Source organism: Lissotriton vulgaris, chromosome 2_1, assembly GCF_964263255.1.
Source record: "Lissotriton vulgaris chromosome 2_1, aLisVul1.2, whole genome shotgun sequence".
NCBI lineage: Eukaryota > Metazoa > Chordata > Amphibia > Caudata > Salamandridae > Lissotriton > Lissotriton vulgaris.
This window is the reverse complement of record NC_141687.1, coordinates 1,668,754,699-1,668,826,787: the sequence shown is the minus strand read 5'-3', so window position 1 is coordinate 1,668,826,787 and position 72,089 is coordinate 1,668,754,699.

Genomic DNA, 72,089 nt, shown 5'->3' with positions numbered 1-72,089 from the left:
CGCCACCCCCTCTCAACACAATCCCCAAAAGGAGGGAAACCGGAAACAGTTCTTGAAGTTTTTTGGAAGAGGGAGGGAGTGACCCTCCCCGGCCGTATTTATTAAAACAAAAAATTAAACGTTAAACAGTTCATATTAATGTACAATTTCATAACCACATTGCGATGTTTGGCTAACCTTAACAGATTCTCTAATACAGAGGTTCTCCTAGCCGAACTACCAACCTGCAAAACATTTTCTTGAAATAATGAAATTGTACATCCTAACGTTTAAGGGCCAACGGCAAGGTCGTAACCGGTGTCAAGATCCCTAACCAGAAATACCCCCCCCACTTGGGAGGGGCGACAGCACTGAGGCGTACCCCACGTGCAACTACCAATTTCCCTTTGACTTGTCGGGGGCCCCAATAAACTCGACGCCACTTAAAGGTCGTTCGAGGACTCGTGTGAGTATCTAGAAGGTAGCGTAGACCTCCCCCCAAACCCCACACAACTTACCACATCTGCCGTCGCAGACGTCACTGGCCCCGGGAAATTCCCCAGGAGGGGGCTGTAACCCACTCCTACACAGGAAGGGGCCTTGACCGCCTTTCCTTTCCTTCCGGCGGCCTCTCCTTAGACAGGACCGCCTCCCCGTTGAGGGGCCAATGGCCACCTCTCCCGAGCGCTCCCATCCGTGTTGGGTGACGCCCACTCATAGGGATCTTCCAATTACTGCTCACCGATCATGACCTTACCGCCACAGGTCCGGATAGTTGACCGGCTATCCGGACCCCCCACAAAGCTCCTACCTAAAGGTCATGCTTCAACGTTTTTAACCATGCTAAGAAGTCTCCTATGAGTAACTCATTTCCCACCCGAGTCAAATGCACACCATCCCCCGAATACACACTGTCATCATTAATACATCCATGCGAAATAGAATGCAATGTCCCGGAACGGAACAACCTACTCACTTTGTTATTAAGCTTCCTAACAGAGTGATTCAAAGCAGGAATAGAAATAGCCCCCCGCCATACCTTTCGTGGGATCATATGGGACCACGCAATTGTGCACCCCGGAACTCTCCTCGCCAACCAACTTACAGTGGAAAGCATTGCCTCCAGGAGAAGTCGTCTACCGGTGGTGACCAAATCATTGCCCCCTAGATGCACTATGACTACAGACGGCGGTGACCTCGTCCGCCCTAACAAATCTTCAAAATATGCTTGAAACTGGTCAATACAGAGACCGCCTCTTCCGTAGAAGGACACCCTGTACCCGTATTCCCCAGCTACGTGAATCATGTCACCTGCTTTGAATACGTCCGCGGCACGCCTCACGTATGAGTGGCCCACGACCCACACCTCCTTTTTCACAGCCGGTGATGTCTGACCGCTGTCCTGGTGTTGGGTCGACTGCAAAGTCCGCCCCGCCTCGTAGGCTTGCGCAACTGAAAACCAAACAAAAACAAGAGGCGTAAGCACATCATTACAGCTTTACAACATGTGTAACCGCACATACCTCTTATAACAATTGGAGGACCAACGCCCCACTCGTTTCACTTGTTCAACATTAAGACCCCTGGCTGTAGCTTCTGTAGCAGCCCCTATCCGAAAGGAATGGGTCCCAAACTCGCCCGGGTTCAAGCCCGCAGCGGCAATTGACATCGCAAGCACCCGCTGAAACTGAAACCTCGTCAGTGGGGTGGCGTCCGCGTGTCTCAACAAGGTCCCCCCCCATACTGCCACCCTTCGTGCTAGGTAATCTTCTAAACACTTTACCGGGCATATGGAGGACCCGGGAATCCTGCGTATGATTATGCAGTCACCCATCCCATCTTGATCGGTCTTGGACTTGACAAAGGAGACCGTCATTGCCTCTCTTCTGATCTGAACGTGTTCTTGGCACAAACCCCCCGCCACATCCTGTTTGTTCCTTGCCACCAGTTCGCTTACTCGCATCGCCCCGTGAAATGCTAGCGTAAAAGCGGCTCGGAACAACACCGCCTCAAACGGAGATGAACATGTGGCAGGGAGTGTAGCCAACAACTGGGCCAACCTATCCAAACCTATCGGGCGCCTCTCATCTACTCTGCGACCCTCAAGGCGTTGCCACCCACGCAGCGCTTTCTGTACAACGAAAGACGCTGTCGGGTCCTGGATACTATGAGCCCTGGCAACAAAGGAAATAGCAGCACGATGCCTCTGAGCCGTAGCCACAGATTTCCCAGCCCTACGTAAGGACATCAGGAAATTCACCACCCATTCCTCATGGCCCCAAAGCTTCTCTCTATCAGTCCCCAAGAAGGCTAAATAGGACCTAAACGCCCCTTCATATGCCTTCCTCGTCCGTGGTGCTAGACTCTCTCCCACGAGGTGACGAAGTTCGGGGCACCGAGAAACCAGAGAGCTTCGGGGAAGGGTGCCGGCTCTGGGTCCGCTGAGGGAAGGAAGCCCGAGAAAGCCTGCATATGAAAACGAGACAGTGCATCAGCCGCCTGATTCTGTACCCCTGGGACATGTTTTGCTCTGAACAGCACATTCAGTTGCATGCACAACAAAACAATCTCTTTGAGTAGTCTTAAAATCAGCTTACATCGTGCTGCCTGACTATTGATGCACTCAACCACAGTCATATTGTCGGACCAAAATATCACAGAGTGATCCTTGAACCCTTCTGGCCAGGTTCTCAAGGCCACCAAAATGGGAAAAAGTTCCAAGAAAGCAATATTACTTGTCAGACCATTGTCGTGCCACCACGTCGGCCACCTTTGTGCTGACCATTTTGTGCCGAAGATGGCACCAAAACCTATGCTTCCTGCAGAATCTGTCCATAGCCCCAGCTCTTCAGAGGATACGGCTGGTTTGTTCCATATGACTCGACCATTAAAGTCCGCAAGAAATGCTAACCAAATACGCACGTCCTGGCGGACCTCAGCCGATAGTCTCGTGCGGTGGTGGCCCTCCTTTAGGCCGACCATAGCTTGTGCAATTGAACGAGAAAAGGGGCGGGCCATTGGTATAACTTTCAGGGCAAAATTCAACTGTCCCACCAACTGCTGTAACTGATGCAGCGTAATTTTTGACCCATTTAGACACTCTTGCAGGGTTGCCCTGAACTTTAACACTTTGTCAGCTGGCAAACGAAAACAACCTTCTCTGGAGTCTAACTCGATCCCCAGAAACTCGAGGCGAGTCGCAGGACCCACCGTCTTACCTGGTGCCAATGGCACACCAAACTGTTTCATTAATAAACAAAATTCGGCCAAGGCCCGGCCACATTCAAGATCCCCGGCTGCCCCAAGGAACAGAAAATCATCCAGGTAATGCATTACATGTTGGAAACCCGTCTTCTTTGTGAAGACCCATTGCAGAAAACTACTGAATTTCTCGAAATAGGCACAAGATATAGAGCACCCCATCGGCATACACTTATCCATGTAAAAACAACCCTGAAAATTAAATCCTAGGAGACGCTGATCGTCCGGGTGTACCGGGAGCAACCGGAACGCTGACTCGATATCTGACTTCGCCATCAGCGCCCCGGGCCCCAGGCGATTCAAAATGGCTACGGCCTCATCGAAGGATGCGTACCGCACCGAACACACTTCTGGGTCTATTGCATCGTTTACAGAAAGACCACGTGGAGCTGACAAATTATGAATCAATCGAAACTCACCCGGGTCCTTCTTGGGGACCACCCCTAAAGGAGAACAAACAAAATACTGTACCGGGGGTGCAGAAAACGGGCCGGCGACACGACCTCGGATAACCTCTTTCCGGATCTTCTCCTGTACTACAGTCGTATGCTGCAGGACGGAAAGTTGATTTTTGCATATCCCGACACCCTGAAAGTCCCCCACCGGAATGCGGAAACCATATGAAAAACCGTTTCGCAGCAATCCAGCAGAAGTACGATCTGGGTATTCACTGAGCCAGGGAATCATTGCCAAGGTATCAATCGGGGTTGGTAAAGGCGCCCCTCGGACTATGTTAGACCTGTTTGGCGCCTCCCCTACCCCCCTTCTCACCCGTTCTGGCTCTGCACGAGGACTCAGGATGGGACGAACCGCAACCACTACATTCGTGCTTGAATTTACACGATCCCTGTGGCCTAGTACATTTACCTTTGTTGAAATTGAAGCAGAAACCCTTTTTCCCTGCATTACCGGCAGATCTCGAGTAATCGTCGGTACTCGTACCTGACCGAAAGGGCGTCCCCGCATATTGGCGGGAGGACTCGCCAACATTGCTCCCCACCAATGGCATTTTCAACATTCCTGACTCTTTCATTTTATCCCATGTCAAAGAATCATAACAGTCCCAGGTTAAACTTTTGTTATGCTCCTTCGCCTTCCTAAAGAGATTATCATAACAGAACCAGTGGTTACCCTGGTGAGACGTCGAGTACCCCATAATTCGTGACTGATAGATTGGTAACTCAGAAAGCAATTCAGGCCTACGTTCCCCTAAGATCGACGTAAAAATCCCACAAGCATTGCCCCAATTGCCAATATTCTCATTTACTTTAAAGGCGGCCATTTTTGCGCGCCAAACACTCGGATGCATCAGATCCTTCTGACCTTTAACATGCTCCACCTCATAATGGTCGACAAGCAAGGAGAAAATGTTCACATATTCCCCTGCCCAAATCTTTTCCTTTATTGCCAAAGGAACATGTTGCCCCAACTTTTCTCTACGAGAGGGTGCTGACTCGTCCCTCGCGATCGGCAATGGCCGCTTACCTGCACCGGACGTTGCTTCTGTGGTCGCAACCGGGGCCTGCGGCTTGTCTATCACTGCCGCCGGCGCGGGCACCTTGGCTGCATCTCGCTTCTCGCGCAACTGTTTCATCAGCGCTTGTGCCTCGGCAGCCGTGGCGCCCTCGCTACTGTCGCCCAACCACGCTGCTAGCTGTGCCGCCAGCTCGGGGGGCATATCCTCAGTGGATGTCGGGGTGACCACGACGGGAATCGGATTCCCCTCCACCGGTACCGGGGTTGGCGCCTCGAGCGGGGTACAGGGAACAGGGACGTCTCCCCCGGCTGGTCCCCTCCTAGGCCTCTTGGCTCTCCCTCCAGGGGTTGCTCCAGCCGATGGACGCTCCGATCCCCCCTCCCCATCTCGCTTCGCCACCTGCTTTCTCAGTTCGGACATCTCCTTCATGAGGACCCGAACCATCTGATCCGTCGTCATTCTCTTCGCGCCTTTTTTGGGCATTGTTTCCGACCAAGTATCTAGAAGACAAAAAGAAAGATTAAAACGCTCAAAATTGGCTCTTCGTTCCGTCTCGAGCTCTCGTGCAGCGAGGAGGTGCAGCTTCAGAGCACAGGAACAAGAGGATGTCTTCCGGTCTTGCGTCCCTTTTTATCCGTCTTCAGGGCGGGCGTAAACCCGCCCCTGCCTGCCCCGAGGGCGTGGCCAGCTGCGTCAGTGTCTAGGCCAGCCCACTCCAGGGCGGGAAAGAGCGCGCCCCGGCTACGCCGCTTCGGGCATACCAGCCGAGACGCGCCTCCCGCCCAAAATGGCTTCCCGGGGGGATCGAGGTACTCTGCCATAAGTTCGGGGGGACCGAGTGGTCGCCCCTTTCCAAGAGCGCTTGTTTTTCGGTCCAGGGAAGATTGTAGGGCACATATTTGAATTGTTTTTGAAGTCGATGACTTCACGAAGGACATGACGCTCGAAGGAGAGTATTTCTGAGGGCATTGCTGCTGATGGTGGGTTAAAGGTAGATGGGAGGTGGAAGTAGGGTCTTAGAAGAGGGTTTGACTCAGGTTTGTCCGCAAAGAATTGCAGTTGTCTGATACATCAGAAGCATTGCAGTAGTTGGGTTTGGAGCTCAAAGAAATTACTCAGTTCAGTAGTGACAAAGCTGAGGCCCCTGCTTAGGAGTTTAGTTTTCTCATTGGACAAGATGTGCTTAGAAAGGTTGAATATAGGTATGAGTTGTTAATCCAGATTTTGGTTGGAAGGGGTAGAATTAGAGGGAGGAGTGGTTGGCAAGTTGCTAGTGCGAGAGCAATCCGTTATTGTTGAGGGCCCCATCTGTAAAATGTGTTTCTGGTTTGTCTTTCTCCGGAGTATTGATATTGGTGGTTGTTACGTGTGCATGTCTGGTTCTGGCCGCAGCCTTGTTAAAAAAAAAACAGGTGGTAGTAGGGGTGCTGGTCTGTTGGGGTAACCTTTTGGTTGTTGCGAAATCTACCCCAGTTGCGGGTCCGTGGGGGGTTGTATGGTGGATTGTAAAATTCATCACATAAGTAAGGGTAGGTCTTTTCTATGTTGTAGTGTAAGAAAGGGGCTCTATATCTACTGGACCAAAGTAAGGTACAGTGTATATAGAGCCCCCAGTCTCCAGAGGTATGACAGAGGTTAAAGTCAGATATGACCTTACTCTCTAAAGTGGCAGCTTGGTCGAGCAGTAAGGCAGTATCAGAGGACAGTGTAAAGCATTTGTTGTACCCACTCAGTCAGCAAATGGTTTTACACACTCAAGAACTGAACTCTAGGCCAATTGTTTTTATATCAAAAGATATGGTTCTAAAATAAAACAACAGGTATCAAAGTCAAAGTCAAAAGTCAAAAGATTTTTATTTGTTTCGGTACTCGACTGAGGACCACAAGTATCATATAAAACAATTTACAAAACAATACAGTTCAAGTTAATATAATGTTAAGAAAGATTTTAAAAATTTATAAAAATTATAGCATACAAATTCATTTGGTGGTTGTTTGCACACTAATAGTAGTTCCTTTACCGATGTAATTCTATTTTTTCGGTATATGGGATTGAGGTGTCTTGTCCGAGCTTTTACTACATTGGAGTTAGGACATACAAATAGGAGGTGCTCGATGTTCTGGTCACCCCCTTGACATAGGGAACATAAAGGGGATCCACCGGGTGACTATCTTTTTGTAAAGGTTAACAAAGGTAAAATACCTGATCGCAGCATGGTGATTGCCCTCCTTGCACCATGTGTGAGAGAAAACCCTATATATGGCTGTACATGCTTATATTCCAATGATTCAACAAATAGTATATAAGTAGATAATTTTTTACAGTGTGCATAATCAAGTTCGAAGCTCAGTTTGGGGGTGAAGCTTTTTAGAAAGAGTTTTAGCTGTGAGGCTGACCAGGACAGCAAAATGTCCGTACTGATTTTGGCAATTTGGAATACCACCGTCATATTCCCGAAGAATGTTTGTTTTGTGGCATCTAGATCAAAAATCTCTGTTTTCAGCAGTGATCGTAAAGTTCCTTCTTTTGCGTGGAGGAGCTTATAAGCCCACCTGATCACGTTAGCAACAGCTGTCGCATAGGAGCTTGTGATAGAGAGTTTTAGTCTTAGGGCTTGGACCGATGTGGATTCAGAAACCTTCATGATTTTTTTCAGGATTTTTCCTTCTTTTTGGTCCATATAAGCCCACTGTTTTATAGGGATATTCTCCGTAGCGTAGGATAAAACAGGGGGGATCTTTACTCTGTATGTTTTTAACATTGATGAGAAATGCCTATTCCCAGTAGCAGAGTAAAGTCTGGATAGAGCCCCGGCATGAAGATCAGATTTCCTTTTTAGATTGTTTATCTGCTTTGTATTATTTAAGTTCTTTGTGAAGATCCTACCGAGATAAGTATATTCATTTACCTCTTCAACTATACCTCCTCCAAGCCTCCAACAATACTTTACACTTTTCTTCCTACCAGAGAAGTAAACAACTTATGTTTTCGTCAAATTCGGAATTAGAAAATTGTCATTTGAGTATTTATGCAGAATATCCAGGAGTTTTTGTAATCTAAAGGGGGTAAGGTCAAACATCACAATGTCGTCAGCATAAAGCAGGGCGTGTCTACTTTGTGCAGCGATTTTTGGAGGCAGACTTGAACCTTGTTGAAGATGATATGGGAGGTCACTAAGGTATAATGAAAATAATATCGGAGCTAAAAGGCACCCTTGTTTAAGTCCGTTGGCTGTTTGAATAGTTTTTGTCAAACCTTTTTTGCACCCCATTTGCACTTGACACCAGGTGTTAGTGTGGAGATTCACTACAATCTGCAGCAGTTGTTCCGGTATTCCGAATCTCCTTAGTTTGTTCCATAATGTAGGTCTGTCAACATGATCAAAGGAAGTGGAATAATCTATAAATGCCGCGTATAACAGGTATCAAAATATACTTTTCTCAATATGAGTGAATTTAGGAAATTACTTTGCAGAAAGGCAATAGACTTTGTAAGTACAATAGTTACAGTGGTTGCAATAGGCAACACAATTCTAAACATAATTTAACATTAAGCTCAATGGGTTTATCTACATAAATGCAGTTGATTACTTTAAGGATTACTTTTCTAACTGCAGGACTGGATCCTGGATTCAGTCCCGGGACCTAAGCTGTAAACAGTTAAGTAAAAGCGTTTTGGTTACAGTTGTAATTTTTAAAGAATATAAATGTATTTTCAAAGTTGACACTTAAAAACTTTTCAGTGAAAAACTAGCAATGTTATCCTATGGAAGGAAATTCAAGCCACAGGTAAAGTAGGTTTTCGTTACTTTTGTAATCCAGTACTGGACTCCTAGGTTCAGCACTGAGACCCCTACCTAAGACAGGTAAATATTTACGTTTCAGTATTTGGTACGATTTTTAAAGAATATTTGTAGTTTGCCAAAATCGACAGAAGAAATTTCACATGAAAACCTGTCAATGGTTTCCTATGGACGAAAATGCAGGTAACTGGTAAGTACAGTTAAGATTACTTTTGCGGTTCAGTACTGGGATAAAAGGTACAGTACTGGCTTCTCTCCTAATCACAGGTGAGTATTTCGGAATTCGTTATTCGGCTGATCTTAGATGAATATTTTAAAGTTTCAAACCTCCACACTTACAAGTAATGTCAGTGAAAACCAGTCAATGTTAGCCTATGGAATAATAATAATAATAATCCACATTTGTAAAGCGCGAACAATCACCTGTAAGGGTCTCTAGGCGTTGGGGGCCGTTTGGAAGATTAAGCAAGCTATTGCCCAGAGTCACATGGTGCTGGGCTAATCTGCCGCCGACACCGGGGATCGAACCGTGATCCCCAGATTCCGGAGTCAGTCGCCCTGGCCGCTGCGCCACACCTCTTCCTGGAAGGAAAGTGAGTTATCTCATTTTAGGTAAGTACTCGACTGGTGGAGTTAAGGTCCTGGGCATAGACTCAGGAGTCTCCCAGGGTCGGAAAGGTACAGTAGTTACACCCTCAGCGGCACAGGGCAGCCGGGTGCAGAGAGAGTAGGCCCAATGCAATCCAATAGAGGGTAGGGGCCTTCGTTTGGTGGCTGCAAGCAGGCAGGCCACACGGCTGTGAGAGCTGAGCTCCTGGTCACTTACTCAGGGCAAGTGGGGAAGTAGAGTAGGGTAGTTGTTGCACTTCCAGTGGCACTCGGGCGGCTGGGTGCAGGGTGCTTTTGAGCTGCCGGGCGCTCAATGTTATCCAATGGAAAAGTTAAAAAGTGAATAAAGGCTGCAGGCTAGGGGACAGAGATTCTTCAGGTGCGACAACCACTTCGAGAGGTAAGTTGGGATCTTGGAGGTAGCCTCTGAAAGTTTCTGCAAATTCGTCAGGGCTAGACACCTTGTCACCTTGTCACAGAGCCACTTGGAGCTCTTCGTCTCCTCAACAGGAGGAGACAAAGAGCTCCGAGTGGACCTGTATGATTGATGAGACAACCGTGGGGGCAAACAAAACACAATACAAGAAGACTTACATGAGGACTTTGGTGAAAGTAAATATTCCCCTCTACAGCTGGTATGAAAAAGTGTGCTGGCAGAGTCATAGAAAACGCAGTGTCCAATATTGGTGCAGTGAAAAGGTGTCTAGCCCTGACGAATTTGCCGAAACTTTCAGAGGCAGAGAAACATGTTGGCAATAGGTAATGGTATGCAAAGCTAGCTACCAGCCTTTTTAATTCAGTGAAAGTTTATTGCTTCGTTGAACTTCATACACGTTTTGGTTTTTGTTTTGGACAATTTCATTTCATTTTTTGAACAAAATGACAACCTATGATGAGAAAAAGGATCTAATCTGGTGAGTACCTACCAGTTACCCCGAGGGTGGTGCGCCCGTGAGGTGTCATTTTGCTCTCCACACATTTTTTCACATTTTGTTTAGATGTACTGTGCAGGTTATTGGTCCAGACATCTTTTGTGTTTTGGTTTGACTGTCATTGGAGGTTTACTAAGTAATATTTAAAAAAAAAAAAAAATAACAGTAATTTAGATGAGGTGCGGTAATACACCCTAAAGAATTTTCTTTAAGTAGAATAGGGTGTTGCAGTAGTAGAAATTGATGGTTGGCTTTCCTACTGCGATAAAGAATACCGACACATTTTCAAATCTAAGGGACAGGGTTTTTTGGTATTGTTGTTACACAGGGATGTGTTGACTCTCTGTTTGGTTCTATACTTAGACACTCAGCCTGCCAAGGCAGTGTGTGGATGCCTGGGAGCAGGACCCCTAAGGGGGCACAATAAGTGCTGCAGCCCTTAGGGCTCTCCTCTGGTCACCAGGCCCTTGGTACCTATGGTACCATTTACTAGGGGCTGACAGGTGGCCAGAGGTGCCAATTGGGTTTTAGTTCCAACACAGTTTTAGGGAAGGAACACAGGCCATGGGCACCTGGTTGGAAGGAGCCCAGGGCACACTCAGTCATAGCACATCAGCAATTCAGCAAAAAGTGGGGGCATACCAATGCAAGAAAGATGGCATTTTCTCACATGTAGAATTCAAAGCTTGAATATAGATCCAGTCATCGGAAATACCATGCTTTGATCAGGCAGGCTCTGGCTACTTTCTATAATAATAGGATTACAACAGCCGAGAACCCCTCGAAAGAGCTTTTCTCTATTTTTAAAGAGATTACATCCTTAGCTACAGTTACTGCACCTGACGTGAGCTCAGCTGAGTCCTGCAACAAAATAGCGAACTTTTTTTCGGAAAAAGTGGGGAGGATTTATGCCACTTTCCCTATGTCAGCTCAACAGGGTAGTGCCAGTAGTGAGGAGGTCCTCATGATCCCAGAGGCAGACTGTCTATGTGATTTTGTAGTACCTAGCGGAGACAAACTTATAGCAGTGGCAACCAGTATGAAGTCTGGCTCACCCAGTGACCTAGCGTCCCCAAGGATCCTGAGAGAGAGTCTTACTACACTGGAACCCTACTTAAGACATCTTCTGGAGCTTTCCACTTCTTCTGGGAAAGTCCCAGCTAAATGGAAGAAGGCCATTGTTATTACCCTGAAAAAACAAACGAACATTAGTATTAATCAGATGGAGAGTATCTGTCCAATCTCCCTCTTGCCATATTTTGCGAAGGTAGCGGAAAAGGTGGTTAATATGCATTTAAGTGAGCATGTCAATAGTCGTAATCTATTCCATCCTACCCAGTCTGGTTTTCGTGCCACTTACTCTACGGAATAAACAAAACAATTGCCAGTACTGTGCAATAATTTTCAAGACAATCGAAGAAAAAGCTCCTAGTCGCTAATTCCAAAAAGACCACTCTTTCAGTCAAAGTTTATAGTAGAAAACTTGGTAATCTTTTATTTTTATTTTTATGAGTTTAGTTAGTTTTTTGTATTTTAGAAAAAGGATTTTTTTATATATATATTTACATCATCAAACAATCAACATTATTGGAACATGGAGGAGTGAAACTTTTCAAGGACAAGGGAAGTATTTGTGGGAGTGGTTTATACAAACATTAAACACACAAATAGACACAAGACACGTGTACACAAGACAGGGGATGTACATCAAACATTCACTGGGGGCGATGATAGTTGGTGGTACGGTTTTATCAAAAGATTCAAAGAACTGAGTTGGTGTATTCGAATAAAGAGCTAAACCCTTGTCCTATTTACAATCATAGGAGTGGTATCATACAATAAATGAGCTCAAAACATCAAAACAGTAACAAAGACCAAACTATGTTTCAAAACACTTTTTTGCTTCACTGTTGTTTAAGCAGAACTTGGTCTAAAGCCATAAACTTGGCACCACACACAACTACCGCCTCGGTCGACGCGTTTCGAATCCTTAGTGAGTCTAAAGGATTCTCTTCAGGGCCAAACACAATTAATCTGGAAAACACAATAAGTAATAAAAGGATAAAAGCATTGCAAACCACATCATCCGAGCAGCCATTCCTAAGACAAAAGCTCCGACACTACGCGACTACTTGAACCTTCCACCTATAACCGGCCACCACAAATGCGGCACATGCTTCTGCTGTTCTTCGACTATTGAAGGAAATCTTTTCCAACATGCAGGGATATCGTGGAAGCATGATCAGTTTACTAACTGTAAAACAAAGAATGTGGTCTATGGCTTACTTTGTCCATGCGACAAACTATATATAGGCAAAACAACTCAAGAAGTGAGACAAAGAATGTCCCAACACAAGTCCAGAATAAAGAAAAAGGTCCTTACGGCTCCATTGGTGCAACATTGGATAGATAAAGCACATGGCGAACAAGATTTCAAATGGACAATAATCTCTAAAATAGACAATGACCCAAGAGGTGGAGATGTAGAGGCTAAGTTACGACAACGGGAGGCAATGTTGATCCTGAAATTTAACACTACAATACAAGGCCTGAATGAAATGTCTGAATTGTACAACCTGTAATAATTCCAACAAAATACCTTTGAGCAAACGTGCAAACCCACCATGCTTGTTATTTCCCAACCCAACAGTTATTTTAGACATCCTTCTAACTCGTAGTTGCACCATATAAATTGCGACTCCAGTCCCAGGAGTCACACCAAATATCTACCAAACCCGATGGTAGCCAATTACATAATATAACAATCCCCACTTGGTTCGACGATTCCAATACTCCATCATATATAATCAGTTCTTAGGTTTTACTAAATTCACGCAGGTTTTACGTGCGGGAAGCTAGTTATGTGAAACCACTGATCCAATTGATCCTATGCTGAGCACGAGTCATTTTGCCGTCGGCCAACCGCATAGAGCTACGGACCCTAGGCGTTGTATATGGAGAGTCCCAGAGGTGACCCAGATCTGGACTGATGGACTCGGAATAAAGGAATGATAACTGCAAATTATTCTGAAACTACACGGGATAGGCAACATAATTTAGCAATAATAAGTTACCCAGCTACATTGGTTATTCATATAGTTCATTTCGCCGAACGTTAATAAAGTGGAAACTACAACTCCCATGATTCATACTTGAACAGATCCGGAAATACTACCCATTCAAATAAGGCTGACCCGGAACGATTCTTTATCGCGTAAACACACGATGGCGACTTAACCTGGAGGAGATGGACGTCTAACCTCAGGTAACGGCGTTTTTAAAAAAATCGCTTGGCTTAGCTTCGAACCTTGAACCTTAAACAGCCTGTTGCTCGCCGTTATATTATCGTTTAATAGTCACAACCTCGGAGCGTTCGCCCGCATTCCTTCTAATGGTCATGTCAAACTCTATGTAAGATATCAATTTTTAAGGATATGAAAGTCTAATAGCCCTTGTTATTTTATTCCCCAGAATTAATCTCGAGGCAAAACAACTTTAACCGATTGAGTTCTGGAGCGTGTTGGATTTTCCCACTGATTTGCGAAAGGATCTCCATCTATAGTAGGACACGACAACGTCACCTGCTAGTGAGTACTTCAGACCGCTATCTCCAACCGATGTAGTACGACTGTTTAGCGACCCCGCTCTGATTCAATTTACTTTTGATATTTCTTTGTAGTTAATTACAACTTCTAAGCTCCATCAAATTCTGCGACAGGTAAGATTACTGAGAGCATGTGGTAGCTGAATGAAAGTTGAGAGTCCCTCTTTTATGATTTGACTGACAGAACGTTTTCACTTATTGTGTTTTCCAGATTAATTGTGTTTTGTCCTGAAGAGAATCCTTTAGACTCATTAAGGATTCGAAACGCGTCGACCGAGGCGGTAGTTGTGTGTGGTGCCAAGTTTATGGCTTTAGACCAAGTTCTGCTTAAACAACAGTGAAGCAAAAAAGTGTTTTGAAACATAGTTTGGTCTTTGTTACTGTTTTGATGTTTTGAGCTCATTTATTGTATGATACCACTCCTATGATTGTAAATAGGACTAGGGTTTAGCTCTTTATTCGAATACACCAACTCAGTTCTTTGAATCTTTTGATAAAACCGTACCACCAACTATCATCGCCCCCCAGTGAATGTTTGATGTACATCCCCTGTCTTGTGTACACGTGTCTTGTGTCTATTTGTGTGCTTAATGTTTGTATAAACCACTCCCACAAATACTTCCCTTGTCCTTGAAAAGTTTCACTCCTCCATGTTCCAATAATGTTGATTGTTTGATGATGTAAATATATATATAAAAAAATCCTTTTTCTAAAATACAAAAAACTAACTAAACTCATAAAAATAAAAATAAAAGATTACCAAGTTTTCTACTATAAACTTTGACTGAAAGAGTGGTCTTTTTGGAATTAGCGACTAGGAGCTTTTTCTTCGATTGTCTTGAAAATTATTGCACAGTACTGGCAATTGTTTTGTTTATTTCTAAGTGGCGCAGCCTTACTGTGCTTTCCGCCAGACCCGTTCAGTTTCGTGGCTTGTTTTGCGGGCGCCGGCCCGCGAGGTTCTTTGAGAGACATTTAAGGTAGTCTCTGCTTTCGAATTTATTCGCGTCCACCGGGTGTGGACTGTGGTAACCATCCACTTTGTCTTTCTTCTTCCTTTTCTATCATCTATATCTGCACTTTATTATTTTGATTTTTTCCCTTTTTGTATGGATGTGTGTAAGTGTGTAGTTTGAAAGGGATATTTAGAAAGGCCTCACCAAATGATCTAAGTTGTAGATAATGTCAGAGGAACAAACATTCGCATATAGCGAAGATCATATCAAAAATCTTTTGAGAGACCCTCCTTCGTTTAGCTCAGCTACGCTCAGTAATTCTGCTCAGGTAAATAATGAATCAGATAAATTAGGTCGCTTGAAAAAGAAACAAATACGGACAGATTTACATGGCCACTACTTACTCCAACATCTTAGGTCAGGCACCATACCATCTGGATTGATTGTAAAAAACATACCGGTTATATTTACTGAAGACAGTGTCTACAAAAAAGGTTTCAGTTTCATAGAGACTAAATGTAGCCGAGACCTCATGGTCTTAACCATAGAGACAGCTCAACGTCTATCTAAAACCCAATTGGAAGAAATTGAGAAATTAGAGGCTGAAATAAAAACAAACCCCCTAATCCAAGATTCAAAGATCCTGCTTGATAAAGTTGAGAAAGAGATACTCGAGTTCAAGGACTATACTGTTCAACAAAAAGATAATAACTTCGAGAGAGATAAACACAATTTTACCTTCGAAAGAGCTTATCCTTACCTTCAACAGGAATTCTATACTAGACCTGAAGCTAGACGGTTTTTATCTGATAATCAAGGTAGATCTCGGACCAAATACCTCACCTTCTCCGACACTTCATCTTCAGGAGGAAGTGAGTCTGAACAAGGGACCTCCCGTCCCCAGTTCAACCAAAGAGGCGGTTTCCAAAGAAACTATCAACAACAATATCAAGCGAATTACCAACCAAATTACCAAAACCAACAACAACAACCTTTTTTAGGACAGGGCCAGCAAAAGCCCCGAGGAAAAACAAGATTCAACCAACCATGGGAGATGTCAACAAGGAGACACAACTACAAGAATTAGTACCATACGAAAAGTCTCCAATTTATAATCTCTCGAAAAAGGTCCTGACTTCAGCAGAAATCAGTGTCCTAGAAAAGGGATTATCTTTTGTACCATCTAAATTCACGGACTTCGTTCGACTGAAACTGGAATTTATAGAGTTTTGTCGAAAAATCCGACTGGTTAAATTTTTTGCTGACAAGGAAACACGACCTCAATTTGAAACAACTGGATTCAAGAAAAAATCAAACTTTTGCCCGCCGGCAAATAAAATACCTAAAGAGGTGATCTACTTCGAGAAGACCATTCTTTCTGCTTTGGCATTTCAAGAAAAGAAAAGAAACAGATACACTAAACCTAATCTCTCCCAAGAACAGAAATTGGCTTTGAATCAATTAAACAAAATGAAAATATCATCATTAAGCAAGCCGATAAAGGCGGATCAATTGTGGTTTGGGGAACAGATGAGTACATTTTTGAAGCCACCAAACAACTTTCAGACCCAAAATGCTACCGTAAAATCAATATGGACCCTACCTCTGATTTACAAAAAGAACTCGGCGCGATTCTTCATAATGGACTTGAACAGGGATTCCTCAGCAAAAATGAGTACAACTTTTTAATGAATAAACATCCACGAATCCCATTGTTTTATGTACTTCCGAAAGTACATAAAAATGAAACAACACCGCCGGGACGACCTATAATTTCTGGATGTGACTCCTTATTCGAACCAATCTCGAAATTTATAGATTTCTTCTTAAAGCCATTTACACTGACGGTAAAATCTTTCCTTTTGGACACCACGGACTTTTTAACAAAACTGGATCAATTACCATTCACAGAGAAACACGACCTCTTAGTGAGCATGGACATTGTATCACTTTATACCCAGATCCCTCAAGACCAAGCATTGGAGGTACTTGAAATCTTCTTGAATAAACGTGAGAGTCCATCAAAAATTCCCACAGAATTTATTCTGAAACTGGCCAAACTAGCACTGACAAAAAACTATTTTAAGTTTGGTGAAGATTTCTATTCTACTTCCAGATAAAGGGGGTCGCCATGGGCTGTCCTTTTGCCCCAGAATTGGCGATCCTTTTTATGAGTCAATATGAGGATACCTTTATTCACAATGGCAACCCATTCCACCAATGGATTGGGGGATGGGTACGATATATAGACGATGTCTTTTTCACCTGGTCGGGGACCTCGGAACAACTAAATCAGTTCCATGATTGGATCAATAATAGGACAGAGGACATTAAATTCACTCTCCAGACCTCTGAGACAAGAATGTCTTTCTTGGATGTAGAAGTCTACTGTTCGAATGGACAATTGGTCACTACTTTATTTAAAAAGAAGACTGACCGCAACAAGGCATTGGACTTCTCAAGCAGTCACCCAAGGAGCTTAAAACAAAATTTACCAATAGGGCAGTTTCTGCGCATCCGCAGAAACTGTACCTTTAAAGATGAATTCATGGACCATGCCAATGCCCTAAAAGAGAAACTCCTAGCTCGTGGCTACCCAGCCAAACTACTTAAACAAGCGATCAAGAGAGCTTGGTGGACACCTCGTGAAGAATTACTGGTGAAAAAACAAAAAAACCATCAACAACGAACTGTTTGCGTCTCCACATATTGCCCTTCATCCAACATCCTTAAAAAACTGATCCATCAGAACTGGCATCTAGTCAAAGACCTTGACACCCAATTGACAGACGTTCCCCTTTTTGCATATAAAAAGGATAAAAGCATTGCAAACCACATCGTCCGAGCAGCCATTCCTAAGCCAAAAGCTCCGACACTACGCGACTACTTGAACCTTCCACCTATAACCGGCCACCACAAATGCGGCACATGCCTCTGCTGTTCTTCGACTATTGAAGGAAATCTTTTCCAACATGCAGGGATATCGTGGAAGCATGATCAGTTTACTAACTGTAAAACAAAGAATGTGGTCTATGGCTTACTTTGTCCATGCGACAAACTATATATAGGCAAAACAACTCAAGAAGTGAGACAAAGAATGTCCCAACACAAGTCCAGAATAAAGAAAAAGGTCCTTACGGCTCCATTGGTGCAACATTGGATAGATAAAGCACATGGCGAACAAGATTTCAAATGGACAATAATCTCTAAAATAGACAATGACCCAAGAGGTGGAGATGTAGAGGCTAAGTTACGACAACGGGAGGCAATGTTGATCCTGAAATTTAACACTACAATACAAGGCCTGAATGAAATGTCTGAATTGTACAACCTGTAATAATTCCAACAAAATACCTTTGAGCAAACGTGCAAACCCACCATGCTTGTTATTTCCCAACCCAACAGTTATTTTAGACATCCTTCTAACTCGTAGTTGCACCATATAAATTGCGACTCCAGTCCCAGGAGTCACACCAAATATCTACCAAACCCGATGGTAGCCAATTACATAATATAACAATCCCCACTTGGTTCGACGATTCCAATACTCCATCGTATATAATCAGTTCTTAGGTTTTACTAAATTCACGCAGGTTTTACGTGCGGGAAGCTAGTTATGTGAAACCACTGATCCAATTGATCCTATGCTGAGCACGAGTCATTTTGCCGTCGGCCAACCGCATAGAGCTACGGACCCTAGGCGTTGTATATGGAGAGTCCCAGAGGTGACCCAGATCTGGACTGATGGACTCGGAATAAAGGAATGAATCGATAACTGCGAATTATTCTGAAACTACACGGGATAGGCAACATAATTTAGCAATAATAAGTTACCCAGCTACATTGGTTATTCATATAGTTCATTTCGCCGAACGTTAATAAAGTGGAAACTACAACTCCCATGATTCATACTTGAACAGATCCGGAAATACTACCCATTCAAATAAGGCTGACTCGGAACGATTCTTTATCGCGTAAACACACGATGGCGACTTAACCTGGAGGAGATGGACGCCTAACCTCAGGTAACGGCGTTTTTATAAAAATCGCTTGGCTTAGCTTCGAACCTCGAACCTTAAACAGCCTGTTGCTCGCCGTTATATTATCGTTTAATAGTCACAACCTCGGAGCGTTCGCCCGCATTCCTTCTAATGGTCATGTCAAACTCTATATAAGATATCAATTTTTAAGGATATGAAAGTCTAATAGCCCTCGTTATTTTATTCCCCAGAATTAATCTCGAGGCAAAACAACTTTAACCGATTGAGTTCTGGAGCGTGTTGGATTTTCCCACTGATTTGCGAAAGGATCTCCATCTATAGTAGGACACGACAACGTCACCTGCTAGTGAGTACTTCAGACTGCTATCTCCAACCGATGTAGTACGACTGTTTAGCGACCCCGCTCTGATTCAATTTACTTTTGATATTTCTTTGTAGTTAATTACAACTTCTAAGCTCCATCAAATTCTGCGACAGGTAAGCTTACTGAGAGCATGTGGTAGCTGAATGAAAGTTGAGAGTCCCTCTTTTATGATTTGACTGACAGAACGTTTTCACTCATTGTGTTTTCCAGATTAATTGTGTTTGGTCCTGAAGAGAATCCTTTAGACTCACCAAGGATTCGAAACGCGTCGACCGAGGCGGTAGTTGTGTGTGGTGCCAAGTTTATGGCTTTAGACCAAGTTCTGCTTAAACAACAGTGAAGCAAAAAAGTGTTTTGAAACATAGTTTGGTCTTTGTTACTGTTTTGATGTTTTGAGCTCATTTATTGTTTGATACCACTCCTATGATTGTAAATAGGACTAGGGTTTAGCTCTTTATTCGAATACACCAACTCAGTTCTTTGAATCTTTTGATAAAACCGTACCACCAACTATCATCGCCCCCCAGTGAATGTTTGATGTACATCCCCTGTCTTGTGTACACGTGTCTTGTGTCTATTTGTGTGCTTAATGTTTGTATAAACCACTCCCACAAATACTTCCCTTGTCCTTGAAAAGTTTCACTCCTCCATGTTCCAATAATGTTGATTGTTTGATGATGTAAATATATATATAAAAAAATCCTTTTTCTAAAATACAAAAAACTAACTAAACTCATAAAAATAAAAATAAAAGATTACCAAGTTTTCTACTATAAACTTTGACTGAAAGAGTGGTCTTTTTGGAATTAGCGACTAGGAGCTTTTTCTTCGATTGTCTTGAAAATTATTGCACAGTACTGGCAATTGTTTTGTTTATTTCTAAGTGGCGCAGCCTTACTGTGCTTTCCGCCAGACCCGTTCAGTTTCGTGGCTTGTTTTGAGGGCGCCGGCCCGCGAGGTTCTTTGAGAGACATTTAAGGTAGTCTCTGCTTTCGAATTTATTCGCGTCCACCGGGTGTGGACTGTGGTAACCATCCACTTTGTCTTTCTTCTTCCTTTTCTATCATCTATATCTGCACTTTATTATTTTGATTTTTTCCCTTTTTGTACGGATGTGTGTAAGTGTGTAGTTTGAAAGGGATATTTAGAAAGGCCTCACCAAATGATCTAAGTTGTAGATAATGTCAGAGGAACAAACATTCGCATATAGCGAAGATCATATCAAAAATCTTTTGAGAGACCCTCCTTCGTTTAGCTCAGCTACACTCAGTAATTCTGCTCAGGTAAATAATGAATCAGATAAATTAGTTCGTTTGAAAAAGAAACAAATACGGACAGATTTACATGGCCACTACTTACTCCGACATCTTAGGTCAGGCACCATACCATCTGGATTGATTGTAAAAAACATACCGGTTATATTTACTGAAGACAGTGTCTACAAAAAAGGTTTCAGTTTCATAGAGACTAAATGTAGCCGAGACCTCATGGTCTTAACCATAGAGACAGCTCAACGTCTATCTAAAACCCAATTGGAAGAAATTGAGAAATTAGAGGCTGAAATAAAAACAAACCCCCTAATCCAAGATTCAAAGATCCTGCTTGATAAAGTTGAGAAAGAGATACTCGAGTTCAAGGACTATACTGTTCAACAAAAAGATAATAACTTCGAGAGAGATAAACGCAATTTTACCTTCGAAAGAGCTTATCCTTACCTTCAACAGGAATTCTATACTAGACCTGAAGCTAGACGGTTTTTATCTGATAATCAAGGTAGATCTCGGACCAAATACCTCACCTTCTCCGACACTTCATCTTCAGGAGGAAGTGAGTCTGAACAAGGGACCTCCCGTCCCCAGTTCAACCAAAGAGGCGGTTTCCAAAGAAACTATCAACAACAATATCAAGCGAATTACCAACCAAATTACCAAAACCAACAACAACAACCTTTTTTAGGACAGGGCCAGCAAAAGCCCCGAGGAAAAACAAGATTCAACCAACCATGGGAGATGTCAACAAGGAGACACAACTACAAGAATTAGTACCATACGAAAAGTCTCCAATTTATAATCTCTCGAAAAAGGTCCTGACTTCAGCAGAAATCAGTGTCCTAGAAAAGGGATTATCTTTTGTACCATCTAAATTCACGGACTTCGTTCGACTGAAACTGGAATTTATAGAGTTTTGTCGAAAAATCCGACTGGTTACATTTTTTGCTGACAAGGAAACACGACCTCAATTTGAAACAACTGGATTCAAGAAAAAATCAAACTTTTGCCCGCCGGCAAATAAAATACCTAAAGAGGTGATCTACTTCGAGAAGACCATTCTTTCTGCTTTGGCATTTCAAGAAAAGAAAAGAAACGGATACACTAAACCTAATCTCTCCCAAGAACAGAAATTGGCTTTGCAATCAATTAAACAAAATGAAAATATCATCATTAAGCAAGCCGATAAAGGCGGATCAATTGTGGTTTGGGGAACAGATGAGTACATTTTTGAAGCCACCAAACAACTTTCAGACCCAAAATGCTACCGTAAAATCAATATGGACCCTACCTCTGATTTACAAAAAGAACTCGGCGCGATTCTTCATAATGGACTTGAACAGGGATTCCTCGGCAAAAATGAGTACAACTTTTTAATGAATAAACATCCACGAATCCCATTGTTTTATGTACTTTGAAAGTACATAAAAATGAAACAACACCGCCGGGACGACCTATAATTTCTGGATGTGACTCCTTATTCGAACCAATCTCGAAATTTATAGATTTCTTCTTAAAGCCATTTACACTGACGGTAAAATCTTTCCTTTTGGACACCACGGACTTTTTAACAAAACTGGATCAATTACCATTCACAGAGAAACACGACCTCTTAGTGAGCATGGACATTGTATCACTTTATACCCAGATCCCTCAAGACCAAGCATTGGAGGTACTTGAAATCTTCTTGAATAAACGTGAGAGTCCATCAAAAATTCCCACAGAATTTATTCTGAAACTGGCCAAACTAGCACTGACAAAAAACTATTTTAAGTTTGGTGAAGATTTCTACTTCCAGATAAAGGGGGTCGCCATGGGCTGTCCTTTTGCCCCAGAATTGGCGATCCTTTTTATGAGTCAATATGAGGATACCTTTATTCACAATGGCAACCCATTCCACCAATGGATTGGGGGATGGGTACGATATATAGACGATGTCTTTTTCACCTGGTCAGGGACCTCGGAACAACTAAATCAGTTCCATGATTGGATCAATAATAGGACAGAGGACATTAAATTCACTCTCCAGACCTCTGAGACAAGAATGTCTTTCTTGGATGTAGAAGTCTACTGTTCGAATGGACAATTGGTCACTACTTTATTTAAAAAGAAGACTGACCGCAACAAGGCATTGGACTTCTCAAGCAGTCACCCAAGGAGCTTAAAACAAAATTTACCAATAGGGCAGTTTCTGCGCATCCGCAGAAACTGTACCTTTAAAGATGAATTCATGGACCATGCCAATGCCCTAAAAGAGAAACTCCTAGCTCGTGGCTACCCAGCCAAACTACTTAAACAAGCGATCAAGAGAGCTTGGTGGACACCTCGTGAAGAATTACTGGTGAAAAAACAAAAAAACCATCAACAACGAACTGTTTGCGTCTCCACATATTGCCCTTCATCCAACATCCTTAAAAAACTGATCCATCAGAACTGGCATCTAGTCAAAGACCTTGACACCCAATTGACAGACGTTCCCCTTTTTGCATATAAAAAGGATAAAAGCATTGCAAACCACATCGTCCGAGCAGCCATTCCTAAGCCAAAAGCTCCGACACTACGCGACTACTTGAACCTTCCACCTATAACCGGCCACCACAAATGCGGCACATGCCTCTGCTGTTCTTCGACTATTGAAGGAAATCTTTTCCAACATGCAGGGATATCGTGGAAGCATGATCAGTTTACTAACTGTAAAACAAAGAATGTGGTCTATGGCTTACTTTGTCCATGCGACAAACTATATATAGGCAAAACAACTCAAGAAGTGAGACAAAGAATGTCCCAACACAAGTCCAGAATAAAGAAAAAGGTCCTTACGGCTCCATTGGTGCAACATTGGATAGATAAAGCACATGGCGAACAAGATTTCAAATGGACAATAATCTCTAAAATAGACAATGACCCAAGAGGTGGAGATGTAGAGGCTAAGTTACGACAACGGGAGGCAATGTTGATCCTGAAATTTAACACTACAATACAAGGCCTGAATGAAATGTCTGAATTGTACAACCTGTAATAATTCCAACAAAATACCTTTGAGCAAACGTGCAAACTCACCATGCTTGTTATTTCCCAACCCAACAGTTATTTTAGACATCCTTCTAACTCGTAGTTGCACCATATAAATTGCGACTCCAGTCCCAGGAGTCACACCAAATATCTACCAAACCCGATGGTAGCCAATTACATAATATAACAATCCCCACTTGGTTCGACGATTCCAATACTCCATCGTATATAATCAGTTCTTAGGTTTTACTAAATTCACGCAGGTTTTACGTGCGGGAAGCTAGTTATGTGAAACCACTGATCCAATTGATCCTATGCTGAGCACGAGTCATTTTGCCGTCGGCCAACCGCATAGAGCTACGGACCCTAGGCGTTGTATATGGAGAGTCCCAGAGGTGACCCAGATCTGGACTGATGGACTCGGAATAAAGGAATGATAACTGTGAATTATTCTGAAACTACACGGGATAGGCAACATAATTTAGCAATAATAAGTTACCCAGCTACATTGGTTATTCATATAGTTCATTTCGCCGAACGTTAATAAAGTGGAAACTACAACTCCCATGATTCATACGTGAACAGATCCGGAAATACTACCCATTCAAATAAGGCTGACCCGGAACGATTCTTTATCGCGTAAACACACAATGGCGACTTAACCTGGAGGAGATGGACGCCTAACCTCAGGTAACGGCGTTTTTATAAAAATCGCTTGGCTTAGCTTCGAACCTCGAACCTTAAACAGCCTGTTGCTCGCCGTTATATTATCGTTTAATAGTCACAACCTCGGAGCGTTCGCCCGCATTCCTTCTAATGGTCATGTCAAACTCTATGTAAGATGTCAATTTTTAAGGATATGAAAGTCTAATAGCCCTCGTTATTTTATTCCCCAGAATTAATCTCGAGGCAAAACAACTTTAACCGATTGAGTTCTGGAGCGTGTTGGATTTTCCCACTGATTTGCGAAAGGATCTCCATCTATAGTAGGACACGACAACGTCACCTGCTAGTGAGTACTTCAGACCGCTATCTCCAACCGATGTAGTACGACTGTTTAGCGACCCCGCTCTGATTCAATTTACTTTTGATATTTCTTTGTAGTTAATTACAACTTCTAAGCTCCATCAAATTCTGCGACAGGTAAGCTTACTGAGAGCATGTGGTAGCTGAATGAAAGTTGAGAGTCCCTCTTTTATGATTTGACTGACAGAACGTTTTCACTCATTGTGTTTTCCAGATTAATTGTGTTTGGTCCTGAAGAGAATCCTTTAGACTCACCAAGGATTCGAAACGCGTCGACCGAGGCGGTAGTTGTGTGTGGTGCCAAGTTTATGGCTTTAGACCAAGTTCTGCTTAAACAACAGTGAAGCAAAAAAGTGTTTTGAAACATAGTTTGGTCTTTGTTACTGTTTTGATGTTTTGAGCTCATTTATTGTATGAAAATTATTGCACAGTACTGGCAATTGTTTTGTTTATTTCTAAGTGGCGCAGCCTTACTGTGCTTTCCGCCAGACCCGTTCAGTTTCGTGACTTACTCTACGGAGTCGGCTTTGCTTTTATCCACCAAGCTCATCCGTGGTTTAGTGGACACAGGACAGACGGAGGCACAAGTTCTACTTGACCTGAGTTACGCTTTTGACATCGTTGCCCACCACACTCATGAAGTGCGTTCAGAGACTCCAGCACATTCTTTTTTTTTTTGTAGAGTTTTATATAGCGCAAACTTTTTTTGGGAAAAAGTGGGGAGGATTTATGCCACTTTCCCTATGTCAGCTACACAGGGTAGTGCCAGTAGTGAGGAGGTCCTCATGATCCCAGAGGCAGACTGTCTATGTGATTTTGTAGTACCTAGCAGAGACAGACTTATAGCAGTGGCAACCAGTATGAAGTCTGGCTCACCCAGTGACCCAGCGTCCCCAAGGATCCTGAGGGAGAGACTTACTACACTGGAACCCTACTTAAGACATCTTCTGGAGCTTTCCTTTTCTTCTGGGAAAGTCCCAGCTAAATGGAAGAAGGCCATTTTTATTCCCCTGAAAAAACAAACGAACATTAGTATTAATCAGATGGAGAGTATCTGTCCAATCTCCCTCTTGCCATATTTTGTGAAGGTAGCGGAAAAGGTAGTTGATATGCATTTAAGTGAGCATGTCAACAGTCGTAATCTATTCCATCCTACCCAGTCTGGTTTTCGTGCCACTTACTCTACGGAGTCGGCTTTGCTTTTATCCACCAAGCTCATCCGTGGTTTAGTGGACGCAGGACAGACGGAGGCACAAGTTCTACTTGACCTGAGTTACGCTTTTGACACCGTTGCCCACCACACTCTTTTGCAGCGTCTATATGAGGGCGGTGTAGGCAGTAAGGCTATGGAATGGTTGCGATCATTCTTAACCTTCCGCTGCTTTCAGGTATCACAAAAACCGTTTCTTTCGGAAGGTGTTAAGCTTGACCAGGGGATCCAACAAGGCTCCATTCTTAGTCCTACTCTCTTTAATCTGTACATCGCCCCTGTGGCGGAGATGGTGGACAAGTTTGGAGTAAGTGTGGTGTCATATGCGGACGACACACAACTTGTGGTAACCCTGGCACAAGAATCGGTAGTGGCCGCACAGAATTTCACACTGTGTCTCCAGTAGTTGGCGTCCTGGATGGCCTCGAACTGTTTGAAGCTAAATGGTAATAAAACGGAGGTTCTAATTATAGGCAAGTTCCCCTCAATCTGGTCTTCTGCCTGGTGACCATCCACTTTAGGACAGACCCCTTCCCCGAAAGACCAGGTGAAGAACCTGGGGATATGGTGGGACCCTAAACTGTCCTTTGAGAACCAAACCAGACGGATGATGGGTAACTGTGTCGGGATCCTACGCACTCTACGCAAGACCTTAGATGTTCTCCCAGTGTCAGCAAGAAAGTCAATAGTCCATGCCCTTGTGATATTTCAGCTGGACTATGGGAATGTTCTGTACCTGGGGGCCAACATGAAGTGCGTTCAGAGACTCCAGCACATTCTTTTTTTTTTTGCAGAGTTTTATATAGCGCAAACTTTTTTTGGGAAAAAGTGGGGAGGATTTATGCCACTTTCCCTATGTCAGCTACACAGGGTAGTGCCAGTAGTGAGGAGGTCCTCATGATCCCAGAGGCAGACTGTCTATGTGATTTTGTAGTACCTAGCAGAGACAGACTTATAGCAGTGGCAACCAGTATGAAGTCTGGCTCACCCAGTGACCCAGCGTCCCCAAGGATCCTGAGGGAGAGACTTACTACACTGGAACCCTACTTAAGACATCTTCTGGAGCTTTCCTTTTCTTCTGGGAAAGTCCCAGCTAAATGGAAGAAGGCCATTTTTATTCCCCTGAAAAAACAAACGAACATTAGTATTAATCAGATGGAGAGTATCTGTCCAATCTCCCTCTTGCCATATTTTGCGAAGGTAGCGGAAAAGGTGGTTGATATGCATTTAAGTGAGCATGTCAACAGTCGTAATCTATTCCATCCTACCCAGTCTGGTTTTCGTGCCACTTACTCTACGGAGTCGGCTTTGCTTTTATCCACCAAGCTCATCCGTGGTTTAGTGGACGCAGGACAGACGGAGGCACAAGTTCTACTTGACCTGAGTTACGCTTTTGACACCGTTGCCCACCACACTCTTTTGCAGCGTCTATATGAGGGCGGTGTAGGCAGTAAGGCTATGGAATGGTTGCGATCATTCTTAACCTTCCGCTGCTTTCAGGTATCACAAAAAACGTTTCTTTCGGAAAGTGTTAAGCTTGACCAGGGGATCCAACAAGGCTCCATTCTTAGTCCTACTCTCTTTAATCTGTACATCGCCCCAGTGGCGGAGATGGTGGACAAGTTTGGAGTAAGTGTGGTGTCATATGCGGACGACACACAACTTGTGGTAACCCTGGCACAAGAATCGGTAGTGGCCGCACAGAATTTCACACTGTGTCTCCAGTAGTTGGCGTCCTGGATGGCCTCGAACTGTTTGAAGCTAAATGGTAATAAAACGGAGGTTCTAATTATAGGCAAGTTCCCCTCAATCTGGTCTTCTGCCTGGTGACCATCCACTTTAGGACAGACCCCCTCCCCGAAAGACCAGGTGAAGAACCTGGGGATATGGTGGGACCCTAAACTGTCCTTTGAGAACCAAACCAGACGGATGATGGGTAACTGTGTGGGGGTCCTACGCACTCTTTGCAAGACCTTAGATGTTCTCCCAGTGTCAGCAAGAAAGTCAATGGTCCATGCCCTCGTGACATTTCAGCTGGACTATGGGAATGTTCTGTACCTGGGGGCCAACATGAAGTGCGTTCAGAGACTCCAGCACATTCTTTTTTTTTTTCAGAGTTTTATATAGCGCGAACTAGACCCGAACCGAATCAGGTATCAGAGCGCTTTATATAGCACCAGTTACGTTACATTAGGACACACATTCATTTTTGTTAGGCACGGGGAGATTAACAGGTACATGCATCATTGTGGCCGTTTGCGATTCCTTAATTGCGAAAATTAAGGAATCGCAAACGGCAATGCATTAAAAAATCGCAATTTATTTAGCGAATCCTTATTTTTCCTTAATTGCGATTCACAATTTGCGAATCGCAATTAAGGAATCCCTTCCCATTGATTCCTATGGGCCAAAAGGCCCATAGGAATGAATGGGAAGACAATCTCAATTTGCAATTCGCAATTAGCTAATCGCAAATTGAGATTGCGATTTCAAGGGTGCAGGGGTGTCCAAAGGACACCCTGTTGCACCCCTGAAATCAATCTATGCACATATATTGTGCACACACATGCCCTAAGGGCATGTGTGTGCACAACATGACAGTTAGAAAAATGCACAAAATAGCATTTTTAAGATTTTTCGCAAATTACCATGAGGTCCAACCTCATGGTAATTTTTTCCTCCTAATTGCGAATTCCCAAATTCTTTTAGGAGTCATGCATTGCATTTAAGGAATCGCAAATTGCGATTCCTTAAATGCAATCACTTTTTCAGAAATAGCAAAAAATAGCGATTTCGTGTAGTTTTTGATTGATGCATCCCAAATAGTGATTAAGGAATCGCAAACGGACAAATTTTGCGATTCGCACCGTTTGCGATTCCTAAATCACTTGATGCATGTGGCTGTAAGTGATTTGCCCAGAATCACAGGAAGTTTGGCGTCGTTACCGAGACTCGAACCCAGTTCCTCCAGGTGCGAGGTCAAGCACCCTAGCCGTTAGGCCAACTCCTAACTCTGTTAGGCCGCTCGTCTGGTTCTAAGGCTTTCCAAGAGAGCAGCATCTAGCAAGGCTCTTGAATCATTACATTGGCTTTCGATGAGGAAACGTGTTCTGTTTAAGGCCATATGCTTTAGCCATCGGATCCTGCAAAAGAAATCTCTTAATCCCGTATGTCCCCGCCCGAGGGTTAAGATCTAGTGGTACGGGGCAATTACGCATCCCTGCCATTAGAAGAGCCAGGATGGGATGGTCGCTCGTTTAGGTTCCTTGCAGCATCTTACTGGAATAAGCTCCCGGTGGAGCTTCGACTGGAACTGTCTGAGAGTGTCTTTCGGCAAAAGCTTAAGACATGGCTCTTTCCCACAGATAATTCCATTGTCCGATTGCGATTTCTTTCTTATTCTTTCTGCTGGGACCTTGTCGCAGCGCCGGGACGCACAGGTTTTGCAACCAGGCGCTTTATAAGCTCAAATTGATTGATTGATGTCTTTCTGTATTTTGGTGATTTTTTTGTTTAGTTCAAAGTATTGAAAGCCGCAATGGTAGAGTTGATTTTATCCAAGAGGCTTGTGGCATCCAATATGGAGGTGTCTTCCAGTATTAGTTTTTCGATGTCAGCAATTTCCTCAAGTTCTTTTTGACTGTGTTCGATGGCGGTGTCTATCCCTAGTACCATCCAGTTCCTGGAGCAGGTAGTGGCAAGATGACTGAAGCCTGTGTGGAATTTGGGATCTTAGGTGAAGATGGCAAGTGTGTTGCAGAAGATAGTGCATTACTAGTTTGCCAGTATGTGTGTTGTTGAGCCCTTATATGTTCCAAGTTGCTAGATTAAGATCAGCATAGAGACGTATCTTGTGATCGGACCGCAGTGTTGTGGTAGGGGATATGTGTTGGATGGTGATAGTAACAATTATATGGTACCAACAATATTCTGATCAACAAGTAGGTAGAAGTCATTGAGAAACAACATGCCTTACCCATCCCGAGCTTGACACTACGGGGGTATCCCATTCCTAACAAATTTCGCAGCTCATAGAAACTATAAAACCAAAAGCTAACATTTAAACTATTGGGTGCGTACACACTTGGGGGGTGACATGCAATGCCGATTCCCAGCTTCCTAGATCCGAAATAAGAAAACGTTTGTAATACAAAGTATCTCTTGCCATGCATAGGTCCTTTATCTTCAGCTTACATTTGGAGGTTCCTGTCACTATGTGATCCGGCACGCTGCTTCTACATATCGTTGGCCCTGCGGTCGGAACATGGAAGGGCTAGCTTCCTGAGAAAAGATCCACATTAATACCTGAGTTAGAATCAGGAGGCGATCATCCCGTGGAGTCAGGCTGGCGCGTTCCTTGCGCTGTAGACAATGTTCGACAAAACTTCTGAACTGCCATCTGTGTATTGAAAAACAGGGCCTACAGTGGACCTCCACTCTCAAGTGCACTGGATACAGCATCCCGTACATAAGTCCCAGGTTGCGGAGTGTAACTGGGACTCTAGCATATTTGCAATGTGCATCCGGGACCAAGGTGGTAAAGTGTGGGTAAAGTGAGATCAATGATCCTTGCCAACTGATGGGACCCTTTTCTCTTGCCAGGCGCAATGCTGTGTCCCTATCCCGAAAGTTAAAAAGTCAGGCAAAGGAGCAGACGGGGTGGGAAGCCCAGGTTTGGGCGTGGCCCCAGAGTATGAGGAGCTCTCTTAACCACGAATGTTGATGTAAAGGTGTCACATCCAAAACAGGTCTGACAAGAGTTGTTCCACAAAACCATCAAGGCGGCCAGTGTTCGTGGATTCAGGAATGCCCAGAATGTGGATGTTATTATGTCTGCTTCGAGTTTCCAAATCTTTGTTTTTTATTGCAACTGATTTCAAAACTTCCATACGTTCTAGTCATTTGGTCGTCTGAGCCGATCCACCCTCCAAATATAAAATCTGTCTCTCCGCTGTGTTTAGCCTTTCCTCATGTTGGTCCAGGCGTACCCCCATTGAATCCAGGCATTTATGTAGCGTATCAAATCTAGTGTCCAGTGCGGGGCGCTACTGTGGGTGAGGTCCGGGACCCCCTTTGCGATCTCCCATTCCCACATAGACCCGGAGGGCAGGTTTGTCATTGTTCAGGGCACACTAGATGGTCAACCAGTGGTCCTGGCTTCCTTATATGCCCCCAATACGGATCAAGGAGGTTTCTTTGCGCAGTTATCTACGGTATTGGCACCTTGGCATGGGGTCCCCTGGGTGCTGGGAGGTGACTATAACTGTATACTTGATATAGATCTGGACCGTTCCTTCCCGCCCCTGCCTAGCGCTCCTGTGCACGGCGCTATGAAAGCACTAATAAACTGGGCCCACCAGTGGGATTTGCATGTCGCCTGGCGGAGTCGTAACCCAAGCACGAAGATTTATTCCTACTACTCAGGTGCACATACACTGCATGTCCGGTTAGACAGATATATGTTATCAGGCGAGCTGCTCCCACATGTCACGGACGCCTACTACTTGGGTCGCACTCACTCAGACCACAAGCCGCACGTCCTGGAGTTGGCATGGGAACGCCCACACCCGCCCATGCCCACATGGAGACTTCAGCCTAACTTACTACTTGATGCGCCCTTTCATAATTCGCTACACACATGTCTTGTTCACTATTTTGAAGAAAACAACAGCACCGCATCCACCCCTCAGTTTGAATGGGATGCATTTAAGGTTGTAATCAGAGGTCACTGTCTGGGTGCACAAGCAGGCATTCAGAAGCAGTTAGATGCAGAACTGACACGCATTGAGACTGACTTACTTGATAGGGAGCGCGAAGTGCTGGAGGGTTACGGGGAATCACTGCGAGAGGCACACATGGAACATGCACGACTACTAGAGAGGTTGCGTCACCTTAACTATGCGGCCCATTCGGCGCATACTCACCACCTCGGAGATAATCCGGGAAAATTGCTGGCATGGCTGATTCAACGAGATGCACGGACAACGCCTGTGGCGGCCATACGCAATAGCCAGGGGGACATAGTGTATACGCAACGCAACATACATGCGGCTTTTGTGCAACATTACTCGGAACTATATCGCTCTATACTGCGAATCCCTATCGCTGACATAACTGCATACCTCACTGACATAGTGCTGCTGAGGTTAGATGACGCACAACGCGACAAACTGGAAGCCCTACTTAAGTCTGACGAACGGCGTACTGTCATCTTTTCCCTTTCCAACAGGAAGTCCCCGGGCCCGGATGGACTACCAGCCAAATTTTTTAAAGCCTACTCAGATCTACTGATCCCAGAGCTTTTTAAGAGTATATGCGGCGGCCATTTCGGACTCCTCCCTCCCCCCCCACGATGAATGAAGGTAACCTCATTTCACTCCCTAAACCTAACAGAGACTGCACACAACTAGGCTCATATCGTCCCCTGGCCCTTCTCAATACCGATTACAAGATACTTGCTTCTACATTGGCACAACGACTGGCCCCATTGGTCCCCACCCTTGTGCATAATGACCAGAATGGTTTTGTGCCCACCAGGAACACCTCGCACAATATCCGACGCTTGTTTAGAGTGCAGAGCTATGCCACGCAGCGGTGGCCCCGATCCGGGTGCTTAGTACTTGTTCTAGAAAAATCTTTCGATTCGGTGGAGTGGCCTTACCTTGTAGAAGTCTTGAGGAAATATGACGTAGATGACGATTATATCCAAATGGTAGGCTTGTTGTACCAGAGACCTACGGTACGGGTACGCACCGGTAAATTGCTGTCGGAAGCCATCCGCGTCAAGAGGGGTACCGGGCAGGGATGCCCTCTGTCCCCGCTCCTTTTCTCACTCGTGATGGAGCCCCTGGCAGCACTACTGAGAGGTGAGAGCACAAGGTGTAGAATGGGGGATTCCTTTAGCAGATGGCCTACATACGGTATCTCTATATGCCGACGACTTACTATTATACGTCAGGGACCTGACTCACTTGCCATTGACTCTGTCTGACACCTTCCGCTCATTTGAAGCCATGTCGGGACTGAGGGTCAACTGGGCCAAATCTGGAGTGTACTCCTTCAGCGCAGATACACAGGAGTGTGAGATCCGTATTAACAATGAGAGACTTAATTGGTACCCCACCACATTCCGCTATCTTGGAATATACATCTATAGACCGTACCAGATGTGCTGGAGGGTAATCTAGTACGAGCCATATCCTCCCTGCAAGCGCAGATGTCCTTCTGGAAAACCCCCCCTCTGAATGTCCCTGCTCGTGTCAAATTGACGAAGATGATCGTCCTACCTAGACTATTATACTATTATGCTAACATCCCGGTGAATGTCCCGACTCATATATTTCGAGAATTAGAAACCTCCATTAGAGGACTAATATGGAACGCTGGGAGGCCCTGCATAGCGCTGAAGAAACTCTATGGGCCCCCGGATGCTGGAGGCCTGGCGATCCCTAATCAGGAGCTGTACTACCTAGCAGCGCAGCTGCAGTGGGTGACCGAATAGCTGAGTGGGAAGAATTTGGGTGACACTGCCACGGACAACATGATCTGGACCCACACACAAATTCACACGCTGTTTCATCCTCTGACAAAAACTTTCTGCCCAAAGCAATTACACCTGGCGGTAGCTCGCAAATGTTATGTGAGAAGCCTAAAGCTCACCTGTGCTGTGACACCATATGCCCCGGTGCTCCTACTGCTGGGCACACCCAGGGACAGAGGCGTGGTAACGGAAGAGGCACTAGAACGCTGGACACAGGCTAGGGTAGACACAGTGGGGGACCTCTATACAGAGGGCGCCCTGGCTCCTTTTGAGGCGCTAGCAGCGGATACGGGCCTTCCGACCTGGCAGTTTCTCCTACACGCAGCGCTTTTGCACACGTTCTCGCAGAGCTGGGGCGACCTCTCTGAGGAACTGCGACACATTTGCGGGTGCAATATCTACATGTCATGGTTCGCACGTGGTACATTGGCTAGTGCAGGCTCTACTGACTCACACGCAATGCTCCTTCCAAGCCTTGCATGATATATGGGCAGGAGACAGGGGAAGGGCATGGACGGATAGGGAATGGGCGGCAGTTCTGGCAGGCGCCACCAACATCCCGCGCAACTCCCGCTTTAAACTTATCCAATTCTATATAATACACCGCGCATACCTGTCGCCTGATAAAATTAATAGATATTTCGAGGTCACAACATCTGCGTGTCCGAGATGCTCACTCATAGGAGCGGATTTCCTCCACATGCTGTGGTCATGCCCCACGCTACAGACGTACTGGCATACTGTGACGGAGATCCTGACGGAGGGGGTGGGCGATGAGCTGCGACACGCGTGGGAGGTATGCATACTGGGCATGTTCAAGATTAACGAACCTGAACAAAGTCCCTTCTAGATTCTGGGACCTCGGCCTTATCACGGCGAAGAGATTAATCACTAAACACTGGAAACGCAGCAAACCCCCACGGGCAATACCCTGGCGCAATTCCTTTGATAACTGGGCAAGGGCGGAAAGTGTAACACTGCATAGAGAGGAAACTGCGGGACTACAAAAGTACCCCATCGCGCAAATCTGGGATGACACCCTGAAGTCCTTCCATCGGGTGTGTCTTAGTAGAGGAGTAGATCAGGCATAATCCTTTTTGGTCCCACCAGACGCACGGGAGAGTTAGAGGGGCTGCCTGTTTAAAAGATTGCTTTGTACTTGGTACCTGAAAGCAGCATTTTTTAGCAACATCAAGCAGCTGCGCGACAAATCCACTCTCTGAGAACTCTACCCCCACGAGATCACGGGCCTGAAGCGTTTATGGCGCAGGCACTTAAATATTCCCCTTCAGGGGGATCCTGATTGTAGTGGGATTTCTGGCCTTCCGGCTCCCGCACTGACTATTCCCGGCAACGAAGACACACGTTTACACCACCAAACAGACACACTCCATGCGCGCCTCTTTGGTTTTCCATTTTCCTTTCTTTCCATATTATAATTTAGTATTTCAACACTATTTTTAGAGTTTTTTCTAGTTGTCAAGATGCTTTGAATATCGTACCTTCCGAACTCTGCCCTTCATGTATTAATATCCGTAAACGATATTACCTGTAACATTAGATTCTGCGTCCGTTCTCCGACATGGACAGAGGGAGACACATGGCTGGGAAATTATACCCTTACTGTCACACGCCCAGAAGACCCGAGGGGTGCACATATTATAAACATACCGTTGCACACTCTCTACAGCTATTTCTAATATACACACCTGCTCCATTTGTACGGCTTATGTCATGGGCCTACTTACATTTCCCTAGCTCCCAAAACACTCTCCTTATTCAAAATGAAACTACTGTTTTCGGGATTTGTGATTTCTCTTGGTTACGGCAGAGCTCTTGAGGGTGTTCTTGCTTTATGCGATATGATACATGTAAGATGTTTTGCAGCAATTCATTGATCTTTTTCGAGTCATTTCGTATGAATGCAAGATTTTATATTGCAATTTTCCGCTTAACATAATGTTATGTACTGCAAGTGAATAACAAAAAATCAATAAAAGATATTCAAACAAAAAAAAAATCTAGTGTCCAGTGCTCTGAAGTCTGCTCACTGTTCTACCATAAGGGCCTCTGCCCCAACCGGTGCAGCAGCCTGCAAGTTTGTTCTGGTCAGGGATGGGATCTTCCCCAGAGCGTTTCGATTTTGAAAGTCTGCCTGCACTGTTTCGGGTCGCCACGGACCATTCCTATCAATAATCAGAGTAAATTTGCGTACTTTCACTGGGTAGGACCTGGGATTCAGCTAGCTTCCAGATTTCATGTTGGTACCCTCGGGTTGGGGAAGGGCAGGTTGTATTGATGCCAGGTTTGTTAACACCGGTCGTAGCCAGGCTGTCTAGCTGCTTCTCTGGACTGCACAGGTATTGCGTACCTATAATTGAGACGAAGCGGAGCTTCGTTTGTTAATTATAGGCATGCACAGCTGACAGACTCCCAGTGCATGGCCTAAGTCTGGTCCACCTAGCCGCTCGGGCACCAGCAATTCTATCAATATCTCATGTCATGGGCGCCCCTGGGGGAGAGCATTTGTTTCCTCCGTGTCGTGGTCGGGCGAGCAGACCCCTTCACTGCCAGGGCTGCCCGCACCTCAACAGGCACCAGCAGCACCAAGCGGAGGTGCCCACAGGCCCGGCAATGGCACAAGGAGAGGCAGAGGGAGGAGGCCTCAGTCAGGCAGGGGCAGGCCAGCCGAGGTCTTGCAACCGTCTCCCGGGCATACCCCCTGTCGTCGCGGGGTCTTTGGGAGTATGGAGGGCCCACTTACCTGGTACAGGTTTCCTGCTGGACTCCGCGCCGTCTCCTGTACCTCAAGGGCCCTCCTCGGTGCACCAGTCTCTGTGATCCATAGCGCTGGGTCCGCCCCTCTCAGCAGCACTTGTCTGCCACAGCCCCTCCGGTCGCAGCCGTCACTCTATGCAGGTTCTGCTGGGCCCGGGCGGCCTCTCCATATAGTCGGCAGCCTGGCACCGTTCAGCCAAGGATAATCTTGTTGGTGCACCTCACTGCATCTCCGGCACCTCAGTCTTGGCCCGGGTCAGGCCCGCCTTCTCATTGGGACATAGTCCTACAGCACCGCAGGGACTGGAATTTTAACCCCCAAATCAGGTGCAAGGCCACCCCCGGGCTCACGGTAGCATTTCCAGCACTCCAATGCCACCTGTGCTCACCAGCATGGCTAGGATTACAGGGTGGTTTAGCGGAGCTTCAGAGCTACACTGCCATCTTGGTCCGCAGCTTGGCCGCGCCCCCATCCCTGCATTTTGAGCCCCCAAACTACTTTACTGTTGGAGGTAGATCAGACTTTTTCTCCAACCCTGGCAGCCCATCACATCCAATAGGTGGGTCCTCCAGATCGATTATGCCCTACTGTTAGTTTTTTACCCACCACAGCTTCCTCCTACATTAGAAGGGGGTTTGGGAAGCACACTGCCTCACATCCCAGCACAGTTCTCCCCTTTGCATTATGGTAAATGCAATAAATAATTAGAGCTTACTTTAATATTGACTGTAGTTTTTCACCAAAGTTGGTGCAAGTAGTGCTGTACATTTCTAGACAAGTATTTGTGGATTTCATCCTTCGTCAGTAGAGAACAAAAAATGTTAGACCTGGGGTTGCTGGAAATGCTGCCAAAGTTTTCACAGGTCTTTGTACCACTCACAGCAGGGGCGCAACTAGGTCTTAATTTCGGGGGGGGCTAACATGGCAGAGGAAGGGGCGTGGCTAATGTAAATCAATGGGGCGGAGCTAAAATGGCAGATAATCAGGATCGGTTAATGCTCAGGTCAAGCTGAGAAAAAAATGTGGTGAATTCTACATTTGAAACTGGACAACAATTAAAGCACACATTTTTGTTAGTTTGATGCATTGCCCCCCAAAACCCATACTCACCCTGAATCTTAAAATTACCCCTGGCACACCAAAACACATACCCACGCTGAACCCTAAAATTAACCCCTTCACACCCTAAAACCCATACCCGCCCTGAAATCTGTAATTACCCCTGGCACCCCAAAACCCATACCCATCCTATCCCTAAAATTATCCCTCCCCGGCACCCCAAAACCCATACCCACCCCACACCCTAAAATTACCCCCTGGCACCCCAAAACCCAATACCACCCTGAACTCTAAAATCACCCCCCTGGAGCCCCAAAACCCATACCCGCCCTGAACCTTAAATTACCCCTGGCACCCCAGAAACCATACCCATGCTGAACCATAAATTCCCCCTTGCCCCCCAAAATCCAAACCCACCCTGAACCTTAAAATTATCCCAGGCACCCCAAAACCCATACCCATGCTGAACCATAAATTCCCATCTGGCACCCCATAACCCATACCCACCATGAACCCTAAAATAGCCCCCTGACATCCCAAACCCACACCTGCCCTAAACCCTAAAATTACCCCTGGCACTATAAAACACATACCCACGCTGAACCCTAAAATTAATCCCATGGCACCTCAAAACCCACACCCACCCTGAACCTTACAATTACCCCTGGCACCCCAAACCCCATACCCATGAACCCTAAAATTACCCCTGGCACACCAAAACACATACCCACGCTGAACCCTAAAATGTCCCCTGGCACCCCATACCCACCCTGAACCATAAATTCCCCGCTGGCACCCCATAACCTATACCCACCCTGAACCCTAAAATTGCCCCCTGACACCCCAAAACCCACACCTGCCCTGGACCCTAAAATTACCCCTTTCACACCAAAACACATACCCACGCTGAACCCTAAAATGTCCCCTGGCACCCCATACCCACCCTGAACCCTAAAATAGCCCCCTGACATCCCAAAACCCACACCTGCCCTAAACCTTAAAATTACCCCTGGCACCCCAAAACCCATACCCATGCTGAACCATAAATTCCCCCCGGCACCCCATAACCTATACCCACCCTGAACCATAAATTTCCCCCTGACACCCCAAAACCCACACCTGCCCTGAACCCTAAAATTACCCCTGGCACACCAAAGCACATACCCACGCTGAACCCTAAAATGTCCCCTGGCACCCCATACCCACCCGAACCCTAAAATAGCCCCCTGACATCCCAAAACCCACACCTGCCCTGAACCCTAAAATTACCCCTTGCACACCAAAACACATACCCACGCTGAACCCTAAAATGTCCCCTGGCACCCCATACCCACCCGAACCCTAAAATAGCCCCCTGACATCCCAAAACCCACACCTGCCCTAAACCCTAAAATTACCCCTGGCACCCCAAAACCCATACCCATGCTGAACCATAAATTCCCCCCGGCACCCCATAACCCATACCCACCCTGAACCATAAATTCCCCCCTGGCACCCCATAACCCATACCCACCCTGAACCCTAAAATTGCCCCCTGACACCCCAAAACTCACACCTGCCCTGAACCCTAAAATTACCCCTGGCACACCAAAACACATACCCGCTCAGAACCCTAAAATTACCCCCTGGCACGCCAATCCGTAACCCACCCGTAACCCACCCTGAACCATAAAATTACTCCCTGGCACCCTAAAACCCACACCCACCCTGAACTCTAAAATTACCCACTAGCACCCCAAAAAAAAATGAACACTACAAACTTACACTACATTTGCATATTTGGAGGGGACTGTCCTCTTTGACGTTTCTATGTATGTAAGTCAAGAACAACATTCACAGTAACCAAGGGGCATATGTATGAAAGTTTGGTTTTGCTATTCTCAAATAGCAAATTTTAGAGAATCGCTATTTGAGAATGGCAAAACGAGATGTATGTAGGATTTGCAAAAAAAATTGTGAATCCTACATATTCCATAATTGTGAATCGCAAAGTGCGATTCACACTTACGGAAACCCTCTCCATTCATTCCTATGGGCCTAGAGGCCTATAGGAATGAATGTGAAGACATTCTCAATTTGGGCCATATGTATCATCAAACCAATTTGCATTTCCAAAATAGCGAATTTTAAGGAATCGCTATTTTGGAAATGCAAAATGGTATGTATGAACAAAATCGCTTTTATATAGCGATTCCTTACCATTCCTAATTTGCGATTAGCAAATTGCTAATTGCAAATTACCCATTAATTTCTATGGGCCAGGAGGCCCATAGGAATGAAGGGGCAATTTGCGATTAGCAATTAGCTAATCGCAAATTAGGAATTTTTTCAAGGGTGCAGGGGTGTCTCAAGAACACCCTGCTGCACCCCTGAAAAAGACATTTGGGGGCATATGGCGCACATACATGCCCTAAGGGCATGTATGGGCGTCATATGGCCCCTTTGGTTTGTTTGATAAAAGCATTATTAAAAGAATTCGCAACTTACCACCAACTGGAAGTTGGTGGCAATTTGCGATTCCTTAATGGCATTTTTTTCTTTTTTTTTCTCTGATACATTGCATTTAAGGAATCGCAAAATTTGCGATTCCTTAAGTGCAATCGCAAAATAAGGAATAGCAATTTTTGCGATTCCTTATTTTGATGCAAAAATGTTTGATACATACCATTTAGGTATTTAGCATTCGCAAAGGCCGAAATTCGCAGAATTTCGGCCTTTGCGAATGCTAAATGGCATGATACATATGGCCCCTAGATATGTAGGCAGTATGTAATGCTGTGCTGAAAAATGCATTAAAGTTACTGGAACTTACACAAAAAACTGCTGCCTGACAACAGGGGGAAAGGGATGGCCAGTGCAGGTGAAGCTTTTCCTTTGTAAATTAATTCCTGCTGGCGTCATAGCCCAGGGGTTGCTGTCTGCGCACTTGTATGAAATACACATCTATACAAGTGCACAGACAGCACCCCATGGGCTATGACGCCAGCAGAAATTCCTTTACAAAGGAAAAGCATCACCTTAACTGGCCAGCCCTTTCCCCCTGCTGTGCACTTCACACCCCATGCTCACAAGCGATCAAGTGCTTAAGTGAAATCCCTGCCTTCAGGCAAGGATTTCACCTCGCGGCGCCACCGTAAAGGAAAACAAGAGGTGGGGGCAGGAGGTCACTCACTGAAGCAGAGGCTGGCTGGCTCGGGCTGCTGGGCCTCTCAGAAAGCATTAAAAAAATCATTCTCCGATCGGATGCTATCTTGCACCATTTCAGTGCGTGTAATCTTAGCCCGGGCAGAGGAGGCGACGGGGGGGGGCTGAAGCCCGGTGAGCCCAATGGGTGTTGCGCGCCTGACTCACAGGCACACAGGTGCATCTCCAAAGCTCGTCAGTTTGCTGGCTCAAGGGAGCCTTTTAAACAGAAGGGGGTTTGGGAGCATCCTCCCTCACATCCCAGCACAGTTCGCCTGTTTGCATTATCATAAATGTAGTACACAATGAACACTTATTTTAATACTAACTCGTTTTTCACCAAAGTTGGTGCGGATGGTGCTGTACATCTCTGTAGACACGTGTTTCTGGCTTTCATCCTTGATAAGAAGGAAACAAAATACTATTTCTTCAGGGGTTACTGGGATGAGAGGCAGCATGCTTCCTCCCCCTTTGTGTTAAAAGGATTCCTTGAGCTGACAAGCTAACCTGGGATACACCTGTGTGTCTGTGGAGTGGTACTGTGACCTGTGAACATTTGGGCAGAACTTTGGCAACCCAAGTTGACTTTTCTCTGCTCTCTACTACTTCCCCTCTCTACTGATGAAGGGCTAAACCCAGAAACACATGTCTAGAGATAACAGCACCATCTGCACCAACTTTGGTGAGAAACGACAGCAACTTTGAAGTAAGCGTTCTGCTTTTACCAGAATGCAATGGGGTGAACTTTGCTGGGATGAGAGGCAGTGTGCTCCCTCCCCCTTGTGTTCCTCCAATATCAGAGCAGCTTTCAAAGTAGCACCTATCCATCTTGCTGTAAGAGGTGCAGACTGTAATGGCCATAGGGGCCATTAGGAGGGAGCTGGCCTCCAAGGTAGAGATGGCTTGTTACACCCTCTATTTCCTTGTGCCGAAAGAAGACAGATGCCTTTGTCTTGTTTTAGATCCCCACCCTCTAAATGCCTTCCTATGGATGGACAAATTTAAGATGCTCACATTTGCCAAAGGTCTGTCTGCCCTGGATATGGGCGTCTAGATGGTTGCTGCTGCTGTTTCCACTATCCAAAGAAAGACAGAGGCCACCTCCGGGCAACTCTGTGGTTGCCTCGGACTTCATGCACTTTTTGTGCCTGTCCTGCAGTTCCACAGATGGTCCATGGCTTTTGAAGTTAGCCAGGAGTATGTTAAGTTTTTCTTGCTCCTCTACGGCCTTACCAGCGCCCCTCGGGTATGCACGAAAGTGATGGATGTGGTTGCCGCCCATCTTCAAAAGATGAGGATATCAGTTTTACCCTACCTCAAAGACTGGTTGTTGAAGGCAATCTCGCCACTCAGTTGTAGACCACCTCCAGACAACAGCAAACCTACTGGCATTGTTGGGGTTCTAAGATCAACAAGTCAAATCCACATGACCAGCCTTCTACGCAGAGTCTTCCTTTTATAGAAGCAATTCTGGACACAGTGCAGTTATTAAAGCCTTTCCTCTGCAGCAACGAGCCTAAGACATTAGGGCTTTGATACAGACATTTCAACCTAGGTTCTGGATCTTGATGAGAGCAGTTCTGAGGCATGTTGGCCTGCTAACATCATGTATTCTTCTTGCCCACTTTGCTAGGTGAAACGTGTGAGTTTTGCAGTGGGATTGGATGTATCTGTGGGCTCAACACCAAAGAAACCTGTCTGATGTCTCCTAGGTTTCGGCAGAGTCTGCACAAGATTTGTAGGAGTGGTTGCTCCACCGTAATCTAACCAGCAACAGACACCTTTCCCTTACCCAATCAAAGCTGACGGTGGTGATGGATTCTTCCCTGCTGGGCTTGAGAGGTCATCTGGGAGGTGAAGAGTAGAGGACTTTGGTCTCCAATGGAGACCCAGTTCCACTTAAATCTGTTGAAGTTGTGGGATATCCGCTTGGCATTGAAGGCCTTCCTGTTGTCCATCAAAAGAAGGCTGGAACTGGTTCTTGCGAAAAACAACATCGCCATGTAGTACTAAAATGAACAAGACGGAGGGGATCCTGTGCTGAGAGACATTGAGCATCTTGTGTTGGCTGGAGCATCAGGGCATCTCCATTATCGTTGTGAACCACCTGGCAGAAAACCTTAATTGCCAAGATGGACGAGCTCAGCCAGGGTGCCTGCCAGATCACGAATGGCGGTAGCATCCTGTGGTGGCCCTGGACATCTTCTGTCTGTGGGGAGAGCCCTGGCTGGATCTTTTTGCCACAGACGAAACTCGTCAAACATCTGTGCGTTGGAGTTCCCAAGAACATTCTAGGAGACATATTCAGCATTAGTGGAGGACAGAACTAATGTATTCCTTTCCGTCCCGGCCCGACTTCTGGATACGATCAAGGACAATAGGGCACAAGTCATCATAGTAGCTCTGGATTTGGACCAGGAGAGTGTGGTACCTAAAACTTATGGGTATGAGCATCTGTCCTCCAATCAGACACCTCTTTGGGAGGATCTTCTGTCACAGCAGTAGGACAGGTTTCTGCATGTCGATTGAACTGCAGCAGTTGACTACATTTAATCTACCACCTGAGGTGGTGGATGTTACCCTTGCAGCCAGACATCTCTCTACAAAACCCATTTATACTGGGCATTAGGACAGATTTGTGGCCTGGTATGCAGCCCGCAACACAGACGCCTTACAAGCCAAATGGTCGGATGCCTTACTGTTTTTGTCTTTTGCCTCGCAACATCTTATCGTGAGTACTATTAAAGGTTATTTGTCAGCCTTTTTTCCATTTGCTGGACTAGCTGTCTTTAAATTACCTGTTGTGTTGGGTTTTATCAAAGGTTTGACAACATGCTCCCTCCAAAAGTTTGTGATGCCATAGTAGGATCTTAATTTTCTCCCAATGTCCCTCATGTGCACTCCCTTTGAGCCTATGCACAGATGCTTGTTGCATCTTCTGACTCGCAAAACTGATTTTTCTCACTGCAATCTCTTCAGCTCATCGTGTGAGTGCGCTGTAGGCTCTTTCAGTACAGTCTATCTACACCACCTTTTCCCCTAGACAATGTGGTGTTAAGGACCAGGGCAGCCTTTTTGACTAAAGTCGTGACTCCGTTTCATGTCGGGCAATCCATCACCCTTCCAACATTCCTTGCTGCTACCACATCCCTAAAAAGAGGAGCCTCGGTTGGACCTCGAATGAGCCTTAAGCTTTTACATCGATTGCACTGAAGGCCATTGGGTGGATAATTGTTTTCTTTTTTGTGGGTTCTCTGTGGCAAATAAGGTTAAGTCAATGCAGAAAGGACGTCAAGGATAGTCCTCTGCATTAAGACCTGCTATGCACTTGCCAAGAAGCAGCCTATGGAAAGCCTTGGAGGCTCATTCCACCAGGGCCAAGGTTGCTACTACTGCACTGGCATGCAAAATGACTGTCCTTGTCAACTCTTAGGCCGTGACGTATGCTTCACAAAACACTACTGCCTTGACAGCCAGGACTGACAGAAAGGACATTTTGCCTGTTCTGCCCTGCAGGATTTTTTGTCTTAGTCCACTCCAGAGACCCTCCACCTTGTAGAGCTTTTACTTTGGTATCTATTCTAAAGGTGTTGAGTCTACATTAGAGGAACAATTCCCTTCTCTCTGTTCACGCTTTTTCTGGTGTATACTCTAACCGCAAATTCTATATTGCACTCTAACCTCCTTGTTCTGTGGAATTGCCTCTTTTTCACATATGAAAAGGTCCCAAATTAGAGATCTGAACACCAATTGTTTTGTGTTCTGTATCCAAGGACATGGAAAAAGTCAATCAAGAAATTACTGGTGACATGCTGGTGTTACACTTCTATGTGGCTCGGCTCAGTCACTTTCATGGTGGAACAAGGCCAGTGTGGAGTTGAACTGTACCACCTAGCGCCGAGTGGGAGCACTGCTGTGAACATTTCTAGATACAGTCTGGCATCTGGGGAATATTCTAAAGGTGACAAATCTGCGGCTAGATAGTCTCTACCAGAAAGAGCGTTATCGAAGGTAAGTAACTTGTTCAACTTGTTTGTCTTTGTCCAATCTATCCACGGGTCCTTCCCTATTAACTGAGGGTGAGGGTACCTGGAGGCATACAGGTAGCATTTTTGCTATTATGATTGACTTGTGGTGTTCCCTGACTCTTGGATGATTTTAGGAAGTTCCCAGATTTTTAGTTACGCATCGTAAACGCCTTCTACATTCTCATGCTGTGTATTATTCTGCAATTTAGCTGCTCGGTCCAGAGGTGTTCTTTAAATGATATTCATTTTTACTGTAGGCATCAACCATAAGTGTAGCCAGTATATCTCAGTGGGATGGCGACCGTAAGCCCACATTGGCCCAGCATGTGACCTTTAGATTCGTTTTTCCTATCAGCAGTTTCAGACAAGTGGTTAAAGAGCTGCTGATGAAGAGGCTAAATTGTGGACTGCAAGAGAATATTTTAAGTTCATCCAAGAGAAGTCTTAAACTTGAGTAAAAAGGTTTTTTTCTGATAGATATTCTGAACCACATATTCTGCACCTTTGGAATATCCCGAGGCACCAGACTGGATCCGGAGAATTTTATTACAATGCTACTACATGTTGATAGGTGGTGTTGTAGCTTCACATTGATTCTGTAGCACCCCAGAAGTGACCCAGTAGAGCTGCTTATAACGCCACCCCTGTGCTCTGATATAATTTCCTTCTTTATGCAGCCTTTGACAAAGATCTGCTCTCAACTGTTGTTTTTCTGACAGTTTAAAAATGTACCTAAGATGTACTTGGGACGATGTCTCCCCTAAAAGTAACAGTATTCAAGCCACGCTGCATAAGCAAGAAACAGTTTCAGACCAGCACAACATGTTCCGACTCTAACACAGTTCAGGGGTTGCATAAATGTCCCCTCCGACACTGGTGATGAGGAAGTGGTCCCCTTACCGCCTTCTCTTTGTACCAATGACAGGCTATACCTGGATTTACAAAATGTCAGTGAGCTAGATAGGTCTCATGATACTGACTTGGACTCGCCGCCTCTGCCACTAACAAACAAAATTGTAGTAGTGGAGCCAAGGGCAGCAGATGTGCTTCATTTACACTACTATTGAAAGTAAGGCAAATGTGTTAGATGGGATCCTTCACTCAGGTCTCACCTCTTCTGAGCCATGATTGCTATTCAACAAGGCTCCCAAAGACACGTTCATGGCCACCGAGTCCTGGTCTAGGCCTTAATCAGTCGATCTATTGTCAGGCAACATAAACTAGCCCTCAGCGATCCTGATTTCCTAGCAAAGCATACCATGCAAGTAACACCACTCTGTATGTACTGTATGTACCACTCTGGCTGTATGACCAGTCCTCTGGATAGAGAGTCAAAATGCATTGGTCTTTGGAAATAATTTCTTCGGCTAGTTTAGTCTTAAGATCCTGGAAGGTAGTGTGCCTTCTGGTCAGGTGCATCCAAGCCTTATGGGACATGGCCAGTGAGATCTTGCTGATCCTCCCAGAAGACCTCAGAGCTTCACTGGCTCAAACAATACCTTATGGACAGGACAAAGTATGTCTTGCGTGCTGGCTTGGACACTTTAGACTGTCGTTAGAGCTGTTTGCACCAGTGTAGTGCCTGAAAGACAATCCTGGATGACAATAGGTGGGTTTCCGGAGATGCCCTAACATCCTTGATGTTTTCAATATAGGGAGTTAGGTCCTGGGACGTGCAGTTGGATGGACCATTATTAAATACTTATACAAAGAGTTACCATCTGCACATTTCTTTTATGTCTCGAATTTGAGAACTACAAACCAATATCAATTTAAGTTTGTAAGGTACGCTTTATTCATACCTATTTTATTTAATTATTTTTCATTGTTTATGTTTTTTTATATTTAAGAAAAACACTATACATATTTATTTACAAATGTACAAGACAACATATATATTCAAAAACATTCAACAATATATAGAGACAATTTCATCACATAGAAACAATTTCATCAACAGACATCAATTATTGTGAGGTGCCCTATCTTGACACCAAATAACAAAGCTACGTCACATTTCACTAGATATTTCATCCATAACAAACTATTGCAGGGAAAAAGTAAGAAATACTCAAAGCAAAACCATTCTGAAAGACCACACAAGAATTAAATAGTCTAGAGGACTTCCAAGTCAATTGCTTCTAAATGTGCCGACGCGTTTCAAACCCTGTAATGTCAATTTTTGGGTTCTCATCAGGGCTCTGTTTTTTTCTACTTGTCTGTGAAATATACATAAAAAACGACATTGTTTTAGTTCACTACTCTTCCTAATAGTGTCCCATATATTTGCTTTTCTCATTATACTTTTACCTGTTTTTCAGCAAAAATCGGTCCACAGATTCGCTTTATTTTCTATGAGGGAGAGGTTTCCTTCTACTCTGCTACCTACAATAAAAGTGTGAGGTATCATCACTATATGTAGGGGCTATCAGCTAAGTGTCTTAGATGCCGAAGCTTTTTCTTGGACGTACCTGCCTTCGGTGTCTTTTGCACAGGCAGCCCTCTTATTTCCTTTTTCTAGAATTTTCTTCCTGAAAGTAACAAATTATATTTTGAGTGTCTTATCGTGATTTTACATTTCTAGCACGGTCACACTGGTCGAAGCATACCTGTTTGTTCTTTAATCGGAGGCTCAATGGTCGTAGTTATTCGGCCCGTTTAGATAATCTTTTCGGCAACAGGCCACAAGTTTTACCAACTCCTGGATTAAAAACAAGGCGGAGTAGTTTTTAGAGAAACTGATCTTGTTTTTGGACAAATTACATTTTGCTCGCACTTGCCCAGATTACGGTGCGTACCTGGTGGTGGATTCGCGGGAGCCTCCAAGTCTTCGTGTTGCTCAGCGCTCGCTTGTCAGCGTCTTTTTCAGGGGGCCATTGTCACTACTGGATCTCCATAAAGATGGTGTTCTTTTTAGATAAAAGGGTCTAAGCGCCATGTATTTTCAATAAATTTAGACAAGTCTAGCAGCAGCTTACCTATTTCTTCAGCTAACCGGGACTCTCTGAATCTGTCTCTGGGCACGGCGGCCATCTTTTAGTGTCTATTTATACTCACAGATTTACTATCATGTGTGTCGGCCATCTTTGAACTTGGTCCATTACACATGATTTATGCAGAAGGGGGGTTCAAATTGACACAGTCTGCACTTACAGTCGTGAAACTTCAGACAGGGCATTGAGACCACTCATTCCACTGTCGAACTTCAGGATTAGATACGCTTCTTTTTTTAAAAGTGTTTTTTTGACATTGGCAGAGCTTTGTTGGTGGTTTATTGTGAACAATACTGTCCACTTAAACTCATTATCCCCATGCTGTTTTTCCAGAAAATGGTCAACCATCTGGGCAGTTGTTACTTTATTCTTAATGCGAGATCGATGTTGGGTAATGCGAGTATTCACTTGCTGATTTGTTTTGCCGATGTATAGTTTCAAACAAGGGCACACGATTGCATACACGACATTGCGTGTTCGACAATTTGTAAAACCCATGTGCTTTCATTTTACATTTCTGTGTTCAAACTCTTTGCCCTCAATTGTATTTGCACAAGAGTTACAATTGCCGCACTTATGGTGCCCTTCAATGGGTTTCATGCCCCATTGTGACAGTAAGTCACTTTTTATTTTGGGCAAGGCTATGTCTTCCCGCACCACTTCTTGGCCAATACTCTTGTTCTTTTTATATGCAAATAGGGGACGAGGAAAGGGGCATTCTAGATTCTCCAAAAGATGCCAGTTTTTTAGATCCATTTGTCTCAACTTATGGGTGTTCAGACCGAAAGTGGTCACACATACCATTCGGTCTAATGGCTTCTTGCCCTTTGTTTCCAGTAAACACTTGCGCGGTGTGTAACACGCCCTCTTGTAAGAGTGTTTAAGCAACTTTTTGGGATACCCTCTCTCTTGCATTTCGTCACAAAATCTTTGTGCATGTTGTTCAAAATCTGCCATTTCAGTGCAGTTCCTCCCTATTCGGAGCAGTTGGCCATACGGCAAGTTAGCCTTTAAGCTCCTTGGGTGTGCGCTCCGATTGTGTAAGATTGTATTTCTATCTGTTTTTTTCTTAAACAGGGAAGATTTCAACAACGCCTCATTGCAAGTTACTTCGACATCTAAAAATGTCATTTTGATACAGCTAGACTCTGTGATATCTTGGTGCCTCGCATTAAGCCACATGTGGAACTTCATTAGTTCAGTGTGGCTCCCCTGCCACAGGAGCCACACGTCATCAATGTAGCGGTACCATTGTTTTATATGGTTTACATATGGATTGTTGTTATCGATGAATCTTTTTTCATACTCTGCCATTAACAGCACAGCCATATCCGGGGCATAAGGGCATCCCATCCCTACAACATTCATTCTGAAGCTAGCGGAGGTGGATTTAAAAAAGAACTACTTCAGATTTAATGAACAGTTCATTATGCAAATAAAGGGCACCGTGATGGGATGCAGAGTAGAAGGAAACCTCTCCCTCATAGAAAATAAAGCGAATCTGTGGACCGATTTTTGCTGAAAAACAGGTAAAACTATAATGAGAAAAGCAAATATATGGGACACTATTAGGAAGAGTAGTGATCTAAAACAATGTCGTGTTTTATGTATATTTCACAGACAAGTAGAAAAAACCAGAGCCCTGATGAGAACCCGAAAATTGACGTTACAGGGTTTGAAACGCGTCGGCACATTTAGAAACAATTGACTTGGAAGTCCTCTAGACTATTTAATTCTTGTGTGGTCTTTCAGAATGATTTTGCTTTGAGTATTTCTTACTTTTTCCCTGCATTAGTTTGTTATGGATGAAATATCTAGTGAAATGTGACGTAGCTTTGTTATTTGGTGTCAAGATAGGGCACCTCACAATAATTGATGTCTGTTGATGAAATTGTTTCTATGTGATGAAATTGTCTCTATATATTGTTGAATGTTTTTGAATATATATGTTGTCTTGTACATTTGTAAATAAATATGTATAGTGTTTTTCTTAGATATGAAAAAAACAGAAACAATGAAAAATAATGAAATAAAATAGGTATGAATAAAGCGTACCTTACAAACTTAAATTGATATTGGTTTGTAGTTCTCAAATTCGAGACACAAAAGAAATGTGCAGATGGTAACTCTTTGTATAAGTATCTAACATCCTTTATGGACATGCCCTTTGATGGCAGCAGATTGTTTAGAGGGTAGGCTGATTCAGCACTGAAATTATTTAACCCCTTGCGTGCGGGGCGTATTTTCCGCCTGTGCTGACTCCTCCTTGCACGGGCAGAGTCATGACGGAACGGTTCCGTCATCAGCACAGCTCAACCGATGCTGATGACGGAACCGTTCTGTCATCAGCACGCAAGGGGTTAAAGACTGTAAAACCACAGCACAGTCCTTCCAAATCTTCACAATCTCCCACCAAGCAATTGTACCGACAGTATACGAAGATTTGCAGCTTGAATCTTTTCTGTATTCACATGCTGTCCATCATTCTCAATCAATCAATCAATATGAACTTTATTTGGATAAAAACAACATATCCAGAAAAGTACAAGTTTAATAAGACACAATTCATTACAATCGAAAATGGTCTCCAGTATCAATAAATAGGTCATAATTATACGATCCAATAAAACATCCAGGTTAAAATCGTAAGATGGAATACATTTGATATATCAAAAATGCAATCAGATAAAAGCGTTCGGGTCAGGAGCATATAGCAAAAACCATTTAATTTAACCGGGGTGCATGGAATTACGGGTACGCACCGCCGTTTTAAAAAATTATCCGTCCCGTAAACATAATTCATCATCGCTTAGGGCTAGCACCATCCCATAGGCTGTCTTATGATCAGTTACATGTCGTGCTTTAAAATATGGAATCAGGAATCTTTTGGTCAAAAGTAAATAATAAGAGCAGAAAAATAAGAAATGTCACATTGATTGCTTGTGTATATTATTAAAGGGGCAATGTAAAAGGTCGAGGTTGGCGATAAAACCCGTAGGAAATGACAGCAGATATTTCATTGTGTCTGACCTTAGCCGAAAGAATAAACCCCTTTCCCTGCTGTCAATTGTTTTTAAAAGATATCTGGATATTGCTGGGATCACATTCTCAATTTGCATATATCTAGCAACTGAATTTTTTTACATTCCGTTGCTAATCTTGACTTTTTATATGATGTATAAAGGGTTTTTTCAAGAGATTTAGTGTTAATAGAGCTAAGGTCTAGGGGATTTAGAATTAGGCATTCCATAGTCACACTGCTTAAGCTTTTATGGACAGCTGCCAACCACGGTATATCCATTCCCTTGTCACATTTCAGACAATCTAGAATTATCTCTCTTCTCAATTGTGCAGCCAGGTTTTTCCAAATCCTCAGCCAAAACAAAGTCGGGCGAGCGTTTATAAAATCCTCTATGTACGGTAGGTTGAGTTCACTATGGCCAGCATACGTAGAGGAAGAGATTGGTGCACCCAAAATTTTACGACAGAATCTATTCTCTTCACCCTGAATGGAGGTGCTAGTCATGTGACCCCAAACCTCCGCGCCATAGGTTGCGATTGGTATACATTGCAATCTGTAAATTGTAACAATAGAAGGCACCACCTCTGTGTTTCTTGGCTTGGGTAGCCCAAGTATGGTTTTAATAGAGTCAATAAACTTCCTTCTACAGTGGGCCACATGATCATTCCACAATCCATTTGATGTGAATTCCGAATCCAAACCAAGGTATAGGAAAGTGCAAGTGCTTAATAATTGATTTGAATTTAAAACAATTGAGGAGTTAAAATGCTTCTTAGACCCACATGATATCAAGAATGATTTTTAAAAATTAGTACATAAGTCTAAAGCTGCCATAAACTCTACAAAACCATGAACCAGGGCGAGTAGAGCTTTAGGGGTACACCCCATCAATATTGCATCGTCAGCATATAGCAATGCCGGGATTTTATTCCTGTTGACAATTGGGACATCTTGAGTTAGGGTCACCAGGGATTTGGTTAGATCATTTATATAGAAAATGAATAGGAGGGGGGCCAGGACACAACCCTGCCTTACCCCCCTACCAACTTCAATAGCTTTAGAGATTTCACTGTCACTACTAATGCGCACCCTGGCTTGTAGATCTTTATGCAGGTATGCTAAAAAATAAAGTAATGAATCATCTAGCCCATAATTTAAAAGAGTTGACAACAGCCGAGATCTATTTACAAAATCGAAGGCCAACGTAAGATCCATGAATGCCAGGTACACAGGTGTTTTCTTAGCTGTGTTGTATTTGCTAATAATTAAGTTGAGGTTGAGACATTGTTCCACAGTGCCAATTTTGCTCCTAAACCCCAACTGGCATGGGTGTAAAACCTGACAGTCCTCGGCCCATGACTTGATCCTATTAAATAGTACTCTCCCCAAGATTTTCAGAGTATTGTCGATCAGGGAGATTGGCCTGTAGCAGCTCGGGTTTGATCGATCCCCCTTCTTAAAGATTGGGACTATGAAACTGGAAGACCAAGTTTGGGGAATACATGAATTAGTCAGATTATTAAAAACATTTACAAGTAGTGGCGCCCAAAAGTCAGGGTAACTTTTAATGAGGTCGATAGGAAGACCATCTGGTCCGGGAGCTTTACACCCCAGGCTCTGAGCGATGGCCTCCTCAACTTCTGATAATTCGATCTGAATCCCAGTGGTACAGGTGTGCTCCTCATTGGATTCACAGGGGTCTAGGGCAGCATAAATCATACTAAAGTGCGCCTCCCAGGACTCACTAGAGATATTACAACTAATTGGTGAAACTGTGTTTCCCACAGATTTCATGCCTTTAACAGCCTTCCAAAAATCCTTACCGTTTTTTAACACATTTGCCCGGACAACATTATCCCAGTGGTCTTTTATGATCTCCTCCTTCCTAAATGTGATTGCTCTTTTATAGACCTCCTAAGTGAAGGCACAAGGGAGCTATCTCTAGGTTTACTTACAAGCGCCTTCCTTAGTGCTCTGTTAGCTGCAGAGCAATCTGCATTGAACCAGCCTGGGTCGGAATTGGTACTCTTGTTTGGCTTAGACAGTAGATTTTTGATGCCAGTACAAAGCTCTGAGAATGCACCAACTACCTCTGAATTGCATTCTCTGAATGTCAGACAGGTGTTGATCAAATCAGGGTAAGATTTTATCATCCTTTCAAATACTGCCTTATTGTCAATGCCAAGCCACACCAATCTAAGATTATCAGTCGTAGGCGTTAGATCACTCGCGGCGAGCGCATGGTCATACATTGGGTGATGTGAAAAACTTAGGATCATGTTAATAGGGTTATGATACCCCTTGATTGTTGGGATCACTTCACCCTTTAACACATGATTTTCTAAGGAGGCAGTTACAAAAATATAATCAATAATAGAAGCTGAACCTCGACTTCTGTAAGTGGGTACTATACAGCTGTCGCTAGAAGGCGTGGCTGCAATATCCATAACATTAAGAAGGTTATTCGAGCATAAGAGGTTCACTAGTTGCTCGCCGCTTTTGCTCAACAAACCCCTGATAAGAGGTTGATTGGTTGAATAGATATCCCTTTGGATTTTAACATTAAAATCACCACACAGACATATACCCTTAATTAAGGCACCAAAATAAAATTAAACAACTCGGAAAAGTTCATATTGGGAACAGTTTTAAAATCATTATTATAAAAGTTAATCAAATAAAGTGAGACCCCCTGAGTAGAGAGGGTGACTTGGAATTTATCACTGTTGGTTTCCAGGGTTCTGGCGCGTCCGCCTGCCTTAATATTTATCCAGGTAGAGAGGCCGCCAGCAGGCCTGCCTAATTTAGGAATGGAGGATAAGGTATTGAAACATTCAAACCCCTCCATAAACAACTCCCGGGTTGCCCAAGTTTCTTGGAACATTATGATGTCTTGGCTACTTATTAACTCCTTCCAGTCTGGTAAGTTTAATTTAGATGCCAGACCGGCAACGTTCCAGCTCAATATTTTAAGAGTCAGATCAACATTCCTTGTGGTCAATGTGTCAGATTTACTGGACTGGGGGCATGTTTGAGTCAATGCTAATTCTGATACCTCAGTTAATACTTGACTAGTTGATGGAATAGACAGTCAATCTTGACAGTCCAGACCTGATAAGGGTGTGAATCTGTTGAGTGTTGGAATGGAATTGCGCAAAATAAAGCGAGATACCTCAAATGTGGGTTTATAAAAGTAGCCTAAAGGTAACGCCCATATACTGGTGCTAAGATCTGTCTGCTCCATCTGTGGTGATAGTATTGTTTTTGCCACTGATTGCCTGCAAAAGTTTATAACTATGCAGTCCCCCTTGATGGATTTGGGGGATGTGCCCAACCAACCCACTCGCCGTGCCATAATGATGTTCTCGATTAAGGATGGCCTGAATCTCTTATGTTTGGAGAGCCAGTCAACACACTTGCAACGTAGTTGCTCCCAATATTCTGTCTGGTCTGTTCTTAAGGGGAGAACACCTGCTAAAACTACAACTTATGGGCAAGCCTCCGGAGGTAAATTTAACACCACCCTATTACCCTCGGGATGAGGCAGAGGGATTGGGTGGTTGGCACCCTCTTGTGATGTATCCATACCATTGCTGTTATGTGAAGAAGTAGGAAGATTGCTAGCGGATGTCATATTATGTGTCAAGTTGCCATCAATGGTCCTGTCAATGGTCCTACTTCTATCAACCTGCTCCATGAGCCTTTTTGCCCTCATAGTACCCCTGGTTTCAAAACATGTGCGGATTTTATTACATGTAGAACAGTCATTGACTCCTGGATTTAAGTTAGGTAATGCATTTGTGATTTGTCGGCAATTGTTATTAGTGGGCACATTTTGTGATTGCTTACTTACACTATTGGAATCAGACACTTTAGCATCAATTCGGGGAGCATGCCCATTTCACTACTACACCTGCCATTACCAATGATAGAAAACTGGTGATCAGTCTTAGTCTGAGTTCCAATGGAATGATGGAGAAATTCAGTCATAGGAGCATGCACGTGGGCCTCGACAGTTGGCGAATTAGAGGATAAGCGGATCCAAGAATTAATGTTGTGCGAGTGAAGCAAGGGCGAATTGGTTGTTTCCTCTTTACACTCACTGTCTTTGCTGGTTTCCTCTTACGTTTTGCCCCAATAGATGGAACATTAGTTGTGATGATATCTGATTCAGATCAATTAGGTGTAATAGCACCAGGAGACTCTTCACAAACTGGAATAGAAACGTCAGGGTCACACGCAACTAAGTCACTGGTTTCAGCAATCGGACCCAGGGATTGAGCGGGTAAACCTAAGCCGAGGGAGAGACGCCTCTCAGTAAGCTCAATTTCATTACTGACAATGCTGACAGATCTTTCCAGCATGCTGTTGATACTAGTTGCGGCAGGTCTAAATGCCGGTTGTCCCGTGCGCTTCCCCATGATGAGTTTAAGAAACACTTAGAAACACAGGACGGTATGATGAAAGGGAAGATAACCTTTGCTCACCTAAGAGGAAGAAAATAGCAGTGGCCAGAAGAAAGGTGGGTGGCTCAGTCCATCATTCTGCCATCTAGTGGTTGGGTCCAAAATTATCTTGTGTTCCCCATTTCTTTTTCTCTTGGGCAGCGTTGACCATTTGGTGTTCTGTCCATTCTTTTGTTACGTAAGACACCTACCATAGCATCCCTCTGCATGGTCGCAATCTTCAGATTCTTTTTTCTACCATTGCCTCTGGAAGCACAGCCGAAAGTGTAGAAGACGTTTGTGGGAAAATCAAAGTTTCCTCAAGGGATCACCAACTAAAACTGAGGCATCCTGAGGGGAACAAAAGGCTAGAAGACTGACATCGAGGAAATTAAGTCGTCTCAGAAAAGGTTATTTTTCTTGAATAATTTGTCAGAAGGACATCGACCATGTGAGTCGGAAAATGGACATGGGAGATGACGCATACACACTTTATGTTCTGCATGAAGTGCCAACAGAACTTCACAGAGAAGGACAGCAACCTTTGCCTGCCAAAGTACCACAGCTTGGAGTGTGGTGATGCGTGCAGAATGCTTGTATGACACAACCATGCTTTCCTTTCCCACATGTTACATAACACGGGCAGAACAACAAATTCGTCTGAACCACGCATTCCATTTGCAACATAAGTTGTTACAATGACTTGCCTTGGGGGTGGGGGGGGGGTGGGGGGGTGGGGGGGGGGCAGGGGGGGGCAGGCGGGGGGGGGCTGGACTTTGGAATAGTATCATTTACTATCCAATTCCAGTACCCGCAACAGTAGGGAAAGTGTTGGACTTTAAAGTCCAATGCCTCTTTACCTAACGCATGTCGTAACGACTTGCGTTGCAAGTGGAATGCGTGGTTCCGCATTTGTTGTTCCGCCCGCGTTGCACACGAAACGCGTTGTTCGGCAGTCGTGGTATTTGCTTTTTTTCGTGCAGAATTCCTGTCCAAGATCCTTAAAGACAAGGGAGAAACAGAGGTGGGTGGTGTAAGACATGGAACAGTCACTGCAGAAAACATCGCTGAGAGACATGGAGCCGTTGTGACTAGGAGAATCTAGAGGAAACGGAGGTATCATAGGAGAGGCCTCTGACTTAGAGGAGGCTGTCAAACCGGCAAGGGAGAATATGTCGAAAGAAGCACAAGGTAAAGCCACAGTGGCGCCAAGCCAACGCATTCAGACTCGTAAGCCCTCCCAGGCTAAACCATTTCTGAAATCACCAGTGATCGAGGTCAGGCGCAAAGAACCTCACGGGTCAAGGTAAAAAAACATACAGCTGGCGGTAAACCCTCAAAGAACCGGCCGTGACTCTAAAAGAGGACTGGAAGCACAGGCGGGACAGAGATTCGAGAAGAGGAGTCCGCTGCACCAAAGAGGAAGACCTTAATGTTGAACAGAGAGATTCTCAACATTGAGGGGACAAATACATGCTTGAGGCTGAAATTGGGGTCCTGATGAAGAGGAAGGATTTTGTTGACTCTTTAGGATTTCGCATCCCTCAGAGGATAAACACAGAGCTGGAGCCTTCAATGATATCTGAGCCTCAATCGTCCCTATCTTAAAGAAACACAATCTGAACCCTGCCGACCCTAACAACTATCGCCCCATTTCTTGTCTCCCACTCCCTACAAAGATAGTGGAGAAAGAAATTAATATGCAACTTGCCCAGTTCATTTCAGATAACCATCCGTCTGGACCCTTGGCAATTTGAATTCAGACCTGGGCATAGTACATAAACTGCCCTGATCAGAGCCATCGAGGAGATAAGGCCTGTTCTGTACAGATGAGGTGCCACAGCTCTTATTCTCCTCGATTTGTTGGTGGCATTTGATACAGTTGATCATAGGCTGCTGCTCTATTGACTGGGCGAATTAGAAGTCAAGGATTAGGCCTTGGCCTTATTGACTTCTTTTCTGTCTGGCAGACAACAAACAGTTGCCCTTGACCTCTATGAATCCTCTCCTTCCCATGTGGGGTCCCACAGGGATCTTCTCACAGTCTGACTTTACTTAATGTTTAGTGTTAAAGCTTCTAACAATGATGGGATATTGCCTTTTCTGACCTGCATGCAATGAGTTCATGGATGAACAAACATTGTCCGAAACTCCACTCAATGGAGGCGGTACTGTTTGGTACTCTCTCCAGCCTGGGCCCGTTTCTGGTGGCCGAATAACTAGGCACACTGTCTATTCTTGTACTCAAGGCAAAGAACCTAGGAGTTCAAATTGACACTAAGCTAAACTTTGGAAGCCAGGTTAATGCCACTGAATCCACCTCCTTCCACTCACTTATGTTGATCAAAAAAATCCCCCCTCTCATCCCAGCCAACATCAAAAACAACGTCATCACAGCATTGGTCTTATCTAAATTAGACTACTGAAGCCGTTTATACATGAACATGCAGAAAAAAACATCTTAACAGGCTTTTTATGGTGTAAAATGCGTCCGCCAGGCATCTATTAGGAATTCTCAAATTCCAGTCTGTTTCAAAGGAAAGGTATAAGTTGCATTAGCTTCCAGTAAGAAGTTGTATTAAGTTCAAAGTCCTTTGCATCGCCCATAAGGCTCTGCACAACACTGGCCCAGAGTTCCTGAGGCACCTCTTTGAGTGGTACAAACCTAGCAGACTTCTGCGCTCCTTAGGAGCGAAGAAACTAGTGCTCCGTAGATTCTGAAAGATGAACTGGGGAAGTAGAAGCTTTATCACAGGAACAACCAATCTTTGGAATAGCCCCTACCCCCGCTCCCCCTACCCCCCATATCAGGGCATTGCCGCCCACCCTTAAGAAAGGAGCTTATAACATGCCTTTTTAAAAATGAGGGTCTTGTCAATCGTGCTCTAGTGCAGTTAGCGTTAAAACACCTTAGGGTATACAAGCACTTCATAAATCTTTTCTTTAACTTAAGAGGAGAAAGAGAATCTTTTACGGAGAACGAGACCCTGAAGAAAACCAGTTTACGCAGTTTTATTTTCATGACCTGGAGTCCGCAGAAGAGGGGTGGCAGGATAAAGATTCTGACCCAACTGAAGAAGGGGTGGACAAATACCCTGCTGGACCTGTGTGGCCCTCTCCCAGCCCCCGCCAACATTGCGGTGTGCAACGCCCAGGTTCAAAAGGCAGCAGACACCTATGGGGTGCAATTAGAGGATGAACAAACCAAATCCTTTTTTTCTCTGAAAGTCACTGCTGCCATCCCAGAGGAAGAACCAGTTCCTTCCAATACTCCCCAGAATCCTGCTCTGGGGCGAGTGGCCTTTAGGGAGAGAACAACTTTAGGGAGAGGGCAACAGACACCTACGTGGGTGGTTCAATTAGAATAGGAACAGGTAGAATCTTGTTTTCTCCTAGAGATCCTGCTGCCGTCCCAGAGCAAGAACCAGTTCCTTGCAATGTTACACGGAATCCTAAACAAGGGATGAGAAGTCTTCGGGGAGACAGACTCAGCCAAGGCCATAACAACCATGATTAAAAAATAAAGACATTCTTCCAAGGGCCCTGCCTACATTTAGGGCTAAGCAGATATACAGGCACCTCACACGAGTGAGAACTAAAACAACAAATGATGGAGAGAATTTTTCAGACATGGGGCAAACCACAGATAGATCCATTTGCAATGCAGGGGAATGCAGAATGTCAAGACTTCGCATCCAGATACCCTCAACAATAGTCACTGGGGAATGCTCTTTTGATTGACTGGTCAGGGGACTTTGCTTACCCTTTTCCCCAATCCCACTGATACCACTAGTGTTAGACAGATCACCATGGCACGAAACCTGATTGCAACTCAATGGTCCAGACAAACAGTTCTCAGATTTGGTGGAAATGGCACAAGACAGAGTGATGAAACTGCCAGCTCATCAGGTCTTGTTAACAATGCAAGGGGGCCTGGTATAACATCCAGAATGCGCAACTCTTGGCTTAGGCGCATGGTTACTGAGGACCTAGATTTGGACAGCTCTGGTTTTAACAATAAGCCACGCCACTGTGGAACTTTGAGTATTAAAACAACTTATGAAGTGTCCTTTAAAGCCTATGCATAAGGAAAGTCTAAAATGTCTAATATTCAAAACAGCCTTTCTGATTGTTATCACATCCTTGTGGCGAGTTGGTGAGTTGCTTACTTGCAGATAAGAAAAGGACAGACTGGTAATGAGGACAAACTCACAGTTTTCTGTCAAAGGCCATTTCACATTTTCATTTCAACCAAGCTATACAGCTATTAAGTTTTTCCAAAAGATCACATGCTGGATCTCATCAGGGCAGTCATCTATTACATGCAGGAAAAAAGCCAAATCAAGACGGTAAACCAATTCTTTATCTCCTTTGCACCAGAAAGCAAGGGCTCACCAGTCATCAGGGGTACCATTGCAAGATATATAGACCAAACAATCCTATACAGCAGAGAGTTAATTTGATAAGAAGGGGGCAATACTGACATTTATAGAAAATTGATATACATCGGTATTGCAGTCATATGGTGTTCCGTACACACTTTCACAAACATTGTGTGGCTATCTAAGCTAACAAAAAGGCATTAGTGGGACAAAGAATTTTAAAGCATCTCTTCACAAGCGCAAACTCTTTCTAACCGAGCTTCCCAAGAGGGAAGAATACCGCTATGTAATCGATGCAGAGCATGTGAATCTGGAAAAGATTCACACTGCAAAACTACTCCTACTTGGTAAGTAACTGTTGGACTTGATCCTTTCTGCAGAGTCATCCCCAGACTTTTTGCCTGCCCCCTCCTATTTTTTGAACCTGTTTTGTTTTGCTTTTAGGACTCTGTGCACTTTACCACTGCTAATCGGTGCTGAAGTGCTTGTGCTCATTCCTTAACAAATGGTAGAATTGGCTAAGACCCAGTTGGCATATTTAATTTGCTTTTAAGTCCTTAGTAAAGTGGCACTACCGAGCCCAGGAACTCTAACTGAAATGCTACTATTGGGCCTGCAGTAATGATTGTGCCAACCACTTAAGTAGCACTTTAAACATGTCTCAGGCCTGCCATGGCAGCCTGTGTGTGCAATTTTGAACTTCAATTTCGAGCTGGCCAAATGAGAACAAACCTTCAGTTTTTTGGGGGAGACTTACTTTATTGAGTTGTGTCAACATACATATTACATTTGCTGAGCCATATTCTCCCTCAATCCTCCAAGTTGCCGTATATTGGGCGGCTGCGTCTTCGCATTACACAGCTACATCCACCTATAACGGTTCCTCGAAACATCTAAGGGAAACATGCAGTGTGATCATGTAGATAGCATTCAACAACTGATAAAGAACAACTAACAGCCCTGCTGGAAATGGAGGGGGGGGATGTTGCTTCATGTAAGATGATGGGGGGAGGGGTGTATGTGGCAGTGTGGTTTGGCTAAGATCCTTGACTGTGGTGGGTGACAGGCGAGGGCCCGCAGTTAGAGGTGTCTGAATAAGTATGTTGCAGGTGCATCGCCTATGTGTGCTCATATAACGTTTCCCCATCATCTGCCTTGTTCCTTATAATCCCCTGGTTCCCTAAGTGAGAGATGTCGATCAGGATGTGATCCCTGGCGATAGTCCCCAGTTTACCTCTCGCTGCAGTGCAGCTCCTGTGTAACTGGCCCATCGACGGTGGCCCGCAAGCCATTTCCACAACTTAGGACCGCCAGCAGCCTTCCAGGCTAGTGTTCTTTGACATCTGGCAAGTATGGGCGCCAGATCTATGAATGTGTGACTGCTTCTGTTTTCTGTCATGTGAACCATGTTAGTAGGCATGCTCCCAGAGTTTTAGTGATCTGTCTTCCCATTGCTATTGATACTCTCTCAGCCACCTCAGTCCAGTAGGGTCCTAAAGCCGGACAGTCCCACACCATATGCATAAATGCAGCATTGTTCTCACCGCATCTAGGGCAGTTTGAACCCGTATTGGGGTGCATTAGGTTTACTTGTTTTGGTGTGATTTATGCTCTGTGAAGGTAGTAATGCTGGATTCTGTTGTGTCCCGATGCCCCAGGAAAATGCCGGCAGAGGTAGGTGGTGATTGTAGTTTATTCTTATGCTTTGCTCTGTGCTTACAGCCACGTCTTCCTTCCTCCCCCTCCTGGTACTACAATGCCTCATCCCCACTCCCTGACCGAAACTGGTGTCTGGTTCCTGACCCCTCCCACAACTGAGGTGTAGGGTCCTAGTGCCCCATACCCCAGGTTTTGATATCTCCCCCTTTGTGGAAAGAAAGAAAAAGAATGAAAAGAAACAGCGAGAGAGAGAGAGAGAAAGTTGGTGTTTGCTGACCCCCACTACTATATTTCCTCAATAAGTCTCTTTGGCGTTCTGCTCACTCTCTTTGGGCACGACCCTTCTGTCCCTTCATTTGGTACCTCTTCTTGTATCTTGCTGTTGTGTGGCATCATTCCCATGCGGTCCATAACCTCCTCTTTGTCATGTGTTGCGTTGCTCTTGGATGTTGTATCTCCTCCGTCTTCATCTGATGTCTTGAATCCCTTGAATTGTGAGCTATTCCTGGTGATCCAGTAAGGGCCCGAAGCGGCTGTTATCCTTAGCCCTTTGACACTTTTTAGGTCGAGCAGACGTAAAAGCATGCGAAGCATGCTGTCTGCGAAGACATCTTTTGCTGGCGTGTCTGGAGGAATGTGAGACAGCGATCGCCCACGCGCTTCGCTGTCTCAGATTCCTCCTCGAGGGCGAGCACGTCGCTGTGCACATCCCCTTCCTCGCATTCTATCTCAATCACACACAGTCACGCATGCGCACACACATTCCCTCGCGCACACACGCTCACACACATACACAGCCCACAGCCCCCCGCCCCGCCACCCGCCGCCCGCCGCACGCGAAACACACACACATGGCTCCCCTCGCAGCTCAGCAAGAAGGCGAAGCCCCACTCACCGGCTTCCTTGGTGCGCCGGCTCACCTCAGGGCCCGGCAGCAGGACTCTTCCTCCCTCCTTCGGCACCGGGGCGCAGGGTAGGCTCCTGCCTGCTACGGTGCTCAAAACCGCCGCGGCTCTTCCGTAGGAGGCGGGGTAGGCTCCCGCCCTCCTACTTCCTGTTTCCGGTTGTCCCGCCCGGCCTGCCTGACTTCCTGCTCGCAGGCCGCTGGCGCGAGCTCTGGACGTACTGCAGCACGCGCTCTCGCGAAGATTTCCCTGCCCTCGCAGTTGTTGTAAGGTTAGAAAAAACTGCAATCCAAGTGCTCGTTTTACTTTTTTTTTTCCTAACCGAATTCCAATCCAAACCCGTGAGGAAGAAAAAAAATGATTCTATATAATTAAAAAAAAGAAATGATGGGCTTAACTTTTCAAAATCAAAACATCATGAGTTCACTGTCACTGACGACCCAAGCAACGGACTCACCTTTCCTAAATGACGTCTATATTATTTTATTTTAAAAAGGAGCATTCCTCCATTTTTACTGAAAATCACGATTTAAAACGCACGTTTTCGGATAACATTTACTAAACGCTATTAGGAAATTGGTTCCTAATAAATTGTTTGCGACTGGGGACATGCAATGAAATTTAAAAATATATTATTCTCATTAGCCTCTGCTGAAAAGTCTGAGTAGGTTGTGTGTATGCTGCAGATTTTACGTGTGGAATGTCTGCAGTCAGGCTCCACCTCTTATCTTCAGAGCATGTTAAAACGATTCCCGTTAAGGCGCACATGGTAACTAACATCTATTGTTTCAACTCACTGGCATCATTTGTTTCAGATGTACATCGTATTACTTGTTATGCACGATAATATTGTGGTTGATAAAAGTTGATTTTTGCATTTTTTTTTACAATTTCTCGAAGGTGCACTCTTTTCTGTGTGCTTGAAGAATATTGGTTCGAAGCGCTCTGACAAATCTAGAAATTTACAAGTTGCAAGTTGACGCTATGTTTAACACGCAATTTAAATAATCGCCTATGAGAAACGGTTTTCACGATGCAGTTTGTCTTTGGAAATAATCTCATGGGGTGTTAACGAAAGGGCACATCGTAATCTACATATGAGGTTTATTTGAATTATACAGCTCAGTTGTAATCGGCGCTATAATGCGCTGTTGCAGATCTGTGCTTAATATGCGGAAGTGCAGGTTAAAATTCTAGATGGCTCCGCTCTTCAACCTCCTAGCGTCGGACTCGGTACAAGCGAAGTAGATTGAGCTTTGACGGAAATTCTGTATCATTACAACTCTGAGGGACACAATTTAGCTTGTGTTTTTGTGGCGGCGTGACACTTTAACCGGCGTACTTGAATGAGGATTGAACACCCCTTTCACGATGTAGCACTAGCACTTCAAATGGCTGATATTTTAGCGGGATGTTGATTAAGGCGAGTCTTTAGCACTGCCAGAGCAACAATAAAAGAGACACACACACGCACAAACACTGTTCGCCATACTCAACAGCCCTGTCGGTCCTTCATAGTCCATTCAGGTAAAATGCGAAAACAAGTTACCTATCAGGGGGTACCGGTTTGGGGTCTGTTTTTCAATGCTGCCATCTAGCGACTGTACAACGGTTAGGATGAGATGCTGTCATACAACATACAATCCAGACTGCCTGTTGACATTGGTCCGCTATGCCCAGCGGGTTCATTCCGATAGATTCAGCACGCACTTCGACTCTTTATTTATGTAACGCTTTCTGTAGAAGAGCGGCTCCGAGCGCTGTGAAAAACAAACGTTATTATCACATAAGACAGCAGTCTAATTGTATGGACCCCTGAAAGTTGACAGGCTGGGTATCTGTGTTTGTGGCTTGCAGGTAGCACACATATGTCTGCGGCAGGTTCATTAATGCTGTGCTGTCTCGACATTGCATAATGCGACTCTCCCTGTTTTACCAACCCGGGTTGTGTCTATTTATAGCTGACACAGAAATAGTAGGTATCACCCACTTCCCTTCCTCTGTGTATATTTGCCGTCCAATTTTCTAAAAAGTCGGGGCTCTATAAAAGCAAGCAGCCACTGTGTGCAGTAGCCATGGGGTGGGTATTTATTAGCACAGAGGTTTATACTCTTTTCTACTTCCCCGCCTACTGCACTTCACGGCCGTCAGGCCTTGACTCGCATTTCTCCTTCCTTCGTGCCCAGCCCCCCTCCCAGCGCTGCCTTGAAGACTTTTGTACCTGGGCTCCCCTGCCTCACTTCTTTGTTTAGAGAGAGGTGTTAAGTGACTGCGAAAGCCGGGCCATTAGAAACCCCAACCCTACCACCCACCTGCCCCTCCTCTTTGCCACAGCCTCACCCCCCTTCGTTACCCCTCCAGCTCACAGATGAAGACCTCTGCTCCACAGGCACATTCCTTTGGGTCGGGCAGATGACCGGACTACTTGCTGACCCAGTGCAGGGACGTGTGTGGTCCCGTGGCCACAGGCTTGGCTACTGTTGTGTTCCCTCAGCCTGTCATCCTTGTGTGATCTAGGAAGCACGTTCAAATTATCTTGGTAACAATCTGATATATCGCACAGCCAGTGGTCGAAGTGGGGGGAAGAAAGTATGGGAACTGTGGGTTGAGCATCAGGAGGCGGGAATAATCAGAGGATTGGGTCAGAGGGCGGAGTCAGCGTAGAGGCTAAAAAGAGCAAAACATACCAATTTTTAGTATGTTTGGCATCAACAACCAATGGGTACACGTTTATTTAAGGTTTAATATATTAGTTAATGACATTAAAATACATTTACAATGTGGGATACGTTTTCAATCACAGAATGCCCCAAATACGCTTACAAGAGGAACCAGGTGCCGTTTGTCTCCGAGCCATGCAGGTTCTTTCATCAGCACTTCTCCCTTTTCCTAACCATTTCTGAACATAAAATTTGGGTTTAAATTGTATGACAGGAACCCCCACATGTTGGGGATCCCTTTAGAGTACATCATTCAGTGCCCCTAGGTCAATGCAAAATTGTAGTCCTACATTTTTTATGTGCTTCATGCAACATGTCATGAAGCCAGCATTAGATGCCTTCTGGTTTCCTGTTATTGTATCTAAAAATAGCACTCAAATATGAATATATACACGTAAAACAACCGAGACCTGTTAGTTGCAGATGCTTTTAGCATTATCTGATGAATGAGATACAATTATTATATTGGTAGTTTGTGTAATTACTACTCAAGTTAGTTAGCAATGAGAATTGCAAATGCATCAATTCTGAAATTATGAGACTCAAACAGTGGTGGAGGCTGAACTAGGTAGTGGTCCTCAGATTATCTCAATCAGTTATTTTCTCCCCTGCAGACTACTATCCTCTGCAATAACTATTAGACACCTTCATCCTTTGTCTCTCCAAAAGCACTGTAGATGTCCAGAAATACCACCCAACAGAGACTGCATGAGGAAGGTCAAACATGAATGGCAAAATATCCTAATTTGCAAATGTTTTCCACATAATTATAGCTCTGCCATATTTTCCACATAATGCATCATCGGCCGCATAATATGATGGTTTTAACAAAAAAATGTTATGTAGCTCAAATGGATCAAAACATGTGACTTGTGTTGCTGTGAAGTAGAACGCCCTTTACAAAGGTTGACTGGTTTCTTTATTTATTTATTTATAGAGCGCAACATTTATCCCAGGGGATGTCACCGCACTAGGGATTACGGAAATAGGTGGGCTCCGGAGGGGGGGGGAATGGGGGGGTTGGTGAAACAGATGTCATTCTTTGGGAAAAAGGTGTGTTTTTAGTTTTTTCCTGAAAATGTTGTAGTCTTTGGTCAGACTGAGTTCGACTGGGAGTTCGTTCCAGTGTCGTGCAGCCAAGTAGGAGAACTTACGGCCTCCTGTTCTGGACTTGTTTATTTTTTTTGTTTCGTCAAGAGCGAGATGTTGCGATCTTAGTGGTCTAGCGGGGGTGTAGAAACGTATTCTGTTCTGGTCACGGTTCTCATTGCTGTACTTGTATTTTAAACTGGTTTTATTGAGGCAAAAGCTTTGCAGAGACTGTAGGATGTGTAAAAAAGTCAAAATAATAAAGTATCAGAAAATGGACCTCACATTACGCTGCAGCCTTTCTTTGCTCCATAAGTTAGACAACACTGCAACATCATTTGTCCTCCATTGCTGCATAATTACAGTGGCCCAAAAGCAGGCAGCACATGTTAAAAGTGCTTTTGCATGAAGCAGAGTACCTGCACGTTCTTGAGACCCGCAATCCTAAAGAAATAACAATAAACAAAAAAAAACTGTAGCCCACTTTTCATGAATTGCAAATTGCACAGACCTTTCGCAGGTAACTCCCACAAAGTAAGGAACACCCCTCTTTTGTGTGCATCAAATATCTTCTAAAACACACTGGTTCAGGAACCCCTTTCTGTAGCTGCATAACATCCTTTCTGTCTGACAGCATAGGAGCCTCTGATAATTATATCTACGGAGCTGGTTTTACAGGAGCTCACGATTTGCAGGTGACGCTCAGTTTGTGTTATAATAGTTTAATTGTGCTTTAGTCAGTTACTCCTATATTCAGGGGCCCATCTGGTTTTACCACTTGTACACTTGCTTTATGTCTCACTGATATCTGCTTCTACTGCAGTGTTCATTTAACTATTGTTATAAATGCTAGTTTACAGCACTGACACTGTTCCACTCATTGCTTTGTGTACTTTTCTAGGCACACGTTTTGTGCAGCGATTCAGGATTCACTTTAAAATCATATTCAGTCATTTGATCCCTGCACCCAGCAACAAGTTCAAAAAGACACTGGGGCTGAGGTGACAACACCTGGCCTCTTGGGAGGCCGCTTCTCTTACCCCCTGCCAGCCCGCCATAGACTGAGGTGAGAATGGACAATGGTCATAAAATCGCCTCTCCTTTCAGCCTCCCCCATGAAGGCCTCTGCCTATTCACACCCTCCCCTTTGCACGCATAACCTGAAAGTGATGGCCCGGCAGGGGATTACACTGCTTCTGGCCAGGCAGGCCCCACGAGACAGGGGGCCCAGACCAGACTGCCCCAAAGGCCAGAGCAACACCCAGCTCCCAGCCTCAAATTACAGAAGGTCAGGAGAGAGCCCGGGATGCTGGCGCCTCATTACAGTGACCTGGCGAAGAGAATAAGTATATTGTGCCAGTTTACAGAGGCTAAAAAAAAACCTGGGGTTCGATATCGGTACACGTGTCCCTCATTTTCTGGTTGAGGCTACCTTTGAATTGCTACAAGGTAAAACACTATCTCAGCATTACTGTCATCTTTCCCGAATACCTACTCTGGCAAGCCGTGGTAAAACACCCCTTAATTTCTGCCTAAATGGTTATTTCTGCCTACATATGTTTTGCATTTCCCCTAGGGAAGTGGGGGCTTAGACTGGCTAGAATGTTCCCCACAGCTTTGATTGACCAGTGGTTCAGGAACCTGCTCTAGAGATCGGCAGGTCCACCTGAAAGGGACCGCTTTGAATCCAAGCATGGACGACTCGGTTGTACATCTTTCAAAGGTTAAGAAAATAAGTTCTACTGACTTCGCAAATGGTAGCCTGAGTTTTCAAGCAGTAGAAAGTAAGTGATCTTGTTTTGTTCCTATATTCAGGGGTCGGTTGAAGACAAGATGGTGTAGAAGAAACTCCCAGGTGTTAGGCTCTGTGGTTTCTCCTCATCTTCTGAGTTTCTGGGCTAAGAACCTGCCTCCTCGAAATGTCACTAGAGTTTGCCCATACCTCCTCTTGTTAACTATCCTGGCGGGAAATTAAAAGGACCATTAAGGCTAGATTCTTTCAAAGGTCTGGTCAGAGTGGCACATACGAGCACAGGTGGGTGCTTTAGAATTGTTATCACAAGCTGGAGATGTCGTTGACAGACGGTGCTCCTTAATGTACCTTTTATACAAAGTCATGTTTTTTTTTTAGTTTTATTTTTGTGAATTAATAGTGCAACATCAGGGATGACACCGGGCCTGTTTATTTTTCGTTTAGAAACCCTTGGCAGACATGAAACATAACAGGACCTCTTTAATTATTTATTTAATAATATGCATTTATTTTGTATTGATCCGAATCCATAGTATTCAAGTTGTTTTCATAGGTGGCCCTGAAGCACCGGCCCATCTCCCCATGCCCACCTTCCCATTCCGACGCTGTAACTAAATGAGGTGTAAATCGCACTCCAGCAGCAGGGCCACCAAAGGTTGCCGTTTTCGCGTGATGATTGATTGCTCAATGCTCCCACAGTGTTGCTTTGCAGGCCCATGCCCCAAGACACAGAGGGAAGGGAGAGGAGATTGTGGCAACTGCAGACGCCTTCTTTACTGTGCAACACACAGGGCTGGACGATCACGCAATTTTGGGACGCATTTTTAAATACAGTAGGGGAACGGACTGTGTTAAATTTAAAAAGTAGGGGCACGCCGTGCCCTTCCGTTCCCTCCCACTTCTACCACTGCGCACAGCGCCCAGTTCAAACAAGCGCCTAGAGTTCATTCTGGTTGCATTGTTGGTAACTGAGCACCTCTCGTCACCACAACCGATTTTTTTATTTTACATGTTCATAGAAGCCTTTCAGATTCCCTATCATTCAGTGCTTCTGCCTGGTAAACACGTCTCTACCTATCACCTACATACAATTTACCCCTGCCCGTAGCGGACATTCAGTTTCAGGGCTAATTAATCGGTGCCTCTCGTAGCTCGTGTTTCACACGAGCGCTATGAACTTGGTATTATGAAAAGTTGCGTTCTGCAAACTGAAGTCTTCCACCGATTCGAAACTATCCACTGGGGTGCACAGCACCCGCTCAGGGGAGGATTAATGTTAAAACTCCTCCCCATCCGTTCATTGGTTTCGTTGCTGGGGATTTAAGGCTTCTGTGACACAAGAGCCATAAAATAAATAAATACATAATTAATAAATGAACTACCCTCCCTTGGTGGTCGATTTTCCTGCTTGAATGAACGTGCGTTGAAAAGGAAAATTGATATAAAATATGGCCACAGGGCCCTATACAAACAAAAAGTCTTAAATCTCGATTTAATAGACTAACACCTCCAAAAATGGAAAGTAACAATATTTATTGAGTGCCAGACCGTATCCTTCAAATGTGTAGGTGTGCGCGTAGGTTACATATAAAACAACGCTTTTTTCCTTCCTCATTACCATCCAAAGTCAATATTTCCTTCCACTCCATAACTTTCTAAACAAGCATTTACAATGCAATGGTTTTGCCTTTGTTAAAGTTAGAGCTATTGGCATTGCTCTTGACATTATTTTTATTTATGTGTTTTTTTTAAAACATAAATAAATGGCATTGTCATTTACAATGCCAATAGCTTAATCGCTCGCAAATGCATGACCTCTTGCATTTTACACCCACACAGAGCCACACACGCAAAGCCACCCACACACACATAGAGTCACCCACACAATCTGCACTCTGAATCTGCACTCTGCACTCTGAATCTGCACTCTGAATCTGCACTCTGAATCTGCACTCTGCACTCTGCACTCTGAATCTGCACTCTGCACTCTGAATCTGCACTCTGAATCTGCACTCTGAATCTGCACTCTGAATCTGCACTCTGAATCTGCACTCTGCACTCTGCACTCTGAATCTGCACTCTGCACTCTGAATCTGCACTCTGCACTCTGAATCTGCACTCTGAATCTGCACTCTGAATCTGCACTCTGCACTCTGCCTCTGCACTCTGAATCTGCACTCTGCACTCTGAATCTGCACTCTGCACTCTGAATCTGCACTCTGCACTCTGAATCTGCACTCTGAATCTGCACTCTGCACTCTGAATCTGCACTCTGAATCTGCACTCTGCACTCTGACTCTGCACTCTGAATCTGCACTCTGCACTCTGAATCTGCACTCTGAATCTGCACTCTGCACTCTGAATCTGCACTCTGAATCTGCACTCTGAATCTGCACTCTTTATCTGCACTCTGCACTCTGCACTCTGAATCTGCACTCTGAATCTGCACTCTGCACTCTGCACTCTGAATCTGCACTCTGAATCTGCACTCTTCACTCTGAATCTGCACTCTGCACTCTGAATCTGCACTCTGAATCTGCACTCTGAATCTGCACTCTGACTCTGCACTCTGAATCTGCACTCGGAATCTGCACTCTGAATCTGCACTCTGAATCTGCACTCTGCACTCTGAATCTGCACTCTGAATCTGCACTCTGCACTCTGAATCTGCACTCTGAATCTGCACTCTGAATCTGCACTCTGAATCTGCACTCTGCACTCTGACTCTGCACTCTGAATCTGCACTCTGCACTCTGAATCTGCACTCTGCACTCTGAATCTGCACTCTGAATATGCACTCTGCACTCTGAATCTGCACTCTGAATCTGCACTCTGCACTCTGAATCTGCACTCTGAATCTGCACTCTGAATCTGCACTCTGAATCTGCACTCTGCACTCTGAATCTGCACTCTCAATCTGCACTCTGCACTCTCAATCTGCACTCTCAATCTGCACTCTCAATCTGCACTCTGCACTCTGAATCTGCACTCTGAATCTGCACTCTGCACTCTGCACTCTGAATCTGCACTCTGAATCTGCACTCTGCACTCTGCACTCTGAATCTGCACTCTGAATCTGCACTCTGAACGGGACGGCCCCGGCAAACACGGGACGCCTGCTCACCCTGATTATACACCATACCAGGCCCCGTTTCTAGGCACCTCGGTGGCAATTGACCAGTTGTGATATTTATGGTACGCACTCCTGGATGAAGATCAAGGTATAGATGTCTTAGTAGGAGGCACTGCTGCTTAGGGCGGCGATAATTTGACTATCACTATGCCAAGAGCCAGGAGGTCACTTACAGAGCATGGCTTCCACTCGCCTCCCTTGATTTAAAGATGCGTATGAGTGCCTGTAGTCTGGGTACCACTTGCGCAACGTCCCATGCTCAGTGAAGGTCACCGTGTGCGGATGTCAAACGTCTGCCATTCAGGTTCAGAGAGGCAGATATTTTCCCGCAGACGTGCTTGCGCTCAGGAAAGGGAGTATATATGTGTGGCACCGACAGTAACCTGGAAGTGAGGGCAGATGAAACCCCCATCCCCGCCGCTCTTCCAGGGGCTCCCAGAGGAGGTGCAGGCTGCGTGATTAATAATATTTTAGCGTGGCTGTCCTCTCGGGTTGGGTTTTTTGACGCACAAGCTGTTAAATCACTCTGGAGGTGGAAGGCCCTGACATGTCTCCGGTTACGAAAACAAGCCCCGAAAATGAATGAAATTATTTCTGTGCGAGGGAAGAGCTTACGCACTGTCCACAGAGGTCACACCGCAGAATTGGGTGGGAATTAAGCGTCCCCAGATGTGCCTCGTGCTCCTCTTCGTGCCGGAGTTCAGCATAGCTGGAATATTTGGTGTCTTCTGCTGCAGCAACAGCTCTGAAGAGCCAGCAACAATTTGCAGTCTGCCCTGGCTGGATGGACTGGCCCCTGGGATAGGGTGGGGACCACATTAAGGTTGACGGGCAGTCATAGGAAGTGACTGTAAGAACCTACTAAATCCATGTTTTAGGGAACTGTGTTTTTCCATCCAGAATACATCTTCGAGCTCCCCATGATTTCATAAAAATCCATGTGATTACATGTGATAGCCTGACGGGGTGTCTGAAATCTATACTGTGGAATTAAACACACCATTACGCAGCTTGTAAACTGTGCCAACACGTCGCCAGTAGTTCATTATAAATCAGATTCGAGGCCAGCTTTAAAGTGTTGAATGTGCGGTAATACGCAGGTGGAATCCTGCTTTCCTGTACTGAACCCCAGCTGTGGAGTAAATAAACACCCACTCTTAATTTCTGCTTTATTCTATGTAGGAGACTATAATCACCTTATAAAGGCTTGCACAATATTTTCAGCAGGCGTGAGATAACGTAATAAGAAGGTAATGTAGCAGAGTTGCTCCTTTTGCCAAAGAGATCGGTGCTGTTGTGTTTACACATACTGTGGCACTTTTCCAACAAGATTTTCAGGGCCGTCGGAGCTCGGAAACACGAGAGGGACGGGGGGAGGCGGGCGGGAGAGGACACGGACGGCGGGAGACACCGGAGCAGGAAGGCGGGTGCCGGCAATGCCGGAACAGATTCGGGGGCGTTCCCGGCTTTTGGCTGACGTCGCGTGACGTAGCCAAAAGCCAAAAATTCTCGGGAACGCCCCCGAATCTGGTCCGGCATTGACGGACAGGCCTGTCTTCCAATGGCTAGCCTCCATTTATGGAGCTAGCCAATGAAAGACGGAGGCCGTTCCTGTCTCCCGTATACAACTCAAGAGGTTTTCGCCTGCACGAAAAAGATGCGCAGAAGCGCATCTTTTCGCCAGGCAAAACCTAACAAGAGGTTTTCGCCTGCGCGAAAAAGATGCGCAGAAGCGCATCTTTTCGCCAGGCAAAACCTAAAAATGCAGGGATTTCACACGAGCTTTTCGTTGTTCAGCACTTTTTACACCTGGATCAGCCCAGCATACATTTAAAAATATGTGAAACAGAGGGAAAGAAATTGAAAATGTTCATGCACATTGTGGGCGTTTACACGG